Source organism: Lygodium microphyllum, chromosome 24 (genome assembly GCF_053477565.2).
Source record: "Lygodium microphyllum isolate KBCC chromosome 24, Lygodium_microphyllum_v1.1.10, whole genome shotgun sequence".
NCBI classification, from domain to species: domain Eukaryota; kingdom Viridiplantae; phylum Streptophyta; class Polypodiopsida; order Schizaeales; family Lygodiaceae; genus Lygodium; species Lygodium microphyllum.
In genome coordinates, this window is record NC_141158.1 from 38,237,482 (window position 1) to 38,309,570 (window position 72,089).

General features: G+C 38.7%; 1 protein-coding gene across 1 annotated transcript; it reads left to right on the forward strand.

Moving 5' to 3' along the window:
• Positions 1-14,809: 14,809 nt before the first annotated feature.
• On the forward strand, positions 14,810-20,644 carry LOC148014989 (uncharacterized). Its single transcript, XM_087665952.1, has 5 exons — positions 14,810-14,950; positions 15,113-18,637; positions 19,023-19,083; positions 19,341-19,564; positions 20,276-20,644. The coding sequence occupies exons 2-5, from the start codon at positions 15,216-15,218 to the stop codon at positions 20,361-20,363; spliced, it is 3,795 nt and encodes a 1,264-aa protein (XP_087522078.1). The 5' UTR covers positions 14,810-14,950; positions 15,113-15,215; the 3' UTR covers positions 20,364-20,644.
• The last annotated feature ends 51,445 nt before the right edge of the window (positions 20,645-72,089 follow it).

The following is a 72,089-nucleotide window of genomic DNA, read 5'->3' on the forward strand; positions in this document are numbered from 1 at the left end:
TCTGTGAGAAGGCAAGATGCAAGAGCTAGTTTGACAAACATGTCAAACAATGCAACGTCAAGTAGAGCGACCTAGTGTTGTTGTACTCTATAAAGGGCCATAAGTAGAAGATGAAATTCGGAGGATTGGGACCTTCCAAGATTCGCAACATCAGTAGAACTAAGAATTAGAGCTCAAGACACTAGAGGGAGAGGGCATAAGATTATTTAATGGCAGTCGCCTCGAGAAATACTACCCTCCAACGTATCCACTACACAAGACTCTAATGCTAGAACCACCAGTGAATATAAGAGTCACCACCATCACTGAGATAGAAGGATAAGGATGAGGAAGCAATAGCACCTATCTACTTGTGCATATCAATGAACTCACTTCCTAGAAGACACATGCCTTTGATGCACTCATTAACTAGGGAATTGACTTTAATATTCTTACACACGACTATTGGATCCTCATTATTCAATCCCAATTGTAGCCTACTAATGCTAAACTCAACTTGTTTGGGGGGGGGGGGGGGGGGGGGGGGCGCAGTCTTAATCGCTATTAGAAAAATGAAAAGTAGGAGTCTCTATCGAGACTAAAAGCCTACCAATGATCTTCTACATGTTGCCTAACACTCATGCTGTCAATAAGGAAATGCTTATAGGATACACATTCAAGAAACAAGCACACTACAATGTCAATTATGACTCAAGCATATTCACCTTGCCATTAGCAATGTTTGAATAGTGGCAGCTTTTAGCAAGGGCAACGCGACTCCATCTAAGCTCATAGTGCCATCGGTAGAGGAACCTAGTGCCAAGCTTAAGGAGGGGGCTCGTGACTTGTCCCACTATACCAAAGCAAACCAGCCACAACCCCTAGTAGACACACCCAAGTGCGCTGAGTAGCAGCTCAAACAACAATCACCACTATCGAGGAGCCAACCCCCATGAACTCATAATCCTAGAACCTCATGCCCTATCCCTAAGAGACAAAGTTGGAGCTATGAAAGTAGATAAATAGCCAAGCCGCAAAGGATCCCCAAAGCCGTATTGCGTACTCAAGGCTACTACAAAGGCAACAAATGGATTTGGTTCCCCAAGGCCACAAGGGGCATGAGTGTCCCTTAGGCACCACCTTTCGGCCCATCTCCACAACACAATAAGCTAGCTAGGAATGAGAAACCAATTGACCCAAAAGATACCGAACCCGTAGGACCACAACAGGTCTATCAATCAAAACCATAGCCCTCTACACCAAAATTGACTCAACCTAACACTTCTAGAGTCCCAACTATTCTACAAGCAAGAAGCAGCACACCAATTGAGCTGCAAGACCAACCCATCACACAACTCGCTGACAAACACCCTATTGACCAATCCATGAAGCAGGCATTAGTTGCTAAGTTATCCAATCTAGTCAAACCCCCAACCTCCTGCCATAGTCCTTAGACCCTCCTATGAGTGGAGATCTATCCTTACTTTGGCCTTAGACCTATCCACAAATATGGGGGATTACTTGGACACCGGCATCACACTTAGATGCCACCTTCACCATGTTTGCTAAAAGTTATGAATGGTTGGATTTAGGCCTCCTAGATGAGATATTAGCAACGAATGTATGCTCCTTGCCATGTACCTAGGAAGAATATAAATTCATGTTTGTCAAGATTCCCACGGTAGCTGAGGAATCAATCGCCAACGAGATTTCTCGAGAGAAAGATGTTAAATAGCGGTCGGATGATCACCTTATATAGCAAGAGCAAAGTCTTTGAAATAAAACAGGAGCTAGAAGAGCTCAAAAATCTAGTCAACTCTGACTCTTTCTTTCTGCGAAAATGGTATGCTCTCTGTCTCCAATGGGAACAAGCAAGCTGCCAAATTATGACCAACACTGAGCAGAGATGTGCAATCAAAACCTTTACGTACAACCCAACCTATGTGGTTCCTACCTCATTCAGGGCCTTGGCCCACCACCCCTATTTGGACCTAGTCTTGATCGAGAAAGAACTACACATCACTAGAAGGATGAACTCAGCTGACTTCCTAGTTGATGTCTTGACCTACATTAAACACATAGGCATTAGATAGTATAACATCGACCATCACACATACTTAGACTATAACCCATAGTTCTATGATTGGCTCATGAAGAAATAAAGCCCAGCTAGCTACCACTTTGTTAAAATATTGAGGATGCATGTTAGGGTGGATCACCAACTCAGTTAATTACTCATGAATATATGTGTGTATCACGTGGGTTCAAAATAAGGTATTTTTAAAATACCACTTTTATACATTTTTTACATACAGAAGGATATAATATAAAGGGATTATTTATAAATTGAATAGAAAAGGGTTATGTTTTATTTTTAAAAAAATCATAAATAAGGATATTTATAAATAAGCCTTGAACGCACGTGATGTAGAGGATATACATATAGAAACTTCCTCAAGATCACTGATAAGAAAGTAGACAATCATAATGAGACATAAGTAATGACAAAGAAGAACAATTGATATTACTCAAGCATAATGCAAGTACAACTGAATGAGAATGATGGATAGAATGAGCATGGGGATGAGTGCCTTTTATAGACTTATAGTAGGTGGTATTGGTAGGTGGAAAAAGGTGGAAAGGAACCATGGTATTCACCACCAGTGGTTTTAATAAACCATGCATACATTGTTGGGGGTAAAGGTGCCTCTGCCTAGCCGCCCGTGTATTACTAAACTGGCAGTCACCACCACTGCACACTACAGGTGGCGGGCGCCCGTCACCATCACTTTATTCTTTATTCTTTTAGTGACAGTTTGAATAAAGGAAGGCCCAGTCACACATTATGACTGTTGGAGTTCCCATTTCTAGTCTCTTTTTCTTGCTCTTGCTCTCCCGCCATAGCTCTCGAGTCCAACCTTCGATCCGTCGCTCCCTTTCAACTGGTATCAGAGCTTTGCTTTCCGACTCTTGAGCTTGGTTCGTGGCATTCTCAACATCCCATCGACTCCCTACTTGCATTGGGTCTCCTTCCCGGCAGCCATATTATCCAACTCCTTCGAGCTCTCGTCACTCCTTGGCTTCCCGAGCACCTTTCCGGCATTTTTGGGCACCTTCAAGGCATTACATCAGAGGTATTTGATCATTTTCTTCAGGGTTTGCTTCAGTTCTCAGGTCTCACAGGTTGTAAACAAGTTGTGGGCAGCCATAGCTCACACCTCTTGGAGCTTCCTTCACCTGGATCTTGCTTCCAGCCTATCAAGGCTTGCTGAGGCTTGGTGTAGGCCTTCTTTGGCCCTCATTTGTGCCCCCTTTGGGCCCCATTGTTGACATGTGGGACAGCAAATCCCCCAACCAGCTCACGTTTTTTTTTTTGCGCCTGTTTCAAAATCTATCCCAAAAATCACTCTTTTAGTCATATCTCGGGCATTCGGAACCCGATTCAGGCAAGGTAAGAGTCTAAGCTGGGGTTTTGGCACGCTCCTTACATGATCATGATGTCGGATTTGCCAAATTCTGATGATAGAATCTTCTGCAATAGATTTCAGGTCTGAGACAGCATGTATTTGTATGCCTATGCTTGTTTGGGCATGACTACATAATCGGTTTGATGCCTATTGCTATGATTTTGGCCTCATTTTGGGGCTGGAAATACACAGTTTATAACATAAATGCATGCCGAATACTCTTGGGCTGAAACTATCTTTTATGCTTTGACATATGCCTATTGGTTCCGGATGTATGTCTTGGGTTATGCTATGATGTATTGATCATCGAGGGACGACTTTGAGCTTGTCATTGAATCCGGATGCTTTTGGAAGCTTGATCTTATTTCAGCCCGCACTTATTGACATTGGTATATGCTTTGACAGTGATGCTTCTTGGGTTTATGCCTACGGCTTGATGCCCATGTCACGATTGATTACCCTATGCATACGTTGAGCTTGAGTGCCTAGACTCTGATTTAGATTGAGATATTCCATAAACAAGCATGATGCTCTACGTTGAATGATGTGTAATATATGAAATGAAGCGTTTCACTATTAGAATAAAAGAAAAAATCAACACTCATTTTCCACAAGTAGGTGGGATACTCTTCCTTGAATCATGTGTAATGAATAGAAAAAATATGTTCACTAGTAGAATAAATCTGTGTATATGCATGAGAAGGTAGCACATACCGTGTTTTGATTTCATCTTGGAAAAAACAAAAATAAGGACTATTCATTTTGGACTAATAATGATAGAACTATTCAAAACCTTTTGTTAAGATTTGTACTAAGTATCTTTCAGGGTTTACTTTGGGAAGTACGTTGTCAACATATTTGGTATTCTAGACAAGTTAGTAGTGAATAAAAATGAAGCTGATTTGGTTATAGATTTCTTATTAAGAATTGTACAAATAGCATGCACTGAAGGCATAAAGGATCCATATGCATGTATTGGGGGAAACACGTCTTTGGTAGGTTCTACATCTGAATATAGACCAAGTTAGCAATAGGTTTTTTTCTCTCTTGGAATCAATAGGAGCACATGGCATAATGATCTGGTCAACGGTAAACAACATTAAGCAATGCAAGTACTAATGAAATATATAGCAAAGAATCGGGGCACATATACTTCTAACCACATATTGATCAATGTTAAGAATGAGTTTGAATGCATTATTGCACTACTAATGCAACAAGACTATAAAGGTTGTTGTGCTTGACTAAAATATACATTGAAATACTTGGTGTACATAACTTATACTGATGAATATGGTAGAAAAATGAAATTTTGACATCTCTCAATGAATACTGATAGTGTATTGCACAAGAATAAGAAATGGATATGTACTATATCTTGAAGACTTTAAGGAAGGGTGTTGCACAATGGTGGGACACTAATAGACATGGTGAAAAAAAGTAGTCTAGATCTCTTATATCATTGCTACAAAAGTTTAGTAGTAGCACTAGTAGGCATAACAATGATGCTTGTTTTGGCATATACTTGCCATAAAGTAATGTAATCGATGATGTAAAGTAGTGATGACACATAAAAAATCACAAAAAAAAAGGCACAAAAGAATCCAAGCATACACCATATTTTCATTTTTTGTGAAGAGAATAATACTACCTTGTTGCAAAATCACCAAAAAGAGATCTTATATGAGGGGGGCACATACATCATAAATGGTATGCATAAAAGTGTAAGTGCTTGCATGTGTAAAGAGTTAGAAAGGATTAAAACATGAAGGCTAAATCCTCACGAATGTAAATGTATCAAAATTTGAGGAAATAATAAAAAAATGTTAAAGGGTTGTATGTTTTTTGGGGAAAAGGTGGGGCGAAGTGCATGATTGATTACAAACCTCTTCTCTCCCCTTTCTTCCAACTCACACACATTCTCTTTTGTATGGTGCAAAATTTTATCTTCCTCTCCTCTCTCCTTTGTGCAAAAGTTCTCCTCTCTTTTCCTTTTCCCTTTCCTCTTTTCTTTTGTACAACAAAAGCTATGAAGGATGATGAAGATTATGATTCTATTCATTGTCAAGAGAGAGATTTGTGATTCTTCCTTGTTTTGTGATTAATGGCTCAACCATGTGCATAGATTTTGCACACTTTGTCCCTAGTTTTGTGTTCATTTTTGTTTATGGGAGGGCTCCCTTCAAGTAGGGTAATGATAGTGATTACTAAACATACCCAACTATAGTGTAATGTTCTCTTTATTATGTACCCTAAAAGTACCTTTAGAAAGTGCTATTGAGAATTGGAGACACGGGGGAGTACATAATAACTTCATTATTGGAATATTGCTCCAATATTGCTAATGTATTGTTGTAGTAAGGTTATAGATTTGCTAGACATGGTGAGGAATGGTCATGAATATAATATTGCAGGTACTTGTCCTGGGAGGATCAAGTCAGAATACTAGAAAGGTACTTGATCACAGATTACTGGGCACAATCTTCAGAAAGGCATTATGTTGTCTACATCCTATGTCTCAGTAAATTGAATGACAAGAATAGTATAATGGGTTGACATATTTGTTTGTAAAACTGAGCTCGTCTATCTAAATTAGATGATCTATGATGGTAGGGAGTAATGCCAACTCCTTGACATGTTGCATATAGAAATATGTCATATTGGTAATGATAATAGCTAAGTAAGAAGCAGCTGCAAAGTAAGGCTAGTGTTCCAAGTGGGAAGATCCACACTATAACCTGGCATTCTAGGTATTTAAGATCATTTAATCTTATTAGTATAACTCTAGTCTAAGCTTACTACTCACACAATTTAGGGGTAGAAGAACAACAACCGGACCCTCAATCTTAAAGATGCTTAGCTAAACAAGATTGGCTTATTTTGTAGAGACATTGCCCAAGTAACATGACTATCTAGGATACCCACTATTGAAAATATAGCTATTAATAGGGACTTATGGGAACCAATTCTGAAAGGTATTATGCAAGTTTTTTTTTTGGTAATTTAGTTATAAAAGCGGAGAATGAATTCTAGATATAGTCATATTGCCTTCTGTATCTTCAAAACTAAATGACATATTTTTGTACAACTGTTGAAAAGAAGATATGGAAATGCATCTGTTACTACATAAACAAATATTCAAGATGTATTTGGTAAAACTGTATGGTATTATTTCAACACTATGCATGGCCATTGTGGAGATAATCTGAGATCAATAAGTACCTATGTGAACTAACTTTAGTTGTATTAATCAAGCAAAAAGTAGGCAAAACTGAATAAGTCCACTCTTATGTTAAAGAGCATATATTCGTGATTGGTTTTAGGTGTAAAAATGGAAACTAAAGTATGCATTTTCTATATCTACAAAAAATCTAGTATGGGTTCTTGATCTTTTTAAATAGGTATGGGCTTTTGGCAATGGAATATGATATGAATTTGTTGGGGTGATCCTAATGATGTAGCCAATAGAAGGCTAAGACATATATGTCTCCTAACAGCAACATGTAAATTTGACTACTTGATCATGATATCCATAGATGTTTATTAAAAGAAACTATTGAATACTGGGGCTATATTAAATATAGCTAACACTAGTATGAAGGACAAGCTTAGTACAAAGTATGCATAAAACTAGGATAAAATTAATGCATCATTCCTAGAATACTAGCATATAGGTATAAGGAACCTAAGCATGCATTATTTTTTCATCATTAATAAAACCTAGAATTAGATGTTGGGTGATGCTTTGCTCAATAGTAAATAGTAAGATTGTATGAACAAAGAAAACATATCCTAGATTATATGAACATGATAATAGAAAAATTGATTTGAAATTGATTTATCAGGCAACAAGGTGTCTTATGTTGCCCACTCAATCCTTGCCTATATTACTAATGATTGGGCTAGTAGGAATTGAAATTTACTTAAAATGGCATTTTGTTGATCTTAAACCCCTTTATATATTTTGCTACTAATGATTGATATATTGATCTATGTGTTTTAGTGCATGTATGAAATTGATTTTAGTCTAAGGCTAGTTAGGGTTCATAGTTAGTGTTATTGTGGACATCGATAACAAGTGGTTAGGTGTAATAACACATGTAGTCCCACAAATAAGGGTAGATTCTTGCCTAACATCTTTGTGTAGATGGATACAAGTATAGCCCCTGATGTTGCAATAACAGTGGTTGTGGATCGTAACTGTCTTGCACTTACATTACAGTAATGAATGATGATGATTATTGGAAGCTTACATGTAGGTAGAAGTTTGCTATCAATTGTTTCTTGTAGTTGTGGACTACTTTAAATACAAGACAATTTATTAAAGTTTTTTTCCATACTTGTTTCTTGAATATATATAGTTCAAGTTTTTGAAGGGAAATGTTACATATACACACGCACGCACACACGCACATGCTCGCAAGTATTCTTTAGAGGTTCACATGGTGGCTTGATTCTCATAAAGAGAAAATAGTTATCAATCATGAGATTTACTCTCATGCCCCATCCCTTTTACATAGCACCAAGCTCCATCTTTTGAATTGACCCACCCTTGGATGTCTTGTGTTATGGACCAACTAATTTTCACACCTCTTGACCAACTAGTCTACATGACTACACAATTTCAATGACCTTTTGACTATTTCATTCCATCATTTTGCAATTACCCCAAATGATCACATAAAGCTCTGTAGGTCACTCTGTAGCATTACACTTAAACACTTGACTCCATAGGTGCATGATCATGAGTAAACTAGGTAACATGACCCTCTCACTTGATTGCCAAGCCGATCAATTTTGCTACACCACATACATGAAAGATAATTTGACCATGCACCTTTAACCATGTGTCATGATCACTACCTCAAAAATGATTAGCAGGTGCACACAAATATTTATCTTTCATTATCTTTTTGAGAAAGGCTCAAAAGATTGAATCTATGCCTTACAAATCTCTTCTTCACCTTAGTCTATCCTCCATGAAGGTGCCTCATTCCATGATATTGATAATTGAATCAATTTTTGCTTTCATATTCATCCTGATGCAATTAGCTGGCATACTAGCTGCCATGTAGTTACACACCTTGCCAGTCCAAAGAAATGCCAAGAAGTAACAAAAATCACATCTATGACATCCATAAGGATAAACGATAAAAAATGAACTCCTTCCCACCTTTCATTCCTCTTTGATACCCCATGATCTCAAGGTGGCCTTCCTCTTTATAAAGGGCAAACTATTCCTTCCCAAGTCCACATTTCCCCTCTCTATTTTCTCCCCATACAACTTGACGACGATTATAAGTTCTCATCTTTGCAAGTTTGAGTTAACTTCACTTGGTCATCCTTCCTCATTGGATAAATCTATTTTAAATGTAGAAGATAAATGTTATCGTTTATAATTTTTGGATTCATGTGTCTTTCTCTTTAATTGCATACACTCATTAAATTAACTTTTGTCACTCATCAAATTTAATCAGTCATTTTACTCTTATCACTCATAAAATTCAATTATTTTATACTATAGACCAATGGAAAAATACATTTAGAGCTTGATACATATATTTATCTATTGCAAGTCCAATATCTTGATGAACTCTCTTTCCTCTCTATATATTAATACACCTTTCTTAATTTGGACTAAGTTTAGAATGTTATTGCCTAAGTAATAGATATCAACATTGCATACTTTGTGTAGACAAATAGTTTTTAAAAAATACAGATGCATTTGCTCTAAAAAATTAACACTTTGATCAGCTTGCTTAATAATTAACTAATGGTCCTCTTAATTTAGGAATTTTATACAAATACCACCAAGCTCCTTCCCTTTTTCTTTTAAAACTTGTAAATTCTCTTAGTAATTGTCCAATATTTTTTGCTTTTTTGGAAAAGCAACAATCAGATCAACTCACACTTAGAGATAAAAGGCAATTGTTGTATACCACAACAATTATGTCCTTCTAAGCTTCAAATCAAGTACTATCCACATGATGTGAAGGGGATACCAACCAAGGTGATCCCCTTACACTTGTAGCCCATTAATACCTTTTAGTTCTCCACTAACTTATGTCTATGATTGGTTCTGTAGGTAATTTTTTAAACCCCAATGCAAGTGAGTATACATTGGGGTTTTCAATACCTTGATTTGGAAAAAAATTCCAAGTTACTTAATAAATGTGGTATAATAAGGCAAAAGTCAATATGCTACAAAAAACCCTAATGTATACTCACTTTATTGAGATTGGTTCATAGAGCTCAATATGTATTTCATATAAAATATCATGTAATCAAGATTATTGGGAAAAAAACATTATCTTATTGCCACTATGTCTAAAAGTTAGCAATCTATTTTTTATGATAAGCTCATTGGTAACACACACGTACTAGTGGTCATGGTGTCATTGTATAGTTATGATCTTTATCTTTTATAACCATTAATGGTTTTAATTGTTGTCTTTTCAAAATATGTGGCATTTTGAGTTGATATCTCTTGGGTATGGGGATACTCTCCTTGCTCCTACTACTTTTGTACAAGGATTAGTTATATGTATTAATGATGTAGAATTTCACCACATGGTCATTAATCTTGACTATTTTACCTTGATCAATGATCAGATTCCAAAGCCCTTCTACTCTTGCAACTAGATATTACTAGATGTCTAAAAATCTACCAAACACATTTGGTGGACCCTAAAGCTAGTGTAACAAAACACTTACTAAAAGCCTACCCATGTGTATAGAAGAGGGTGAAAAAATTCACTTTGAATGGCTTGATTCCTCTAGAAAATATTGAAACATGTGTTCACTATTAACAAATCCCCCTTTTTCTCGAAGAATCCCAAGCCAAAGACATAATTGAAATCCTCTCACCCTCTCCAAGCCTAAAAAATGTGTGATACTCCTCTCTCATTCTTCCATCACATTTCGAAGAGGAAGCCAATGTCCTAGCCACTACTTGGCATACTCCATCATGGGTAAATAACAAGGAGGAAACTCTTTATGTTGACACCTTCATTCCACTGCAGCATTTGGAACTCTTTCTTCTAGACAAAAACAACAAGACTTGGAGTTTTGGGGCTTATACTATTGTAGCCCCGATCCCAATTGAAATGTGGCTTATTTTACTTAGTGAAAATGATCTATCTATAGGAGCTAAGGAATATTCAAGACTAGCATATGAGGGGACTTCTTCTTTAGGATGTTAGATACTACTCACTAGGGAGTTCCATAGCCTACACATGAAGTTTTGAGTTGCTTGACTATTCACAAAAAAAAACTCGAGGCGATGAAATCTTCTAGTGGGGATGATAGATAACACTAGTTGAGGTGATGTAAGTTGTCTCTTGCAAACTAGCATGGGCCCTACCTTTGGGGGTCTAGCAATTCATTATAGTGCTAAGCAAAATCAAACCCACTTAATTGTGGTTTTGTACTACATGCTATGATATAGTCTACTCTAGGTTAGTTGAATTGAATTCTTTATGCAAAAACATAGTTTCATGGAAGAGGTTACTTTATGTCTCATAGCCCCAAAAAACCTTATATTCGAAAGTTCCCTAAGAAGTTTCCCAAATGGGTAGCCTCTCTCTCTCTCTCTCTCTCTCTCTCTCTCTCTCTCTCTCTCTCTCTCTCTCTCTCTCTCTCTCTCTCTCTCTCTCTCTCTCTCTCTCTCTCTCTCTCTCTCTCTCTCTCTCTCTCTCTCTCTCTCTCTCTCTCTCTCTCTTGTTTGACCATATATTTTACTTACCCTTGGATTTTAAAGTTTAGATCAATGGACTTGCCTATGGATCCACACACTTTTCAAGCCTTACATGCATATGTAAATAGGAATTTAAAGACAAAATGTGGCTTTGAGAGATATTACAATTTGCACAGGAGTAAAGCTCACTCTCTTTTAAATGATATGAATATACAATTGTGACTTTGATAGATACTTGAGGGGCTGAACCCCTCTATATCATGTGCATTCAAGGCCTATTTGAAAATACTATTCCCTCTAAAATTTTCTTAATAAAACACACCTCTTTTCTATTCAATCTATGAATAACCAACCCTTTTATATAGCGCCTTGTTGTATATAAAAAGTGTGTGAAATATATATTTAAAAATTTCCTTCTTTTGAACCTACACAATATACTTATATTTTGATGAGTGAACCCCTTGAGGGGAGATATTACAAATTTCATATGAATGATTTTAGCTTTCATTTTTTTTAAAAATCCTATAGGATGTAATAAAATGTAAGTGAGTGTACTACTTATAGATTCTAGTCTTTAAGATAAATTCCAAAAAGGGTAAAACTAAATCGTAGCGTTTTTCCACACTTCATTGGACTTCTTAATCTATTTGCTCCAAGTCCACTTCTCTTTGATTGGCTAGCCTCTAGTAACTTATTTGGCATTTGATTTTGACTGCCTTTGGAAAACCTCTATTTGCTCGATTTACAACCTTTATCATTTTGGTGTTAACATGTGCACAACAAAAGAAGATGTCACTAGGGTACAATAACACATTGCAATGTATATACCTCTAGACTTTAGCCATTGGATCCTAATTCACAAGAAGCGAGCCTTCTTATCCCTCATGACCATTTGTATTATGTGGCTGAACATATACCTATATAGTATTGTGCATTCTGGATCCTTAAGTCTCACTCATAGTCCTCATGGAAGGCTAATTTCCAATGGGGACATGTCATCTCTCATAATCTACAACCCTGGCACCGATGCATCTCTTTGTAGGACACATGCCTCTACCTTTGCAAGTCTCCGAGTCCTAAAAGAGTCCTGCATCCAACCTAAAAGCTCTATTACAATTCCATGCCTCAACATATAGTTGGATCACATAGGCCACGCATTGTCATGCAATGTGCCTCTTTGTGATAATCCATTATATTTCCATTTTGGAGCAAAGTGCCTTGCCATTCTCATGTGTTCCCAACTCCTCCAACTCATGTGGGGCTTGATTATTCCTTCTAGCTTCCTCCTCTATCTCCTCATTCATAATGGGGGTTGTGTATGCTTTGTTCAAACCATCTCTATCCATTCATTCTTGGCCTCATTCAATTTTTCTTTGATAAACACTACATTCTCTTTGACTGTGGGCACATCTTCCATGAATTTTCTTTTTAGGTTGTTTTGCCATGTTCTATAGGTACGTGGGTTTCTTTTAACTTTGACGACACCCTTGAAGAGATATTTTTACAACTTCGATAATACCAATGTTCTATATGTATGTGGGTTTCTTTCAACTTTGATAACGCCAATGCTAGACCTTCTTTGTCATAGGTTCCTCATACTTCTAATTCTTGATTCCACCCTTGAAGAGATGTTTTTACAACTGCATAATATTCTCTTGGAGTCCCAAGCCCTCGAAGTGGAAGACTTGGGTGCACTTGATGTTTTAAGCACTTTTTATTTTTGACAATAGCCTAGATATCATCAAGTCCATTTAGGTTTACCACTCTTTAGCAATGGAGTACATTATTGTAGAAGTTGCTTCACTATCTATAGCATGAGAAGAAATCCCTCAAGTCATCCCAAAATATAAAATGCTTCCTTAAAAAGAAAAACCCAAGTTTACAACAATGCTTTGGAAAGATTGTTAGAAGAAGAGGAGAAGAAAAGGGGTCCAGTGATTCGCCAAAGTGCTACGTAACAGTACTAGCCTTGTTTGAGGGTTTTTAGATCCAACAACCATAGGCTTACATAGATGTTAGGGGTGCCCCAAACCCTTAACAATCAACTCAACATTTAGCTTGTTTTACAATGTTGACCTTGGTGACTAGCCAAGGAGCTATATCTTACATCCTTCCATAAGTGCCTAACGACTCAATGTCAAATTGTTGGGAACTAACTTGTGTGTTCAAAGTTTCACTTGACATGCATTTCCAAAGCTTAGGAATGACAAAATTAGCTATTACATAGGCCATATTTTACATCATTCCATAGGTGCCTAACTACTTAATGTCAAAATATTAGGAACTAACATGTGTGTTCAAAGTTTCATTTGGCATACCTCTCCAAAGCTTAGGAATGACAAATTTTACATTGTTGATGGGTGGCCACTTTCCTTCTAATTTGTCAACCAAAATTTTTACACAAGCAAGATCCAAAACTCAAGCAAACAATTACAAACTTCCTTTTGAAAATGCATGTTATTAGTAAAATTAAAAAGGGTGCCTTCTTATAGTTTCAACCTTTAAACATGCCAAATTTACAAACAATAACTAGTGGAAGAAGAGAGTATTAGTAAGGACTCTATGACAATGCTAACAACCATGGCGTCTAATATTTAATGTAAATTTTCCTTTCAAAAAATGCTTAATGTTGCTTTTGACTTCAATAAGCCTTTCTTTTCAAAATGGCACGCTTAACTTACGACATGATTTCTTTTCTCTTATAAAACAACTGCCATGAAAGAACTTCTTACAATCACATGGGCAATCAAGAAGTGGAAGCTTGTGTAATAGTTGAGGAAAGACTTACAAAAGTTGTAAATAGGTATAGCATCATGGTGATAACCTCTAAACATCCGTCAACCTTAATTAAACTCATGCACTTGTGAGAAGAGCTCGCTTCCGTGTACTTGATTCTCACCTCCACAATTTGTTGGAATAGGCGTTTAACATCCTCATCTTTCATCCTTTGGAGGGATAAAAACTTTTCTCTACAAGACTTTATAACTTGCTCTTAAAAGCTATTTGGTTAGAACAAGTTTGTCCAAAGTTTTGAAAGCATTCGTGCAATGTTTTCTTAAACCATGAGTTACTAACCTACTTATACTTTTCTCTTCATTCACCAGCTTTTGGATCACAATTGTGAATTTGTGTGTGTGTAAGGTGGTGACTGGTAATGGTGAAGCAAGCGATGCTTGGAATTTTGATGCCAAATTGCAGGTCTCAATGAAGGATCTGTGATGCTTTCGGCTCTTAGGGTGTCCAATATGTCAATTTTGACTTTTAGTGTTAGATTGGAATCTATTAAAAAGGTGAAAAATACACTAAAGTATGTTTCCACAGTTGAGAAAGCACCCTAATATGTGCAGATATAGCATTATATTCATAGCTAGGACTTCTGCCATTTGTTAGGCTTGAGCTTTGACGCCCTCTAGACTCTGTCCCCCAAAATGGGAGACTGGAATTCACATATCGTTTCAAATTTGAAAAACCCAAATTAAAAAAAGCTTATTATATAAAAATCCTTTAAAAAAGAAACCAATTCTGGTGGGGCGACCGGCTTGAAGCCGCGTGCTCGCATCTCGGTGAAGCCGCGCCTGCCCTTGCCCTTGCCCGTAGCTGAAGCTCCGGCTCTCTCATAAAAATACAGCACAAAACAGCAAATTCAGCTCGCCCCCGTCTCAATCGACACAACCCAATCTGCTTGTCCCGTCCCCTCCCCCCCTTCCATTGATTCCCATGGCAACACAATTCTGTAGCCATGATTAACTTCTGATCATGGTAAATTGCTTGAATGGAACTATCCACCTCTGCTATCAAAGAAATTCAGGTATATCAGAGCCATCGTCCCTGAATTTCACTTGAATGACAGGATTATGCATAAGTTCATTGGTATATGTCGTCTTAGAATCGATCATTAATGCTGTTGCCTTGAATTTCACTTGAATGACAGTATCATTAGTAACTGATGCCTTAGAATCTGTCTTTGCAGCCTTAGCAGCTCAAGCATACTGGGTCATACACTCATTGGTTGGCAAGTCTTGGGTAGTAAGAACAGAGGTCATCAGAAGAGAGGCACTGAAAGGACCTGGGATATGGGATTGGCTCAAGAAACAAGGAGATGGCATAGTGCAGCTGGGCAACGTATCCAGGAAGACGAGCTTACCTTTGTAAACAGTGGAAGTCATCTTGCAGGACCTTCTAATGAGGTCTTTAATCTAGAGAAGGGAGAATTCCCAGCATCTTGGAACGTCGATGAAAAGCCGCTCTACAGGAAAGCAAGACAAACCACAAGGAAATCAAATTTCACGCCAATTGTGCATGCCTATATGTCTGAGAAGCCACTGTATAATCCTCCTCCCCGTAGACGATCAGTTTCTCCTTTTTTTAACAGACGGCACGGAATTTCCAGTATGTCTGGCCCTGGAGAACATGAATCAGAAGAGTTTCTTGCAAGTCCTAAAGAGAAAGTTGCACCCATCACTGTACACAAGAATGTACCTCTGCTACAGCTTGAAGTGCTCGATGACTCGAGAAATGAGAGTTTGGATGGGAAAATTGGAAAGCCAGTCTCGGGTGTGCATCCTTTCCAACTTGATTTGCTTGATGACTCTAGAGATAAGCAGCATGATATTCAGTGCTCTGCAGAAAACACAATCCAAACCTACCCCCATGAAGCTGACAATGGTACCTGTAAGGAGGATCAATCTTCAACTGCCTCTCTAAAAGAGGCTTCATCTGTTGTAACTCCTGACGTACAGTCTCCACCTACATTGGCATCGTTAATGGCTAAAAACCTAAATAAAAACACCATCTATCATGAGAATGCAGTGAATAAGGTTATGTGCGATCAACAAGATCATCACTTAATTCCTTGCGTATCTCATACACTAGAAGATGAAACTCAAGTTCAGAAAATGAATCCAGATCTTGAACAGTCTTATTCATGCCTTGCTAACAGCAAGGGACTGAAAAGTTTGCATCCAGACTACCTGGAGGATTTAGAGGAAACGAGTACTGTTTTACATGCAAGGACAGGTGGACAAGCTGAATTTGGGACTGTCTCTGAGCATGGCATACTTGCTTTGGGAGGATGTCATGATCACTCCAGTGCTTCTTGCACTGATAACATAATGGATGATTCAGCAACACCTGGAAAGGAGACTGTAAATTTTGGCAAAGCTTGGTGTGACTTAGTGATACATGAAGATGAACAGTGCTTGAAATCCGACTTGCTGCTGGCTTCTCCTAGGCGCATAGGGGTATCATTTCAAGACTCTCCGGGGTTGGAGATTGATAAGCATACAGATGAGCACAATAACTCACATCCAGGGGATAGTGAATCAACGTCTCCTAGGTGCATAGGGGCATCTTTTCGAGAGTGGCAGGGAGTGCTAGCTGATAAGCATACCGATGAGCACAATAAGTCACATTCAGTGTATAGTGAACACTTAGCAGCGACTCCTGGATGCATAGGGGCATCATTTCAAGACTGGCAGGGGCTGCCAGTGGATGTGCATACCAATGAGGGTTATAACTCAGATTCAGTGGATAGTGGAAGATTCAGATTCCATCATGTGTCTAATCTTGGCCAGGATGATGCCCTAGCCCAACAAGACCCCAAAAAATTCACTTCATCATTGAGCACTAAAAGTGAGAACCCTGGCACAACTGTGACATGTGATAGAACGACTCCTACTAATACAAGTGTGCCATCATTATCAATAGAAACAAAGAGGTTGCAGCAAGTAGCTCATCCTCAAGAAGAAGATAAAGCGATTGTTGATCAAGTTAAGACTGCATGCTACATTTCCTCTGACATTTCAGCCATTATTCAGAATGTGAATCCAGTGTTAAAGGCCAGGTTGTTAAGCTTTCATAGTGAACAGCTGAAAACTGTGGAGCTACTTAAAAAATCACAACTGCTAGTACAGACCCCTTCTTCCCAAAAGCTGCAATCTGATTTAGAAGCACGAGCACCTGGGCGTGGCTATGAAATGCTCCAAGTTGCCAAAGCCAAGTTGACCAAATGCCATGTCAGTTTCAATAACAATTCAAGTTGCTCGAATTGTAATTCAGAAAACACCCCCAAATGCATGTTTATGCAATCCCTTAGTGGAGTTTTACCGACCCAAGGTAATTGCCAATGCAAATTGAATCATAAGAGGATACAAATGCAGGCACATGCTGATTGTCTCCATCAGCAACTGAATTATTCACTGGATGGATCAGTTACGCATTGCTCTTGTGCATTCCCAGTAGTGCAATGTGTCAAGGATTCAAGGTGCGATGCAATGTGTGTTTCTCATGGACAGATTACTTGTGCAACTGAGCTAAAAACTATGTGCTCTTCCTTGCCAGATTCACTCATTCCTGCTGCCAATACAGGACTCCACACACAGGATGGGTCCCAGCATATAGGATGCAAGCTCTACCCGCCATGGCCAGGGGGTAATGCAACCCCCTATGTATTGTGTCAGCATTGTGATCATCTCCTTCAGATTCCTAACCTTGTTCCATCACAACGAGCAAAGATTCAAAGGCTCCGTTGCAGTCTTTGCTTGAAGGTGTCCAGATTTTCACAACGTGTAGCAAACATTGATATTCCGAAGCTCACAAGTATGAGTTCTGTTCTGCCATATGATGAAAGTGTTTTCAAAGATAAAAGTGTTATTTTGGAGTCAACCCGGCACCAAACTAATGATAGTGCATCCAAATTTGGATCGCAAGCACTCACATCTCAACATAAACCGCAGGAGAACTTGACAAGCGCAAGTAACTTTGCTGAAGACTTGCATCACAGATTATCAAATGCTATCTATCAGTGCAACTCAAAGACTGGGAATTGTGAAACCAAAAGCAAGCCTCATGGATCCATGCAGGATGACATTGTGAATAAGGATTTCAGCATTGCAAACATGAATCAGGGCATTACAAGGCTGGATAGAGTACCCTCACAAACAGCTAGAGAAACGAGGGATGGTCTCAGTGTAGGCTTGCCAAAGGACACAGGGAGGTTCATCTTAAGGGACAGCAAACCTGATGATGTTTCTTCAAACCTTGTAAAGGATGGCTGCAAAATGGAAAACCCTCCTATGTTTGCAAACTCAACCACTAGGCTGCATGGGCTTGGGCCAGTTCCCGGCTCTTCACTTCTCGAACACTTTGCATACGACTCTGAAGCATTTGGCATACAAGTACAGAAGGCATTGTGGTTGTATACATTAGCTTCCCCACTTTATGAAAACCTGGCTCTGGATGCAATCCCTGAGGATTTAGAGAAGAGTTTATATCTAGGGCAACACCCGGACAAGCAAGAAGAAATTCCGCTTCCAGTGAACAGAGGGCCCAAGTTCATTGCAAAACTCTTAAAGAAGAGTCTCAGTGAGCTAGGCAGGCTGAACAGAAGGAAAGCAAGCACCCGTGGGCAAGTCATTGTCAATGGCTATCAGATACCAGATGCAGTGGTTAGTCAAGCTGAAGAAAGAGCAGGGACTATTCATCCAGGATCTTACTGGTAAGCACAACCTTTGAAAATCGGTGAACATCTTTAATTTGGCAATCAGGAACTATTCACATCTCTGTCCAACATTCCCTTCTGAAGGTGGATGATATGTCAAAACAACATGCCTTGGCTCTGATGATGAAGTCTGTGTGATAAAACTCTCTAGCACCTTGATATTGTAGGATTGTCATGAGCCACCATGTAATGGCACCCTGTTTAGTGTTCTTGATGTAGTATCAAAGGTCGGTAGGAACCTTGAACTAGTATCTAAAGGAGTTGACAGCATCTTTATATGACATGTCAACAGTCATAGTAGGTTGGTCTCTGAAATAGAATGCCTGAAAGCTGTCCTAAGTTTTCAGATTCATTAGTTATTATGGTTTTGTTTTGTGCGCAGGTATGATGCAGAATGTGGTTTCTGGGGAGTGATGGGAGGTCCTTGCCTCGGGATTATTCTAGTAAGTCTCTCTTAAAGTAGAGAACTGTGCAATTTATAACATGCCAAGGTCCACATTGCACAATCCTATAAAGTACAAGGTTTCTAGTCCTGCCGGCCTGAAATTTTGTGCAGCAATCTTGGTTTAAATTGAACCTTTCTCTGTTAGCTAGTGCCAATGATCTCTTAATGCTTAAAGAAAGGAACAACGTTTTTGTCCCAGGCATTTATCCAGCCGGAGCATAATGATTACAAGCTTGTGTGAATTGATGTATGCAGCCATTTATCAGGGAGCTGGATCTACCCATGCCCAGGCAGTGCACAGGAGGAAAGACAGGGGTTCTGGTGAATGGAAGGGAGCTGCATCCAGTTGATCTGGATGTGCTGGCTCAAAGGGGCTTGCCTACGACACCCGGAAAGGAGTACCTAATCAACATTATGGGGCATGTGGTGGATGTTGCCTCCGGACAGCACCTCATGAATTTAGGGAAGCTTGCGCCCACGTATGTGATACTCTGTGTGTGTGTGTGTGTGTGCCTGTGCTGATTTTTTCCCCCTCTTTCCACGGTGAATCTAAGTAAATGTCCACGCCCAGTGCTCCAACTATAATATCCATAGAACCACTCCTTACAACTGTAGGATGACCTCTCTGTTTTGCGAACTGTGTCTGCATATTATCCCCTTGTTTCCTAAAGACTTAAAAGTTCACAGGAAGGTGCAATACAGAACAAGTGCAAGGCACCAATCCAGCCATGTCTAATTGTGAACTCAGTATACTCTAATCACATCTCAGCTATGTCCCTCGGAGAACTCAGTATGCCTCTAATCACAACTCTGCTATGTCACTTGGAACTCAACATGGTAGCACGCACTTCTGCCATCGGCATGCAATGCCTCTTGCATGCTTGATGGGGTCTCTAATGTCAAGTCTCGAAAATCCATGACTTCATGCACGGACAGATGTAGAAATATGGTTTCACACCTGACAGAGTACAGCAATGGCAACAAGTTCTAGGGCATGGAGGGTTCACCTTGAACGACTTATAGGGTAACAGAAACAGTCACAAACCTAAGGGGGGATTCGCCTGTAGCAGCACACTTGTTGGCAATGTGTGTTAGGAACCCTGTTTTCTCTTCTTCGAAATCTTGAATGAAAGTATTTGAAGACTGTCTCTAAGTGGGATCACTCTGACACGCTCATGTCGGATTGGCAGGGTGCAGAAGAAGGGGCGCGGCTATGGCATGTTTCAGCCGTGGGAGGCAATGCTTCAGGATGTGGATAGCGGCAATGCTAACAACTAGGGAAGACAAACAAGCAAGAACAGGCAGGATTTACCGCAAACATGAAGCGAGACCCATAAACAAAGGAAGAAGATCTGTAGAGGGTAAGGGCGCCAGTAATATATTATACAGGTGCCGAACAGCAAACACTTGGGTCAGTGATGTTACCACCCCCAACAAAGAAAAAGAACAACTGAGCAGCCCTCAACACCCTTACATCCCAAATTGTATTTTTAAATTATATAATTTTCTTTTGACACTGCCCTCAACACCCTTACATCCCAAAATTGAATTTTTAAATTATATAAAAAATTAAAATAAAAAAGTAATGTTAGACTCGTTCAATTCCTCTTGATATCCCCTATATGTTCATATATTCAAATCTTTAAAATACTATAAAATATAAAATCTCTCAAAAATACATCCTTTTTCTTAAGTGTTCTATAGTTGGTCCCCTTACCTTATAAGGTACAAATTAAACTTACAAGGAGTGCCCATAGAAAATCTAAGGTTGGGTTCACACAGCCTTTTGCCTCCTCTGTGTGAACTATGAAGCCAAAGGCAAAGTGTGATGTGAGAAAATAAGAAAGCTTTTTCCTCAGTGCCATGCCTCTTCTAGGGGAGGGGGGGAGATTTGGGTGGTAGAAAGAGTGTGGGTCCAGAGGAAAGAAGAGGAAGGTCTTAGCCACTTGGAGCATGCCATATCAAAAGCACACCCCTTTGATATATGTTTGCCATCCCTTGTCTAAGCCCGGTCTAAGTGAAGGCAAACAAAATTGGCTCACAACACGTCGCCCAAGTGGTTTGAGCTCAAAGGATGCATGGGTTCAAACCCTAGGTTGTAGCCTTGGCACCACAATTAGTTAGACTCCCAAAAAACTTGTTTATTTTCCAATGCGATATGTTCACATTTGTTGTTTGGGCTTCATCCCAACCTTGTCAGCCAAATGTTAATAAGTATTAGGATACATGAAATTATGATATCTATGATGAAACCCCCACCTTCTAATGATAGGGTAGGACAAATTGTCAGCACCCAAACATGGCATCTCCCCATTATGCATCTTGATGTTAAAGATCACTCTTCACAAGAGGTGTTCTAAGTATGATGCCTTGAACTTCATTTAGCATTTAAAGACACTATGAGGATACACTAGTTGATAGGTAAACACCTTAAAGTTCATTTCACTTTAAGGAGATATTCTAGGACACATCAACCTTAAGAGGCCTTGCTTGTTCACAAAAAATTTAAAGCTTGGATTATCCTAGTGAAATACTTTCAATTCATGAATTGGGTTTTTTAGACAAAAAATTTAAAGCTTGGACACATCATGTTACGAGGGAGAAGCATTACAAAACATAGGCACTAGTAAGGCCTTGTGACAAAACAAACTGCAACCAATGGAGGAACCTTAGTGAGCCCATGTCGTATCAAAAATTTAAGTTGTCTCCACAAGGGTCTATCTTCATTGCAAGAAATACAAGTGGTTGAAAGTATGGATTCAATTTATCTCGAGTACATTAGGCTTGACAAGTGAAGAAAAATAATTTAACCTTGTTTGGAAATCTCGAGTCAAATAGGTATGTTTACAAAGTGGTTAAGAAATTGTAAGCAAGCTCTAAGGCTCAAATTTCACTTCCAAGCCTTATCTTTTAAAGATGTTGCAATTATCTTACTTAATAAAGGTTCATCCTATTTATAGATGATATGGGAAGCCAAAAGCATGTTTATTGTCAAACTTATGCTTCACATTGTCTACTTCATTCAACAAATAAGCACACTTGTTCTCTCTTGATTAAAATCTGTGTGTGTGTGTGTGTGTGTGTGTGTGTGTGTGTGTGTGTGTGTGTGTGTGTGTGTGTGTGTGTGTGTGTGTGTGTGTGTGTGTGTGTGTGTGTGTGTGTGTGTGTGTGTGTGTGTGTGTGTGTGTGTGTGTGTGTGTGTGTGTGTGTGTGTGTGTGTGTGTGTGTGTGTGTGTGTGTGTGTGTGTGTGTGTGTGTGTGTGTGTGTGTGTGTGTGTGTGTGTGTGTGTGTGTGTGTGTGTGTGTGTGTGTGTGTGTGTGTGTGTTATCAAGCTTTTTGTACTCACATACACAAATTTGTATATAAATACATGTGTATGTATCCATTTTTCTTTGCAAGCTTATAACATGAACCTTATTTCTTAACTTGGTTGCTAATACTGGGGGTCTTATGAAAAAAAATTGTAAACTTTCTCTTGTATATAAAAGAAGACTAGGCGCTTTGTGTCTACATTCTCTCGGTACTTCGCACTGGTGTTTGAACACATGTTTCATGTGGTAAGATGGTTCATGGGAGGTTGATATAAGGAACATAATCCAAACTTCAAAAGCTTTGGCAACTTAAACTAATACAATGTTGAATTCATAGAAATGCAATATATGGGGATGTGACACTCCACTGATACCTAGGAAGAGGAAGACCAACATTGATAGGATCAAGCCTAAAATATATCACCATAGAACCCTTAAAGACTATTTCTCAAAGTTTCTCAAAGACAAACACATTTAATGGTGATTCTTATTTACATTAAGCCTATCATGTCATGCATATCATCCTTACACATTGAGCCTACAACATTACATAAATGTGACAACCCGTAAGGTATATTGAGAATTTCTTCTTTTTCTTCTTCTCCTCGTCCTCCCGAGAGAGAGAGAGAGAGAGAGAGAGAGAGAGAGAGAGAGAGAGAGCCTCCACCTTACTTATCGAGGAGAAAGGGAAAAAAGTAGAGAAAAAGAGAAGGTTTTGGATGATGAGAAGGCTACCATGTGGCACTCCCAAAATCTTCTAATAATACACACACATAGTTTCTCATTTTTCCCTCTTCTTGTATTTTCTATGCTCTGTGTATGTGCATGCATATGTTTATGGGTACATGTGTATATGTTTCCTCTTCTATTTGTGTGGTCTCATATATGTACGTTTGCTCTCTCACTCTCATCATTTCTATTTTTTCTCCTTTCTTTTCCTTCCTCCTGTCTCTCATCTTTCTTCATCTCACATATGTGCATGTTATGTATACATGTGTATATGCATTGCATGTTGTACATGCATATATCTCTGTGTGGATATGTGTGTCTACATATGTGGGTGTGTGTATGTTTGTAAGTGTGTATCTTATAACTATGTATCCATTCTCTCCTCTGCTCTTTCTCTCTCTCTCTATATTTTTTCTCTCTCATATATATGTTTAGATATGTGCCAGTGTGTATGTGTTTTATACATGTGTATCCATTTGTGTGGCCTAGAACAGTTGAGTTGCACCAAGGTGAGTAGGGGTCTCCTGGTGCAATATATCATGAAGCCTACCCTTAGTAGATTTTTTGTTGCTCCAAGGCAAGTGAGGGTAGGTGATGTTGCAAAGTCCATGTCAGTAGAAGGTGAAAGTGACCAACCAAGCCTTGTCGAGAGGCCCCAAATTTACAAATTTCACCCAGTAACAATAAGGCATAATGGTCTCTTTTTGCCTCCAAAATGGGCACTAAAAAAGAATTGTCCTAGCCCAGATCTACATCCACTATCTCTATGATTGACTTCTCTAATGCCCAAAACCTACATGCACATCTATGTGTGTGTGTATGTGTGCGTGTGTGCATCAACCTTCCTCTGAATATTGGACAAGCAAAATCAAGAACAACATATTGAAATTCGAACAATCTCCATGGCAAGTTTATTCTGTTGCTTTCCACAATGGAACGTTCTACTGCTTTTAATTATGAACATCAAAATTTTGTATTTCCTTGTGGTGCCTTGGTAGATGGATTTCTTGAACTGGTATTGCAGCATCTTCTATTGCATTGTAGAAAAATAGATTGTATTCAATCAACAAATAGATACATACATCTAGAGGCCCTTTGGGCAAGCTTCTCATCAGCATCACTTCAAACATAAAGCACAACTGAAAATCCCCACATAAAATCACCCACATCATTTAAAAAACAATAGACCTACATTGGAAAATACAATAAACCTATGAACCCTTGAGGTTTAGTTCCAGTCCCAAGTCCATTTTGTTACCTTTTGCATGGCAAATATCACTTGCAATGTATATAACCTATGGACATATTGTTTGTCTTTGTTGAATAACATCGTTAAATGCTTTTCAATTAAATGGGAATGTGATGCCATTTTGAACAAGGCTACAAACCTTTGACTTTCATGAAATACATAAGAAGCATGTTATGGATGCCAATCATGGCAAGACTTAGCAATTTTTGGATCTTGCTTGCAATCTTATCAATACATTGCATTTTATTTATGAGATATGCATAATTGATGAAATCTAAACTCATGTAAACGGCTACTATAGTAATGCATGATTTTTAGAATATTTTTTAAAAATTGTCTTTGCTACTATATTAATTTGTTGCTAGTCATTACAGACTATGGATAGTTGTCATGTGTTGCACATGCCTCTTCATCCAAGAATTTTAGCACGGTAGCACACATACAAGAAAGCAACAAATCCTTCTTAAGATATGTCCTTCCCATGATACAATCCACTATCATCGATATTGTCTCATCATGAGAAAGCCTTTAGGCCTTTTTCTCACGTCCTTCCCTATTGCGATGGATAGATAAGGAAGACATTCTAGAGCAGTTCATTCAATCAATGTTGACATTGTTTTGGGGTGCAACTTCTTCCATTCAATGGCAACCAAGATTTGAAAGAAACTTTGGAGGTCACGTTCCATGTTGGTACATAAAATTAAGGTCATATATCCATTAGTGGAACTACTTTGTCTTTTACGCTCGTCGGGAGGACAGTGAGCATTGGAGAGAGTTATTTAGGCTTCCATATTCCCTTTTCGCATCCCTTTGTGACCTCCTACATGTGGATTTGTAGCAAGAGGCATTGTTGCACCTCTTGGCACCATGCTTGGTCATATTTTTAGTGTCGAGAAGAAAGTAGCCATTATTGTGATGTTGTTGGTCTCATAGAACACCCATGTGCATGTGGCCAATACTTTCGGATGTGGTTGCTCCACAGTGATATTTTTGTCAAATTGCAAGCTTGTACTGAGTGCAAGGACATGGGACACAACGATTGAGATATGCCTCACAATCTCCAACAACCCAACCCTTATCGTTGTCCATTTCTTCTATGTAGCAGGCAATACATTTCTCTCTCTCAATTCATTGCTCCCTCTCTCCCTCCCTCCCTCTCTATCTCTACCCCTCCCTCTCTACCTCCTTCTCTCTATCTCCCTCCTACTATCCTTCTCATGGAATTCTCGCATGAGTTCTATGCCATAATGCAATACAGTCCCCAATTCATTTGTAGGCCCTCCACAAAAAATGATCTCGCAGATGTGAAAGATGGCTATAAAGATTTTCATGGCTTGCCAAATTGCTATGGAGCAATTGATTATACACACACAAACACAATTCTGCCCCCACATGAGAATGATACTCCTTGGTTTAATCAATACTCAAACTACAATATGATCATACGCGGCATATGTGATGTGTGCATGAAGTTCTTGATTGTGAATGTCTGATGGCTAGGTTCTGCAAATGACAAATGTGTCCTTCAAAACTCTAGCTTCTATTGCCTTTCGCAAGGGTGCACACGCCTCACATGCGAGCTAGTCAACTGCTTGGGACTCTTCATTGTTGAATACATAGTGGGTGATGGAGACTTCTTACTTCTTCCATGGTCGATGACTCCCTTCCCTTGAGCAATGTTGGGTGATCTGCACATTGCTCATTACAACTTCCTTCAATCCTCCACATGCATCATTGCTGTGTGAGCCTTAAGACAATAATTGGAAGATATTGGAGGGTAGGTCATCATCTCCCAATATCGATTCACTTTCACCCTTGATCACTGCTTGTGTTATTATACACAATCTTCTAATAGATGTTTTAGATGAGCCACTACCACTTGATGACATACCTATTGATATCAATGATCCTCTTATACACAATCCCTTTGTAGATGTCGAACTAGATCTCTCATTGTATGCTTTGATTTGTGCATGGATCTGAGATGACATCATGGAGTACATATAAATGTGAGGTCTTTGACTCGCAAATTCTTGGCCAGTGTCATGGACACAACAAATGGAACATAATTGTTGTGAATGATTCTATTTATAGATATGATCAATTCCATGGTTTGAGAAGTTTTCGTGTAGGCCATCCCACAAGATCAGTAACCACGTTTGTCAATCAACAATCCATAGAGTCATCAGAGGTAGGTATCTAACAAGACCCCAATCAACTCAAGGGTGGAGAGAAAGGCTCACAAGCTCATGCACACATACAACATTGGTTTAAATGAGGCAACAAAGGACTTGACATGGGCAATGGAGCGTGTAGAGACTTCAAAGAAGTTGTGGCTAATTTTGTCCTCTTTCATTCTCTAACCTATTGTCATGGCCCAATAACTATCCTTTCTAAAAGGAAAGCGATGTTCCTAGTTTGATATCTCTATGTAGCATAAGGAAAGGTGTGTGAATTTCTTATACACTTACTTTGAGTCAATTACCAAGCCATTTTCAACACAAATACGTGAAACTTCCATCCATTGTACCTCAGTTTTATTTATCCTTTGGCATAGATCCCCAAACATAGGTTTTTCATCATAGTGCTTCTTGTAATGCAGCAAAGTGATTGTACTATAGATATCCCAATGATAGCATCCAAAAGTAGTCTTTCTCCATTGTTTGTTTTTATCCTTGTTTCCCTTCTTCCAATTCCTTCATTTAGTGCAACATCATGCAAAGGGTTCTATCTGAGTTGTTGCTTCTTCTTCTATGCAATCAAAAGGCCCCGATGATTGCTATGTGGTGCCATCATTGGCATAAGATAGAGGTTGATTGCCCTCAAATGGAGGCACTGGTGTAGGGATTGTTGGAGATTACATGTGAGGGTGACGACGAAATACCTTTGCTAGAGGCACATGTGTTGGGATTCGTGAGGTTACATGCAAGATTGCATGCGATCAACCTTGGACAGAGGCAGGCATGTCAGGATTGTTGGTGGTTGGATATATGGGTACTTATGTTGTGGTCCCATCCCAAAAATGGGATTGCATTAGTCTAGAAAGGTAGGCAAAGGTATGCATAGATGATGCCAGATGCTAAACTTGGCTATCAAAAACAACTCCATCATCTTGAGAGTCAGTGTTGAGATCCTCATTGATGCAAGGAGGAGGTGTGACTTGGGATATACTAGAAGAATTGGCCGTGAAGGGAGGAGGGCTGAACACACAAATGAAATTTGATGAAACATAGCTGTAATGCCATGGAGAATCATGCCAAAATTGATATTTGGTTCATGATCTAATGGGGTTTCAAAACATTTTTCAAGAAAGAAACATTGTAGAACATGTTCATAAAACATGCCAAATGTATTCTTGCAGGAATATGGGCACATTACATCAAGATACATGCATGAAGGGAAAGCAAAAAGGATAGTCAATACACATGAGGGTGATGTTTCTACCACAAGCATTACAAGACCCAATGCTTATGTAAACAAACTACATGGAATATGTTCACACATCAAAATTTTGATACATGACTTTAGAAACATTTAGTATTTTTTCATAAGCATTTAAATTGCAATAGCCTGTAGTGCTTACCAAAATGTAGGTCCTTGCTTTGTATTCTCAATCAATGCATCCCCTCAAAGGTATCTATGCATCCCCACTAAAAAATTTAAGTAAATGACATCTTCTAAGTGTAAACATATTTAACACTCTATAACATGGGTTAGAACCTCCCATTTACACATGCCCAAGGCTATGAACTCGTCATCAAAATAGGCATATCATTATTTCCAAATGAGCATATGCATTAGACTGAAGCCATATTACCATTACACATTGAAGTAAAGGCTCATAACATGCCTATTGGACATTGTAGTCTTATGATTTTCATATTGATTTTATTATGTGTTCCAATTTACAATATGCATACCAAAAGTAATACAAAACAAATTTTCCATGAGTACTACTTTTTAACCTTGGTTGCTATGTTGTACTAGTTTCACTGAATGCCTATCCTTCCATGTCAAAATAGTCATAAAAATTGGCTTGCCTCTTCATTTCAAACCATTTTAATGACATTTTTGAACAATGCATTATACTAAAAACATCCAAACCTATTTCCATCATATACAACATCTCCATAGAAGTGCTTACACATATAATTACATTTGAAGCATAAAATTCTTGTTTCTGAACCAATTGCAAGTAGAACAACATCAAAGTAAATACATAGATGTAAAAAATATTCAAATTTAAAAATGAATCGACATACCCTAGGACTAATGAGGCATGCTAAGTGCCAATCAAAGATGATTCATGCCTTGCACTTTGTCATTCTAGACATGTAATCCAACATAGAACTTCACTCATCAATGGATGTAGTAAACAAAGAGAATGCACTACACATAGAGATAAATGGTGCACAGATCGGATGCTGTATGCACGCGTAGTGAGCGTTGGAAGGTCCCCAAGAACAAAAGAACTCTACTTTTGCACAAAGAACAAGGAAGAAAGCTTGCACGACATGAAGCAAGAGACTAATTGGGTACAATCTCCCGCCATGCCTTGTGTGAGCGCTCCACAAAGCATGTATTTGATATATTATTCATCTCCAAGCTCAAAAAATAGCCCAATTTACAATTAGCACACTTTAGCTTTTGTGTTTGCTTTTGTCCCAATAAAGAATTAAAGCTATTGGGTACCCAAGGAGTTGGGCAGTACCCAAATACAATATCCAATACAAATATTTAAATCGTGCATCCATGCACATACAAAAATAATAAACAAATGTAAAGCCTTCAATAAATAAGAGCGTCAAAATAAATATTGGTGCCACGCCTAAGATGCACACCCATAAAAAATGATAATAATTTGAATACAGGCTATCGTCCAGTGCTTCCCAATGCCACCGCTGCCTGTCTACACATCAACTGAAGCATTCACAATTATTAGAAAATAATAAAATTAAATCGACAAAAGTGAATACCTAGCAGTCTTCAGCTACAAAATAAATAAATTGGTTACAACTCAATCCTAACCTTAATTTATTACGAGTGCGCACTCTAAACTCACAAATGTCTATTAATTTAAATATGTATTTTGCGAAATCACCCGCTATGGAATCACCTACTTGCACATTAAATTAACAAGACGCTTGAAAAGGACAGGCGTTCCCATCGACTTTTCGCACAAGGAATCCACCTTGTGTATGAGCCCCGACAATAAATAAAATTTTACGGAATCCACCGCAAAACCTCACGGAATCCACCGTGGAATATGCCTCCTAGCATCATACCCCCGGGGTGGGATAGCAATTGTCCTCAATTGCTATTAGTTCAATGTGGGGCCAGCAGTGAGGGGTAAGCACTTAGGTCTCGAGCGTGCATCCATTGGGATAGCAATTGTCCTCAATTGCTATTAGCTCAATGTGGGGCCAGTAGTGAGGGGTAAGCACTTAGGTCTCGAGCATGCATCCATTGGGTCTCTTCAACAGGATGATTTTTAAGCTTAACCAAATATCTAGAATATCTACGGCCAGTTCTAGTGGTCATAAAGTCAGTATCTAGTATAGTTTCAGGCTCAAGGATTTCAATTTCTTCTTCTAGCAAAGGAGGGTTTTCATAGACAGGGTGTACAGGTAATTGTCCTCTAAAAGGTTGTAATAAACTGATATGAAAAGTGTTGTGGATTTTCCAGTGTTGTGGTAAATGCATTGTCATTGATTTTGTGAATGATCTTGAAAGGTCCATAAAATCTAGGGGCTAATTTTACAACAGGGTGTTTGTCAACACTTTGTAATCTTCGCTTTTCGATTTGTAACCAAACATAATCATCAACTTTGAAACTCATAGCTTTTCTTTTCTTGTTGGCTTGTTTTGTGTATGATTGCTGGCCTTTGGCAATCATATCTTTAACTTCATAAAAAATAGTAGCATGCATGTTAGCAATATCATTAGTAGCTTGAACCTTGTTTGACAATGATGTAACAGGTGTAGGTAATCTATATCTATAAATAATTTCAAATGGTGCTTTCTGTGTAGCTGTATGTGGTGTGTTATTGTATGCAAACTGAAGTAAATGTAAATGTCTATCCCATGTTTGTGGTTTTGAAATTGTGTATGTACGCAAAAGATCTAAAATGGTGCTGTTATTAGCTTCTGTTTGTCGATTTGTTTCAGGATGAAATGGAGATGAAAATCAATCTTTGTTCCTAAGTTAGCAAACAAAGTAATCCAAAAATTATTTCAGAATCTAGAATCATGGTCAGAAATAATAACTTTTGGCAAACCATGATTAGTGAAAACAGTTTTCAAGAATAATTGAGCAGCTTGAGATGTAGTTAATGTTTTCTTGCATGGAATGAAATATGCTTGTTTGCTAAACCTATCAACAATAGTCCAAATCATGTCATGATTAGCTTTAGTGTTAGGCAAACCAGTGATAAAATCCATTGAAATCTGTTCCCATGGTCATTCTGGAATTGGTAAAGGCATTAATAAACCATATTGTTTACCATGGTGTCTTTTAACTCTTTGACAAATTAAGCATTCAGATACAAAGTTAGATACATCAAATTCCATGTGTGGCCAATAAAAATCTTCAATCAGTGTACGCAAAGTAGAAATAATTCCTGTATGGCCTTGGTATGGGGAACAATGAATTTCATGCAAAACAAATGATCGAGATGGAACAGTTACACATAATCTTTTTTCATAAAACATAAATCCATAAGTGTAAGACAATGAATCAATGGGAATCCAGTTATTTACAACTAGTTTATTCCAATCAGCTTGAAAGGTAGGATCTTGGTCATAAGTGTCTTTCATAGGGAGAAGAGAGTCAAAAGATATCACAGAAATATTATGAATAGTCGGTCTTCTACTTAAAGCATCGGCAACAACATTCTCTTTTTCGGGTTGATATTGTATGAGTGGATGAAAACTTTGAATAAAAGTAGCCCATTTAATGCGTCGGTCACATATTTGTGGTTGACTAAGGAGATGTCTAATGCTTTGTTGGTCAGTTTTGTTCATGAATTCAAATCCCATTAAATAGTGTTTCCATTGACGTAAAGCTTGTACTATAGCTAGCAATTTGTTATTATAGGTAGAATACTTAAGTTCAGAGGGTTTAAGTTTGCAACTAGAGTAGGCTATGGGATGAGAATCTTGCATAAGGACTGCTTCTATTCCAGATCCACTAGCATCAGTAACTACTAAAAAAAATGGTCTATTGAAGTCAGGTAATTGCAATACAGGAGCGTGAGTTAAATTATGTTTCAATAAATCAAAGGACTTTTGTTGATTGTCAGACGAATGATACACAATGCCTTTCTTTAATAGTTTTGCCAAGGGTAATGTAAGCAATGAAAAAATTCTTATAAATTTTTTGTAAAAGCTAGCAAGACCTAAGAAAGAATGTAATTCATGCACATTTTTGGGTATCACCCAATTCAAAATTGCTTCTATCTTTTTAGGGTCAACTTTAAAAGCTTCAGATGAAACAATATGTCCTAGATATTCAATTTGTGCTTGGAAAAATTCACTCTTTTCTAGATTGGCAAATAATTGGTTCTCTTTTAATAATTTAAAAACCAAAGATAAATGTTTGTAATGCTCGGTCTCATTCTTACTGAAAACCAATTTGTCATCAAAGAAAACAATGGCACAATGCCGATGCTTCAAAAATATGCGATTCATCATACGACTGAATGTGGCTGGTGCATTAGTTAAACCAAAAGGCATAACTAGGAATTCATAGTGTCCAAATTGTGTTCTAAATGCAGTTTTGAATATATAAGATGTGTCCAATCTTACTTGATGGTATCTAGATTTAAGATCTATCTTGTTGAATATTGCATATCCTTGTAGCTTGTCCATAAGATCATCTACCCTAGGAATCGGATATCTATTCTTAACCGTGATTTTATTTAGGGCACGATAATCAATGCACATGCGATAGGTATTGCTTTTCTTCTTCACTAATAAGACAGGTGCACCAAATGGAGAACTACTAGGTCTAATGAGTCCTGGGGTTAACAATTCTTCAATTTGGGCTTGAATTTCTTTCTGTTCAATTTGGTTATGTCTATATGGTGCTTTACATGGTGGTTGTGATCCAGGAATTAGGTCTATCTTGTGATCTTCAGGACGTATAGGTGGTAATCCAGGTGGTAAGCCAATAGCAAAACGATCTTGAAATTGTGAAAGAAATTTTACGTGCCTAGGATGCATCTGATTTTCTTTAGCTTCAATTTCATTCACCCATATTAAATAGGATTTGCTACTTTTCCATAATGCACGTTTAGCTTAAGTATGACTAAGCAATGGAAAATTATCGAAAGTGTGCATACGATGCAATGTGATTTGTTTTCCATTAGAATGAATTTTCATTGAATACGTGGAATAATCTATATTAGGATTGTACTGATGATGCCAAGGCATTCCTAAGATAATGTCACTAGACTACAAAGGCACAACTAAGAAATTTCTACGTTTAATATAATCACCAATTTTAATTTCTAAGTCATGCACCTTTTGTGTTCCATTGTATCTAGTGCCTAAGAATGCAGCCTTGATGTGATAATGTGTATAAACAGTATGTAAATTCAATTCTTTGACCATTTTTGCAGAAATAAAGTCATGTAAAACAGTCTTTTCTTTACCATGCACAAGACATTTCATCGTTAATAAAGAATGGGGATTTGGCATACCTGGTAAAGTATATGAAGTAGTACCAATGTCGTCATCGTCTTTCGTGAAATCCGGCATTTCTTCATGTTCTTCATCTTCTGTCGCTCCCAAATAATTGATATGAACAGTTGGCTTTTTGGATTGACAATTGGCCGCTAGATGTCCAGTTGATGACATTTGTAACAGACTATGGGTTTGGCTTTGGATACATTATTGGTAATAGTAGGAAGTTTAGGAATGTTGGGATTTGGCTAGAGAGATGGCTTAGGGTTTGGATTTGTGTTTGATGGTAAAGCAAGTGGTCGTGTCCAAGATTTACGGAATGAAGATGGAAGGAAACGACTTTGATTGAATTTTCAAAAATTTGAATTGAATTGTTTTGAACCAAAGTTACCATTAGTTTGAAATTGTTGTGGTCGCTTCTCTCGTCCTCGAATTTTGTCTTCAGTGTCATGGGCCAAGGAAAATGCATCTTTGAGAGTCATTGGCTTGAACATGTTGACCTCCACATAAAAATGTCCAAGTAAGCCAGACATAAACTTGCGTTTATGGGTTGCCTCAGGTACATCTTCAAGCATTCGTAGTTGCAATAAAGCATTCCGAAAACGCTCGGTATATTGTGAAATAGGCTCATGATCCGTTTGTTGCAGAAGATCCTATTGTTTGATTACCTTTTTGTGGAATTGGGGTGGAAAGAAATTCTGCAAAATTTTCTTTTGGAAAGTCTCCCAAGTAGTAGGACAATCAATGCTCTTGCGGATAACAGTCCACCATAGGGATGCTCGGTCAACTAGATGATTAGTGACACACTTAATTTTGTCTTTCTTAGCATCCTATTCTTCATGGAAATAATCATCAAATTGACTGATAAAAGCAAGTACAGTCTTTCCTCGCGTGACCCATTGAAAGTACGAAATTTGAAATTTCTTTTACTTATCTTTATTTATTTCCGAATAGATTGCGCTTCAAGTGTTGCATCGATCGTATGTTGTATAAGATCTTCAGATTGCGGTCCATCTTGGTCGGCAGTAGATCGTTGCAAATTGGCCAATTGAGCTTGCAAGGTTTGACGTGCTCTTTGTTCCTCTTGAAGCTGCATCATAATCAAATCCAGTTTTTGCTCCATCATTGGTTCGAGTGGTAGGTCACCTTCAACCATAAAATCTTCCATGGTTTGATCAGACATCCTACAAAATTCCAAAAGACCTCACACACTCGAAATCTTGTTAGCGGGATGAGCATAGCTCAAGGTCGGGTTTACAAGGCTTATTTTTATTATTTTTTAATGGCTTTTTGTACTGTTTCTCCTTTGCAGATGCGGAATTTGATATCACAGACGTCTTCCAAGAAGAAAATCTTGCATGTAGACTGTGTATTGTAAATTGTTTGCTGGAATCTGGCTCTGTCAGAATGCAGGCACGAACAGAGGCTTACAGGGAGTTATCGAACTAGTTCGGGTGTACTTCCGTATGAATGCAGGCTATCGAAGAGATTAAGGATTGGATTTTAAGCCTTAGTAAGACTTAAAAGAGACCTAATTTTTAATTAAAAAGATTAACTAATCGTTTTGATAACGACTAGGATGACGGCAACTTTTCGTGGACGGCGTCATCATCGAGTACATCCTCACGTAGCAAGTCGTCAAATTTCGAATAGCTTAAGCAAAGCTTAAGCTTTGTTAAGATTAAAGCTATTACTAATGAAGATTTTGCTTACTGTATCTCTGAGGAAAAAAACGTCTATTGAAGAAGCTTCTCGCATGGTCCTCCGCCTGCAGAAGCCCGTCCTTCGTGATTTGAGTGCGTAGCAGGGGGTTCTTGACTTCCAGGAGCATGCTGGTATTGCCGGATTGCCATGAGATTGACTATAGAGCTTGATCGTTCCAGGAGCTCCGCCTTTACGCGAGATGGTAAGCGATTGGAAGCTCTCAATCTCAGCTTCGCTCTGATACCACTGGTGCACAGATCAGATGTTGTATGCGTGCGTAGTGAGTGTCAGAAGGTCCCCAAGAACAAAAGAACTCTACTTTTGCACAAAGAACAAGGAAGAAAGCTTGCACGACATGAAGCAAGAGACTAATTGGGTACAATCTCCCCCCATGCGTTGTGTGAGCGCTCCACAAAGCACGTATTTGATATATTATTCATCTCCAAGCTCAAAAAATAGCCCAATTTACAATTAGCACGCTTTAGCTTTTGTGTTTGCTTTTGTCCCACTAAAGAATTAAAGCCATTGGGCGCCCAAGGAGTTGGGCGGTACCCAAATACAATATCCAATACAAATATTTAAATCGTGCGTCCATGTGCATATAAAAATAATAAACAAATGTAAAGCCTTCAATAAATAAGAGTGTCAAAATAAATATTGGTGCCACGCCTAAGATGTGCGCCCATAAAAAATGATAATAATTGAATACACGCTATCGTCCAGTGCTTCCCAACGCCACCACTGCTTGCTCTACACATCAACTGAAGCATTCATAATTGTTAGAAAATAATAAAATTAAACCGACAAAAGTGAATACCTAGCAGTCTTCAGCTACAAAATAAATAAATTGGTTAGAATTCAATCCTAACCTTAATTTATTACGAGTGCGCACTCTAAACTCACAAACGTCTATTAATTTAAATATGTATTTTGCGGAATCACCCGCTATGGAATCACCCACTTGTACATTAAATTAACAAGACGCCCGAAAAGGACAGGCATCCCCATCGACTTTTCGCACAAGGAATCCACCTTGTGTATGAGCCTTGGCAATAAATAAAATTTTACGAAATCCACCGCAAAACCTCACGGAATCCACCGTGGAATATGCCTCCTGGCATCAATAATATGGCAAGAAAAATGGAAATTTTGTATATTTACTTAATCATTATAAGTGGCATGCTTTTTATGTAGCACTGCTAGGGGGATTTATATCAAGCCATTGACCATTAGGGTTCAAAGGAGACAAACAAGATAGATGGAAGAAACAAAAGAACCAAAAACACAATATGTATTACTTTTTGATAAAATCTAATACATTGTAACCACTATTCTTGGATTATAAACCTTGTATCTAAGATGATGGCTTAAACAAAACTCTATCAAGGTGATTAATTGACAAGTCTATGCAATTCCAAACTCTTTGCTATAGCAATACAATGAAAGACTATGCTTCATACTCTTACTAGAATAACCCAGAATGCTCCATGGATAGTTGGATATACAACCTATTTTCTATGATAAAAACCTGTGAAGAATACTCTATTGCAATAGTAAAAACTCAGTCCTAAACACTTATATCAAGAGGTACCATAAGCTTAAGATTGGTCTTACCTATTTTGAGCAAGCTTTTTGGGCAAGAAGGCATCCATAGTAAGGTAAGAAATAGTGTATCTTGAGTTCTTTGGAGTTTAACCTTGTTAAGCTCGGTGCAAAGAAAGAAAAATAAAATAAAAAACACGCAAGACAAAGTAGAAACGATATCCCAACATAAAAACATGAGAAAAATGCCCAAAAACACAAGAAGAAAATTTAAAAATTTAAGGATGATGCAAAAGGACAAATACACATCTTAATATAAAAGCGCACCCTAAATCCTTGTAAAAGAGCGCTAGGCTCCCTCCTGTGCTATTTGTACATGTAGGCAGACATGGGTGAAGGAACAATGTAAATAGGAAGGGAATAGGGAAAGAGAACCTAGGCTAAAATGGTCAGCCATGTAAAATAGGGATGGTGCCCAAAGAGGAGTAGGGCATGTATAAAAAGGCAAAAAATGAATGAAGAAGCTCATTCTTGTGTGTGGCCAAAACTAGCTCTTTTCTTCTTCTTCTTCTTCTTGCTTGTGCTTGTGCTTGTGCTTGAGAGAGGGAGTGTGAGAGAGTGAGTGTGTGAGGGTAAGGGACCATGATGGAGAAGCTCTACACCTTCTCATGTCTTCTTCTTATCTTCTCTTGTCTCATGTGTAGTAATGGAGTTTGGAGCTTGGAGCTTGGAGCTTAGAGCTTGAGGATTGAGCTTGCACCTTGGATTGTGGAGCTACTAGAGAGCTCATAGGAGGAGGCAACTCAATTGGGCATGAATGTAAGGTCACTACATTCGTAGGTGTGAGAGTGCACACAGCTATGTGAGAGGTAGCCATTAGACTTGGCTTGAAACGCTTGAAACTATAAGTAGTCCATGGATCTTGAAACAATCAATCAAGGAAAGACAATTGCAATGATGCAGTGTGTGCAAAATAATACTTGAATGCATAACGTGAATGAAATGTGTTCAAGTGTCTTTAATGTGGAAAACAAAGTCCACGTGTAGCAAACATTCTTTCCATTTTTTTCCATGAGTTTTATGTACATGCAGTGGTGTTGTTCCACAAACCCAAAGGTATTGAATCTTCCTAACTCATGCTACCTTTGAGCATACAAATAGCACAAGAATGTCTTACTTATGATATGAATTAGAAATCGACCGTTTTTAGCAAGATTTATCATATTTTTAAACACATTGGTTCATTTAGATTACGATGAACAACAACTTGATTTTATGCTTAGCTATGCCTTTAGCTATAAAATGCCCCATGCCTTGCACCTTAAATGCTCCACACCATAACCAATTTTAAGCTTGTAATCTTCAATTCCAATTAAAAAACGCCTTGTACTTCCTCCTAAAAGCCTATAAAATCCCAAAAGTTGTGCCTCTAAATCTTTCTCTCATTGGAAACTATGGGATAAGGTGACATCCCATCAAATCGACGAGAAAAACCTGCCAATACAACACAAAATATAAAAGCATACTTGATAGGACAAGAGACAACTATAGAACAAGAAAAAGATTGAACATTTATCTCCACATGAAGTTGAGAGAGAGTATGTATGTGTGAGTGTGTGTGTGTGTGTAAGAGAGGGAGAAAGAGGGAAGTTGCTATTTGAGAGAGAGAGAGAGAGAGAGAGAGAGAGCGAGAGAGAGAGAGAGAGAGAGAGAGAGAGAGAGAGAGAGAGAGAGAGAGAGAGAGAGAGAGAGAGAGAGAGAGAGAGTGAGTGAGTGAGTGAGAGAGAGAAAGAGATGGGGAGGAGGGAAAATAGAGAGAGAATAATTGGTGGAAGACGGGGGATAGAGAGAGACAAATGTCATATTAGTCTCACCCTATGTTTTCAAATGAGGACCACATCCAATCCTTTTGAAACTCATCAAATTTATCTCTCCCGCTTGGCAAAACATTAGGTGGGGTCATATCCAACCACCATGGCAATTATCAATTGCATACTTAGAAATCCCATCTGTCATCTCGATACATAGTGGATTCCTTGTTTATAATGTTAATCCATGGCTTGGAAGCCACTAGCAATTCCATTATCAACCTAAGATACCTCAAGTGAAGGAGACACATGTTATTGAAACATAAAAGTAAAGGTATATGCTCATAGAAATGTATCCACCAATCAAGCAAGCATAGATAATGGTAGCAAGAGCTCAGCCTTACATTTTCATACCTATAGAGAGATTGACAAGAGCACATTTGGCTACTAAGACTGTGCAAAATGATCATCCTTCTTTTTGGTCTTATCCTTTGAGCCAACTTTTTGATCGTTTCAAATATGTGTTTTTTCCCTCATACCAAGTCTATGAGAAATAATCATGCAGAGAGGGCTAGATAGGCAAGACTAGAGGATTCCTTATGGTTGTTGCCAATTTAACCTCATCATCCAAAGTCCACAATGCATTTTTCTCAATCATATCCAATAATACCTCTTTGAACAACCACCTATACTTAAACAAACTTTAAATGTAAAATTCTAAGTATAGATGCACAAAACCTTCAATTGAAATTGCTAAATCAAATTACCATGCAAGATCTTACCTTCTAAATTCAAAATTTGTACTTGGCATCCCATAAGGACTTTGTGCCATTCTCACGCTCTCAAGCATCCTCAACCATGTGATCTTTTTATCAATGAAAATAGATGAGATTTTTATCAAGTTTAATTTCTCAATACACACCATTGTGTCTGAGGGCCATCAGACCTCAAGGAGAATAAAGTCTCCCTCTAGTCCCTCCCTAGTGAAGGATTGATTATGTTGAGAACCTATGGATGCGTGAAGTTCCAATAAGTAATCAAACACATGGATCTTAGAATGTAGCTACTACACACATAAGTACAACCCTCCACATAAGAAAAAAGCTTACCGTTTGCATATGATCATTCTATTTACACTTCAAATCAACCAAAACCTCATGTTCCTTAATCAACCTCTTGTCCTCACTAAGATTCTTTGTTGCCTTTTATTTTTATACACAATTCTTTTTAAAACTCAACCTATGAACCCAAATATTGAGAATATTCAAACGTCAAAATTTTAAAAGTTAATATTCAAAATATGAATACCTTATAAACTAATTGTACCATGTCCTCTCTTACCAGTAGATATGATAATGGGGAGCTTTTTGATTCGAGTTTCTTCTTTGCCTCCAAGCGCCTGGCAACTTGTGATGGTTGCTCCTATAAATACATATTTATATCATAATCACACATATTGGCAGCATTGACCAATGTGCTTTTGAGATTTGTAATTATCACTGCATGCTCATTCAAGCTTTGAGATGAAAATATTAGAGTCAATATGTGAGTGACATAATCCAAAAGATATCCAAACAATTCAATGCTCACTCATTCATGTGCAAAAGGCTAGAAAGTAATGCAACTACACTACGCTTGGTGGGATCAATGATAATGCTTACAACCCTCAAATGCCATGACCTCACATCTTGAAACTTTTCTAAGATAAGCTCCATCTAAGACATTGTGTGATGGTTACCTTCCCAAACATAAAACATCTTATTTGGAAGAAATGAAATATTTCTTTTTCCTCTCAATTCATGCTCAAACTTCATATCAATGTCTTGCCAATGGACATCCCACTTAGCAAGGATTTCAATAATCACTAGCATCCCTTGACTAGCTAGAGAGACAACTAGGACAATGAAAGTGCCCTTCTCAAGATAGTAGGTCTCTCCCTCTCAAGATAGTGCAATCTTCAAAGGAGACATATCACTTCTTAAACCATGCACACTTGGGTACGAGAACATGCAGCACAAGGGGATGGGTAAACATTTTGAGACATCTAGAATATTGCACTTAGATAACATATCCCCACCTTTCATAATCTCCAGTGCACTAGTCAACTCTCCACTTCTTTCCTTGTTGGCTCCACTTAAGCATGTAGAACTTGTTTTAGAATAATGTTATTGTCTTCTAATCAAGATCTTATATGCAAAATAAAAATTCAAAAAATCAAACATCTCCATCCTTAAATCCCAACATGTATCCCTCTCATGTAAGTGCAAGATCCGGTTAGTTTTTATGTGGCTATTCATGAAATCATCATTGTCATCATCAAGAGACAGAAGACTAGATCCACTTTGCTCCTAAGCCTAAACTCTTGGCTATAAGAAATAAAAAAATCAATGAAATGAAAAATTCATGCCATTCTTGCTTTTGATCATACACTTGCCATCACTTTTCTACTTGCAATTGTCTCCCCACCTATCTCTTCCACTTAGGGGCCATTGAGCTCAACTTGCATGAAAAGAATCATCAATCAATCCTTGGATGATGAATACAATCAATGTGCATGAGTATTATATCTATATAGATAATTAATGTTGGCAAAAAATGCATTCAAAAGTGGCTACTTTGAGTGATTAGTCTACACAATGATTTTATAAACAATGTACAATATCCATGCATCTCTCCTTCATGTTGTGTATTGCCTCTTACATAAAAAAGAGGTGCAAAGATCCAAATGCTCCCCCACTCACAACCACTTTTCCATATGCCATCAAGTCGAGAAATGCATGCAAATTTCCAAGTATTGGTGCTTGGAGCACCCACAATGAAGACCATGATAACTTGTTAAAAGGTTGAGCTCATAGGGTCACCAACCAAATTGGACAATACTACCCCATCTCCGACAAGAGTGGCATCAAACAAGCATTGCCTTCAACTATTGATTCTTCTATTTCTTAAGAGGATTATAACTCTTGTTAGTGTAAACAAACATGTATTGTTGTCAATGGGATCTAAGCACCATTAAAGCTCACATGAGAGAGAGCTTGTAGCTTGTAGAGTAGGTCAAAGATAGCTCAATGACAATAAATCATAGATCCTAGTAGCAAGCGCTAGTGTTTTCCTTCCTAACCACTTGAAATGCCTTCAATAGAACATTGGTGTTACAAGCAAGTGTTGGCGCTTTCCTTATTATCCACGTGAAACCCTTTTAGCATATGCAAGCTTGGAGCCCACTGGCAATGATTTGATCTTGGGATGACATCATTGATGAGTCTACAAAACACGAGACCAATCAAGCAAGCACTAGCCAATTGTAATCACTTTAAATCACTACTCAATTGCCAATTGTACTAGCTTTAGATCACTTACTTCAAATCTACTTAGAGCACTCCAATTGGCAAAAGCAAGGCTAGGAAAGCAAGCACTCGCACTTTTGATCATATATTTCATATTGGTCATGTTACTTATCTTCCATCGTATGTTTCCAAGACACTTATTTACCAAAACAAAGGAAGACTAGGTGAGCAAGCATTGGCACTTACATTGATAGTGTTTGCTTTAGTTTGGAAAAAAGGGGACCACATGTATCAAGCTTTTTGGCACTTTTTCTTATGGTATTCACTTCAATCTAGAAAATAGGGGACTATGGATGCAAGCCCTAGCACTTTCGCTCCCGACAATCTAGAGCATTGGCTCACTTCCAAATCACTAGATCATTTAAGTGCTTTGAGAAACATCTCACTTCCAAATCACCACCATTCCACAGTAAGAAGTACTGGTGCTTGCCACTTTTGAGATGCTTATTCACTTGAACTTTAAAAATGCATTTAAACATTTCTACGACAAATGTAGCAAGTTAAAATCCTATCTCTTTGCCTCAAACTGAAGTGCAAACCTAAATTGAATGAGCTAGATCCTTGTATGTGTTGTTACTCCTTCTAGATAGCTACTTCAAATTTCAAAACCTATCTTCATGTTTCTCTCTTTAACCAATGCCATTTGCGATCTTGATGAAAAGTACAAAATTGTGTAAATAAGTGTTGCAAGGGACTTGGTCATGGAAATGATTGAGGAAGGTGACAATGATGGTGAAATTGAGTTTAGTGTTGAGATTCTATTAGAGAGAGTCACATCTTGTCCACATGTCAAAGGTGAGCATTTTCTATAAGGATTGTCATTCATTGTTATGAAATTGAATGTTATTTTAACCTTTTATATTTTCATAAGATTCAAAGGACCATGGATATCTCTAGGCAAAATATCATAAGGGTTATAATCAAGCCTTAAAGCACTATCAGAGTTAAAGAATAGAACAAATAAGCAGTACCCTTACTTTCATAGCATCTTATTTCCAAATTAGTTGACCTATGTACAGAAGCCACATGTTTTAAAAATATCTACTACTAGTCCCAGAAGTGGAGTAGACCTAGTTAATTAAATGAGACCTAGAGGCCTATTGGAGCACCAACTTGTACATTTTTGATCAAGTTCACCACACTCATGAATACATCACCACAAGTGTACTTGGGGAATCCACTCACAAGTATGTAAGCGTATCATGTGGATTCAAAAGAAGGGATTTTTAAAATATTATTTTTAAACATTTTTAACATACAAAAGGGCACCATATGAAGGGGTTATCTAAAAATTGGGAAAAAATGGGCGTATTGTATTTTTTTAAATTCATTGATAAGGGTATTTTTAAATAGGCCTCAAATGCACATGATATAGAGGACTTATATATAGTGAACCCCTCAAGCATATGTATCACCCCTACATTAAAGAGTTGCTTACTATTTCTATTAGTGAGTTTAAGGCGAAAAACATCAATGCTCAAGTACTATTTTTTGTGTTCTAGACTTTGCTATGTCGCTTCTTCAAAGTGCTCATTGTAAAGCTTATTTGCTAAGAAGACATGAGGGCTCTAGACTAGGCCTTACAAATGTACACAATGAATCTATGGTAGGGGATGAGGGAGTGATAGTAAGAAATCACCTGGTGGATCTAACATCAATTGTGTTGAGGAGGAGCAACAAACAATAACTAACCTATATAGAGTGGTATTGAGCAGCAAATCATAATGTGAAAGAGGAGAAATGTGCATGCAAGCATTATGTTGACATTGACATAGGCCAGATTATAAGAATGTCACTATTCATCATCTAGGAACAAGTGTAGGGCCAAGACTTTTTAGAGGCATTCCTAAAGAGACTAATGTGAATGTGAAAGAGTGGCTGATTTGTCAAACAATAGCAAACGTTTAATTCCCATATTGGGGAGTGTTGGAGGGCAAAGAAAAGCTATATGGAGCCTTTGCTCATGATGGAAGAGGTGAGAGAGCTAAGGGTGTGTCTACATCGGGTGGAGAGAGAAATTAAGCAAGGTAAATAATGATTGCATTGACCATGCTTGTATATTACAAGGGAAAATTGTGCACAAGTTGACAATCATCTACAATAACTTCCATATTTTTTGGATTGTAACAGTTGAATCAAAGAAGACAAGGATTGCCTTTACCATGAAGCTACATGAGTTCTCAAGGTGCTCATGCATTTGCTCTACGAAAATCAAAGAAGAAGCCCTATATTCCTTGTGTTTATCTATATTTTGTGTCATTAGGGTAGCCTTGGATTGAAGCCCTTAATACATAAATATATGTATCAAGTAGCTTTGACAAAGTTGGAGATCACTTGGGCACTATTGAGGGATCTCAATATTCCCTATGTGGGTAGTTGTTAGGTAATGGTTTATATTTGAAATGAAACTTGGGTTTGGTGGCTATCATATGATGCATTCCACATTTTGCTCTAGTTGTCCTTGTCGATGGATTTTGAAGGGAAAGCTTGCATAATACTATTTTATGCCCTCATTTTTTTGGCCCAAAATTTTATTGGTTATCGTAAGTTGTATGTTTGGTTTTAGAAGGTAAAGAATTCACTCCTCTTAATGAACGTGTAGCATGGAAATAATTAATATTACTACAAGTTTGAATCGTACATGCAATTTTAATATGAGTTCAGGCTTAATAGTCTATGATAGTCTCTTCCTGACTTTGATAAGAATAGTGACCTTCTATTTGCCATAAGGGGAGTTTTGAGGTCTGAAAAATGCCCTGTAAGAGATCCTAAAGAGAACAAATATTTGGGGATTAAAAAGGTCATATTGTGGGGTTTTTTAATTCTATTCTTTGGTAAATGAGCATATCTAAAATCATAAAATGTCATTATCATAGCATTCCCATGGCCTACATTAAAATTTAGAAATCTAGCCTCCATAAAGATGATAGAGATTGGCCCAACAATGATCTAACCTTTCATCATAAAAGTGACAATGAGTACTCAATTTGAATTTTTTTCGACTTTTATTGGTCTCCCTTTATTCTCATTTCCTTTTTCCTTTCTCCTTCTTCTTACTAGTTTCTTCCTCGTTTTTTCATCTTTTTTGAATTTACATAGCTTTCTAATATTGATCTTTAACTACATAATTAGCTATAGATCAATCATCTAATAATCTTTACATTTTTTGTAAAAAAACTCTTTATTATCTTCGTTTTTAGTTAGAATATGAGCAATAATGGATCATAAAGGAAACAAAACTCATATTGTTTCAGAGTTCATAAAGCATGTGTCGAGATTTGAAGAAAAAAAACTTAATCTTTACTTGGATGGAATGTTATATCATGAAGCTTCCATAAACAATAGCATATCTCTTTTCTATAATAGCTCTTTGTTGTTGAGGAGTTGTATTAGTAATGCTTATAAATTTTTTTAAGAATATACTCGATCTTATTGTGAGATTGAAAAATCAATTATTACAAATCATAGAGACGAGTTGTTGCATGGTGAAAGGAAGTTAATCTCATATGCTTTTTGTGTTTATTTGCATTAACATATTAAGAAAATAGGTGTATGATAAAAAAATTACAAATCAAATCATAACATTTCATAAATTATACATTAAGATTCCTTATTTGAAGAGCTTTCAAATTATATAACAATTTCATATGTTGGATAATATTTAGATCTGGCTAATTCACATACCAAATTTGTGCTAGTTAGCATGTCTGTGGGCATATTATTTGATAAATGTTAACCTATTTTCAATAAGGTTTCACCTAATAATAAGAGTTTCCTTGGAGGCATTGGTTACTTGAATAAGTGTAATGCACATATTTGTCAATTATAAGACTCTCTATATGCCTAGTATGATCTTCCCTATAAACTTGAAGCTTGTCAAAAAGATCCTCTAGAAGCTCTTGAAGGTTGAAATGAACATTCAATATTACATTAATATACTAGGAGCTTAGATAAATTTTCTACTTTATCGATAAAAGATCCATTCATTTGATTTCCAAGATGTTTTGAGATTGAACTCCTCCTTAATGAGGTTCCACTTGGTAATAAGAGTTATCTTAGGAGCATCAATTGCTTGAATTAGTGTAATGTATATAACTATCAATTGTAAGGCTCTATACATATATAATGTAATCTTCCATAACACTTGAAGCTTGTTAGTAAGATCCTCCACAAGCTCGTGAAAGTTGAAAGGAACATTCAACAATGCCTTGTTATCCTTAAACTTTGATCAATTTATTTCTTTATGAAGAAAGTCAAAAAGCATATAATAACTTATATCCTCAATCGATGCATTCCTTCAAAGGATAGCCTCTTTTTAATCAATTTTTATCATACATACTTACATATGCTTTGTCTATATTCAAAACAAAAATCCATATAAAAAGTAAGACTATTGTAAAAAATGTAAATTTCTTAGAGAGAGACTACAAAGTCATGAACTAAAATCACATTACATAAGATAAGGGAGAAAAAGTTAGATTATTGTAAGGAACACGAATTTCTTGGAGACAAACTACAAAGTCATGAGCTGAAATCGCATTTCATAAAACAGGGGAGAAAAACTAGATTTCAAGTATTAAATGGATCAAATCTTATTATTAGACATGCACAATATAAATCTACACTATTAGTTGGGCCAATTATACTTTGTATTTTATGAAATAATCAAGTTTTTATTTGAATCTAAAGATTTCAAAAATATTTGCATGAGAAGTTTCAAATACACTTACAAAACACATATTTTTTGTGATTCAATATGTAAAATTTATCCTAATCTATCTAGAAAATATGTAAACTTTAGTTCATAATATCTCAAATGAACAAATAGGTAGGATACCTTGCTTGTAGGTCTAAGGTCTTTAAGTGCCTGCATACAATTATGTTGTCTAAGTGCCTGAAGAAATGAATTGAGAATAAAAAGAAAGAGTTTATAATGGAACTCCAAAGTAGGAAAAAAAGAGCCATTTTGGCCTTAAAGTGTGTGCATATTTTTTCAAAAAAATCATTTTTTAAAACCTAGGGCTATTGACCACATTTTGAGAAGTCTTATAAAAAAGAGCTCCCTATTTCAAATAAGATATTTACAAGGACATAGTTCATTGCATTCCAAACCAGTTTTTCATTATGAGGGACCTCATTCTACAAATGTATTATCGTGCAGCCTTGGACATGCTTGAGACATTTAAGTTAGTGACTTGTCAATGGAATCGCTTTGCAAACTCCCTATCTAATTATGCCTTTGTTGAAGATGTATTTCTCAACTATGGTCATGAGGGTCTTCTACAATTGTCTGATGATATCATCCTAGGGCTACTTTGGACTACTTACTAACATGTCCTACTTTAGCTGCCCCCGCTGATGGTTAGTATAGATAGTGATTCAAGTTGCAATAGATCACCTTTGATACTTTCATAGGCACATCAAATTATCAATGCCATATTCATCAAATTCCCCTTGCTATTTATATATAGGGGATTGGACAATAACTTGACGCATCTAATGTAGGGTCTGAGTAGCCCATGCCTTGGTCTAGGTTTTATGCTTTAGGTGAGTCCCTGTGGGGATCAAAGGTTTAGATAAGCATTGTTTTGCTAGGCTTGTTGCTTGCTTGTCATATTTCATTAGTCAACAAGGGCTTCTTAGTTCCTTTCTCAATGCAGGTGCTTTGAACATGTGGATTATTAGTTGGCGTTGTTTAATATGCTTGTTCATTCACAATCAAGGAAGGTCTTTTGTGCGACAACATGGATCCTTCTTCAATACCCAATGTCTCTATCACCTTGTGTCTTGTTGGTTATTGCTTTATGTTTTGAGAGAAAGAGATAGGGATAACTTATGTATCCTTTTCTATGGATCTAAGGCTAGGCTTGGGCTAGTAATTAAGTGTCCTTTTTGCATGGAATACCTCGGTTGCTAGTTGCTTACTTGAAGGTGCTCACAATATGACCTTGGGTGTCATTCTCATCCTTTTATGGTCAATAGGGCTTCTTTCTTCTATAAGGTAGCCAACTCAAATAGGAGTGTTCAATTTGATTTTCTGAAAAACCTTCATCATGTGTGATAGATAGTCTTGAAGGGTCTTATTGTAAATCACAATGTCATCAAGTCCCATCATGGAAAAAAATAACGGCTTGGCTAGGACATCATCCAAGTCACCTCATGAGTATTTGATAACAAGGATAGTTATTGAGTATCATTTCCTTGGGAGAATCCTCATTTCTTAGTCCTAGTAAGAGGAGAATCAGTAAATTCTTTAACTCTAAACAACTGATACAAAGATGGCTCTGTCCACCCGTGCGCTTCCACTGTGTGAAGCTTAGATGGCGATCTAGACAGAAGATAGGTGAAGAGCTTAAGGCTAGCTAAAACAACAACTCTGACTGGGTGAAAGATGAATGATTGATGGCTATGAAGGGGTTTAGCTTTTATAGCCCACGAAGGCCATTAGGTCGGCTTGACCGACCTACCATATAAGCCTCCACTAGTCGGCCAGGGAATATTCCAAGGAATATTTTCTTTACCATCGGGACGGGGGCGCTACCCCCGGACCCTCGCCAGGGGGGCCGCTGGCCCCCCTGGGACCCCCCCAGCCAGGGGCCGCTTCCACAGCCCCCGAACCCCAAAATAGGGGCCCCTTTTAACTCCCTTACCCTGCAACTCAATGCAATGCGCCTCAAGTTGCTACCAGCTTAACCACTCCGTCTAACCCAAAGATTAGACCCACAACAATCACCTTTTTGCCATCCAATCACATAGACCTCATCTGATATACAAGTTAGGACTCAACCAATGTCCGGTCTCACATTTGGCTTCTCCTCATAATGGGGGCCTTATAACTTTGAGCACCATGGATCATTGGTGGCACCTAATGAGGGTGGGGCATTGATCATATCTAACACACACTCCCTCTCTCAAGCACAAGCTCAAGCAAGCAAGAACAAGAAGAAGAAGAAGAGGAGGAGAGCCACTTTTGGCCACACACAAGAATGAGCTTCTCATTCACTTTTCAACTTTATATACAAAACCCTAATCCCTTTTAGGCGGTGATGGGACCTAAAATGGGCCGGCACTGGCTATAGCACTAGCCCGATCTCATGCATACGACAGACAATCCCACCACACAGTCTCGTAGGCCAGGAGCGTCTAAAACTCACTTTGCACTAAATACTTATGACGATTTTGCGTTTGTATCCAATATGTAGTCCAACGTTCACCTTCCCTTCTCCTCAGAGGGAAATCCCATAACATATAGGCATAATGCCTCGTAATACACGCATAGGAAAGCACCTCTCTGCTGATTATCATAGCTCCACTGCAACTCTCCTACACCTCGGGGATTAGCCCCAAGATGCGTCACTAACACATATACCATTTGTACAAACTCCACTCTTTCATAATTCAGCGTTCCAGGAGATTTTGATTTGCCTCACAAAACTTTCCCCCACGGAAGCACCCATCTAACCTACGACTTAGGTTTCCTATCCTCTCAGCGTTGGTCAAAGTTTATCAATCAATTGCAATGCATTCCAAAAGATACCACGTGGCATGCTTGATGCAAGGTGTATGACAACTGTGCATAACCATTTTATGATTTAAAAAACAGCCATGTGAGGTGCGAAAAACAACCCTTTCATGAATTTTAACTAAGTGTTACGTGTTGTGCTACTTTAGGGACTAGCACCGGAACTTCCATGCTACTAGTCGCCTATATTTAATTATGGAACGATCCCTAAATGCTATGCACAAAGAGGGAAATCAAAATTTGTATCTTTTCAACAATTAGATCGTTGCACAAACTTCCCCCCCTCACCGTTTAGGTGTTGCTGCGGTGCATAGGTGTAAATGGTTATTTTGTATCATTTTTGTATGTAAAAAACCAAAAAACGCGTACTATAACGCAAAGGACGAGGTCAAATTAAGGCTTGACCTCATGCTTTAACCTCGCCAAACTGAGGCTTGACCTCATGCTTTAACCTCATCCCAATTTTTTCTATTTTTCACTATTTTTTATTCATGAAAAATAGGTATTTTTTGATTTATTTATGTTGGCTTATTATTTTGGCTGAAACTTAATATTTTCTCTGAGTTTATCCCATTTCCACTCCTTTTTCCCAACTCAAAATTGAAAAAAACCACTAATTTTCTTTAAAAATGACATTTCACGGGTTTTAAAGAATTAATAACGGCTCTAAATCATTACGGGTTCTGTATTTCTGTAGTTACAGCCCTCAAACATGATGCAAACAAGGTTCAAACAAAAATTTATCGCATATGAACAACATTTAGACCATGAAACAACAAAAATAAGCAAATTTCTTCATAAAATTGGAGCATACCGCGTGTCTTGCGTGTTGCGCGTTTTTTAATAATTATTCTGGGCAGCCCACAGACCAATCAGCAACCATTCTTTAGTACTGAACCTCTTTCCTCAGCCTCCTCTTCATCTTGAAGCAATCTGATCACATCCGGACAAGCATTCTTCAGCCCCTCTTCTTCTTGATTTCTTGCACATGAATTGCCTATATGCAGGAGAGAGAGGGAAGAGAGAGAAAGACTGGTTTTTGATCTCCACAACCAGGCAGCCAATGGAGAAGTGGAGACCGGAGATTGGAAGTGTAGATAGAGTGCAGATCATGTATCCGATCAGTTGGGGGGGTTGTCTTCTGGCCCAATCTTCCATCTCTCCCTCATTTCATGGCATGACACCTTCTCTCAGCCTGCGCGAAAAAACCACAAACCCCCCTCCCCACATTTTTGATTTTGGGCTCTCCTAAAGTCCATTTTCACACTTGCCATTTTGGCCTTTGGCCTTCCGGGCACTCCCTTTTCCACTTCCAGTGTTCGATTCTCGGTCTGAAAAATCCTAAGGATCCATCTTGAAGTCTTTCACTGCTAGGCATCTCCCAGGATCGCGTCTGTCGTGCAAAAAATTACAAAAATTCTCCGACCGCCATCCAGTGGCTCTTTTAAGCATTTATGGGCATTGCCACTTAAAATCATACTGATTTGCCACCGTCGCCTTCGACAAAGTCTATTTTTCCCCTGATATTCGTAATTTTTGGTTATTTTTAAGCACTTCTCGGCATCAAAAATTATTTGACAGGCAGTCATCCCCTTATCCCCTTTTTTACATAGTCGGCCGTGGCCTAGGCCCTTTTTCCCATTGTCCTCCTATCTTCCTAGCTTCCTTTCCACTACCTATCTACATTTACAAATTGCACGGGTGAGATCCTGGCACTCTTAAAATAAATCATGGTGCACCTTGCGCTTTTTTACAATAGTATAGACTTGTGCTTTTTCTCATGTGCCTTTTTTCTTGATTTAGGACTTTTCTGCACTTCTTGTGTTTCCAAATTCTTCTTGGCGCACCTTCGTCTTCTGTTTCACTTTTGCCTTGGCCTTGTCTTCTCCTTAAGATTTTCCAGCTTTTCCACCTTGTTCGTTTGAGGGTTAACATTATCCCCCTCCTAGATGAGTGCCAGTCCCATGGCACTCACACTCACCATCGTAGATAGTAAGCTTTAGTATGCACTGAAGACGTGGGTGGCAAAGGACATCTGTGGTTGCCTTGGAGGATTTCTGGTGGTGGACAGATGAAGGTCATTGGGGCCACGTTGTTGGCATGGGTGGCTGGTGGTAGGGTGGTTGGAGTTGGGGGTAGATCTGTTAGTTGCTGGGAATTGTGTTGGGGGCTGGTACAGGTGGTGGTTTGTGGGAATTCTGCACATGCCAATTATTTGGTGGGCTTGCATGATAGGAATGGTCAAGAGGTCAAAATTGAGTGATGATGAAGAGCTGACGATGCATTTGATGGAGTCTTCAGTATCTGCAATTGAAAACCTCTCATATGTGGTCTCTCCCTGGGGGTAGTGCTAGTATTCTTATCGTACACAAGACGTAGTTTGATTAGTTTGGGAGACAGATCAAACTCTAAGCAAGCTGAGAGTATTGTCCGGCACTTGAGGACTCAAATTGTGTACATATTTTGGTGCAGATATTATGTGAGTGCTCATGCATACTTAGATAGTACGTAGTTAGAAGACCGCAGGTCTGGTTCCTCGTAACAATGTGTAGATGAAGCAAAGTTGTCCCCGTTGAGGAGAAGTACACATGAAGGTGTATGAGATATCCTTTGCATTGTGACAGCACGATGTAGCATAATTGAACACATTGACACCGAACTTTCGATAGGCCGGTAGCTACTGGGCTTGGTCGATGAGTACATTGTACTTTTCATGGCCATTCGTGTGGTGCTTACCAGGATCGATTGCAATAGTATTAAGGTGGAGTGCAGAAAGGAATCATGCAAATGGGTCAGGGTGACAGGTCTATCCATATGTGAGACAAGATCCCTAGGTATGTCCTGCCCTTGATGTGCCCTGAATAATTGTGGGGGATGTGTAGAGGCCTAGGGAACTAGGGACGGAGCCAGCCGACCAAGGTCACTGGGCATACCTAATTTGAGGACCCCTAAGTGTTGTGATGTGATCGTGGGTGCTTCTTTTCTCTCTTTTTTCTCTTTTTTTTCTTTCTTTCTTCCTTTCTTTCTTTTCCTTTTTTTGTTTTTTCTTTTTCTTTTTCTTTTTCTTTTTCTTTTTCATATTTCCTTTTCTTTCCCTTTTTTTTTAAGGAATAACATGAGTACAACCATTGCAATACTTTGAGGCTATCAGCCTTTCAATTGGATTGCGAAATATCGAGATTCAAAGGCTGCGAAAGTAGATATTATAGCTATGATTGTGTCCTAGCCTTGTTGCTAGAGGAACAGTTGTTGAGATGGAGAGATACCCTGGAGATTTTGGAAAACCTCTTTGAAACGTGCAATGTTGGTACAATTGAGGTAACAGCTGTCGTGAGTGCCAGGTATCGAGTTTGACCCAGAAGGAGAGAGTGGCCCACTGATCATGCTTTGGGCCATGCAATGTGGGCGATCAGCAAGGGTGATTTTCACTTTTAGTGGTGTGGCTTCATCATGGCTCTTTGTGAGATTGGTGGTCTTATGGTGACTTGGGCATTGAACACTTTTGTACAAAGACTTGTGTCATCCTGCATCCACTTGATACTTCATGAGAGTATATGCAAGTCACATGTATCAATTATAATGAATAGTGCTGACTGCGATGCATGTCATCGGCGCTTGTTAAAGACATGACATGTATTAGTAGTAGGTAAGGGAGGTTTGTACAGTCAGGGAGCCTGCCCCTTTAACCACTTAAGGACAAAAAGTTATGGTAAGATGGCCTTTGTTAAGCAACTTATACAACATAGGGGCTATTCTATTTGTATGAGGCGGGGTGAGTTCGGGTGGTCGAGTGACTTGGGCTGTGCCGATGAGGGGCTCCCATCAGGCTGGGCAGGGAAGATATCGGCCGGGACCCGAATGGTGTAGTCCCTAGCCGCAAATGTTTCAAGAATGCTTTTAAATAATTCGTCAAATTCCCTCTTGTTTCTAGTTTCCTTCTTCTCTTTCGAGCACCCGGTGCCCAAGTGTCTGGTGAGGGCCTACATGGCCAGGGTTGCCACCCCCCGGGCATTCCCTTGAGCCTTTGTTTTCCTAGCTTGGAAAGTTTTTGGCCTGCGTCCAGGGCGATGTCGCTTAGGGCCTCTTTTTGGTGCGTACGTCTTATAAGGGTAGGCACATATCGCTCTAGTGGAGGTGCTTATACCTTATGCTCCCTTCTGTGGAGGAGAGCTTCCTTGCAAGCCAGCTGCATTGTGTGCTCCATGACGACTATTGTGGGGAAATCTGCAAAATGTGAACCAAGGCTAGGCTTTGAGGCAAGATAGAATTATTTGCATGAAAGGGATTAAATGATAGATTATCAAGTGCATATGAGGAGGAGAGGTGAGGTGAGGTGAGGCATGCAGTGTTTGTTGTAGAGGGACAGCCCCCATGATGATATTTGTCATGCTTCGACTACGGGGCATATTCCAGCCATAAGCATATCTTGTCTTATGTTAAGTTGCGTGGACTGGTTGTGATGGAGTGGATCAGGCTCATCCTCGGAAGGATAGACCAAAAAGGGGAAAGGTGTATAGAAGGGGATGGCGCCACGTCTACGCCGTTGGAGATGTTGGTCCAGGATTTCTATGGCGGTAATGAGGGTTGCATGCCCTCCACCTGGAGGCGGGAATGGTCACACAACTTCTAGACATGTGGTGAGAGGAGGACCTAAAGAGCTCAGCCTGTCAAACCCAACTCTTCTCCCTGCGCTTGACCATCATTGCTTGTGTGCGTTGATATCATCTATACAGGGTCACAAAACTCATTATTTATTTATGTACATATTTACGAATCCATGTCACTTCGTGAGGATAAAAACCAATTGTAGAACTCAAGATTGTACTGGAGTGTGGCATACGCATCCTGTACTCGTGGTAGCTTACTCAATAACAATAGATATTTTGCAACATCGAGTAGCATGGTACCTTGTCCAAGTCTACTGACAACATGTAACTCCTCCTCAGTGAGAACCTTATCAGTCATCAGAGAGTTCTCTTGGCTAGTTCCAGCTAAGTCAATACACCGAATGGCAGTTAGCACTCGAAAGAAAGTTGGCGTCGCCTAGGTTGGGTCTCTTTGAGACCACCATTTGGCCAATCGCTCCTCTGAGACTATCATAATTTGGGCAGAACACACGGATATTTCTGAGGTTTCACCGATGTTAGGGGAGATGGAAATGGGTTCCTTAGTGGGTGGACTCGATGCTTTATTCCCAAGTTCTTCCGTGCTCGTAGTCTCAATATTCTTGGCGTCCACAACCACTTGTAACTGCCATTGTGTTTGTTGTGTTCTCCTCTTGTTCGTGGGCCATGAAGGTGCCTTTCTCAAAGACTCAGGAGCCTAAAGTAGGTCAGTCCTCGTTGATGTACTTGGTTGGGCCTTAGCACTCTCTTTCTTTGGTGTGCTCTCATGGGACTTAGCTGCAACGTGCTGAACAACCTTGCTAGGTTGATTGGTTAGATACGCCATCTCCTTGGCCACACCTTCGAGAGGTTTCTCCTCAAGCCTAGGCTTTAGGTGCTTCGGTAGTGCTGGAGATATCAAGGATGTTGGTTGCGACACCTCATCCACCGGTGAATGACTAAGGACATGTTCCGCAAGGGGCATCGTCACGGCCAAAGATTGTGACTATTGTGATTCCTGATTGGAAGTACTAGCAGCTAGTTCAATGGACTGGCTACTATTAGTAGATTGCAGTGTTAGGCCCTCAGGCAGATCAGAAGTGGTTGTGTCTTTTGTTGCCCTTTGAGTATTCACTTGTGCAAATCGAGCCTCTGTTGATCTAGTCACAATAGATTGCATAGGCATATCCTTGGGCCGAGAGCTATGGGTGGTGTCATGTCCCACCTCTTGGACATTTGGAAGCTTAGATGGAGATAGAGATTGGGATTGAGCAGCTGCACTTGACAACTGCTATTGTGCTTCCTATGTCCATTTAGGGAAAGAGGGTGTAGGAGACTTGAGACTCCTAAATGGCTTTGACACTAGCTGGAAGATTTTCTCGTGGCTGTTAGATGATTTTGCCCTTTGCTTTGTTGAGCATTTAACCTTGCCATGAGCAATGTTGTGCCTATGATGCATGTTATCCTCTTGGGAAATTAAAGGCTCCTTAGGCACTAGTAGCTTTTCCTTACCCTCGACGATTACATCTAACATCCGCTTTTCAAGCACGCTAGGCTAAGGATCTACCCTTCGAATAGTCCCGTTTGGTTTCTTGATTTCGATCGTGAGGGGCTCGGTCACTCCAATGTTTTTGACTCAAGCCTTGGTTTTTCATTTAGATTTCCTTCTATGCTTCTTTGCTCTTGATACAATCTGGCCTTCAACTGATAGAGGAGGTTTAGCAAAGGGGTTTTGGTATCCAAATCCATCGGTTACCCGCGTAATATCCTTGAGCATGTAGCAATGCTTTGGATATCCATCTCAGCATTGTGCTGGCTCTCCACCGATGCCTTTATCTATAAGGCTTGGACTTCCTTTGGGGTCTTCTATGATATTTATAAGTCCAAAGTCCGAGCCGTCCTTGGCATTGTCTCCTAACCTTCTTGTTTTAAGCATAGCCTTGCTCACTGATTCTCTCTGTTCAACATGCACTTGTATCAACTCTTTCAACAAGTCCTTGCTCTCATTAGTAGGCTTGCATGTTATGTCAGCACCTTCCTTGCCTTTTCCTAGAGGTTCAATGAGGTCACCCTTGCTAAAGGTTGTGACTATCTTCACACCTGGTAGTGTCAAGTGTATCCTCTGTGCTACATAGTCGGCCTCACACTTCGTCGCCCTTTTGAAAATTCATCCGAGGAGGATTTCCTTTCCACAATTAGCACTATTTGGAGGAACATGGAATAGGATAGGCAAGCTTTCTGTTTCAATAATTATAAGGATTTTGCACTTTCCTATAAGTGCTTGTGAGTGTCCCCCATAAGGACTAAGAGTTGCATTAGTCGATGTGAGCTCTGATTGGCCTAGTAGGATCCATGCTTCATAGGTCAAGATATTGAAATCTACCCCTTCATCATGAGAGCATCGACAATGCACTCTCTTTTTGTGGTGAGTTTGGCCCTAAGATAAGTAGGCGGTACTATGTCTTCATCTTCTGGGTCTTGGCTTATAAATTTGACCCTAAGATAAGTAGGCGGTACTATGTCTTCATCTTCTGGGTCTTGCATTGGTCGATGTGAGCCCTGGTTGGCCTAGTAGGGTCCATGCTTCATAGGTCAAGATATTAAAATCTGCCCCTTCATTATGAGAGCATCGACAATGCGCTCTCTTTTTGTGGTGAGTTTGACCCTAAGATAAGTAGGCGGTACTATGTCTTCATCTTCTGGGTCTTGGCTTATAAATTTAAGCCTTCTGACAAATGCCCTTGAGTCCCCAACTGCACGACCAGATGTGGATTCTCCACTGATGTCTTGGATTGTATGTGCAGTGCTATTCAAGGTGCATCTCTCATTAGGACTGTCATATCTAGTCATCCTCGCAGTTGTAGCGTGATGTTGTTGCTTTCCGCTTTGACTAGATGCAATCAGAATGCAACACATACGTTTTTTTATGGTGTGACCTTTTTGCCCTTGTTGGCTAGATTGGCCCATTGAGGTTCTAGGGTCTCTGTTTCTTTGTTCAGATATGGGCTTTTGGTTGCTCCTTTGCAAGTGAGAATCCATACTTGTTTAGAGCCCTTACCACACTAGGATCTAATTTGAAGGATCTATTGTCACACATGCTTTCTCTCTAGCCTACTTGGGGGAGGTGTGGAGGGGGGCAAAGCCCCCTCTACGAGGGTCCGGGGAGGCATTCCCCCCCGACCTGCAGGGCTGTTACGGTAAATACCATGCACGATTTGAAGGACCATTCGTAGCCAAGTTTTGAACTACTTGGTCTAGATTTCAGTCTAATGATAGGTCTATGATGTGCTTTTGGGTCTATACGATCCCTGTGTCGGTTTCGGGGTCTATGGGTCAAATATCTGAAAAAGTCCAAATTCGGCCCAATAGGTCCGAATTGCAGGGGCCGAGTGACCAATTCGAACGGGCCGAGTGGTAGGCGTCCAAGACGGTTGGTGCTGGGCCAAGTCAGCCCGCGAGCAGGGCCGAATATCAAGTTGGTCCAAATGCTTGATTCGGACAGGTCGAGTGAAGGGTGTCCGAATACGATGGGCCGAATAGTTAATTCGGCTGAGGGTCCATTAATAACTTGTACGAGTGGGGTTGGTCGAGAGCTTAGTGTCCGAGTGGGCCAAGGGCCGAGTCGGCAGGGCCAAGGGCCAAATTCTTCACATGTCTAAGTAAGATGGGCCAAATGGTTGATTCGGCCCCGGGCCAAGGGCCGAATACAGGACGGGGCCAAGGGCCAATTCTGGGACTCAGCCCAGAATCGCCGTCACTCGGACACGTCGAACGCAATGCATTTTTCATCGGACTCCACAAAATTCATCGCACCAAGTGGTCGAGGCCTTCCTGTCGGTCGAGCACCTCCAGATCCAAGCTACTGATGCAGGGGAAGGTATGGAATTACTTGTGGTGGGCAAATAACTCCTCGATGGCAAGATCAAAGCAGGTCCATGTAATGAAGCTTTCTCTCCCTCTCTCTAGCTCTCGTGAAACCCTGCAATGCAAAATGTGGTCTTCCTTGCCACTCCTGGCCTCTTATCACCCTGCCCAGGCCTGTACTCACCTTAGTCTTGCTCCCCTCACCAATGTTTAACCAAAAATTTCATTTTTTGCCCTTCTTATCCCTGTTTCAACCTATTATATAGCAACAAAAAACCCTACTATGTGCTCCAAAGTTTTACTCCTACCCTATCTAAATGCAAGAAAAAATCATAAGGGAGTTACCTACACTACTCCAACATGCTTTTCCAAGTCCAAAAACCAAAAACCTACTTGCTAAGGAGATCGAATAACTCTTCAAACTCCCTCGCGTCCTACCTATCTATCTCAAGCACTGGTTCGGAAAAAACCCTACTTCAATGCTTGATTCAAAGTGTGCAAGCGCTCAAGGCTTGAATCCGTTGGTCTCGGCAAAACGGAACCAAAATGTGGAAGCTCTCACTCAACTGCCAAGACCCATGGACAGCTTATTATTTCAAGCATTCCAAGCCAAGCACTAATGGCTACCTCTCACATAGCCAACGTGCTATCTATCTACGGGTGTAGTGAGCTTACCTCCATACCCTCCTTTCCCAAGCACTCCAGTAGCTCCACGATCCAAGTGCAAGCTTTAAGCAAGCTCCATCCTCAAGCTCCGCACTCCCAGCTCCATTGCCTCAAGCAAGAGAAGAGAAGAGAAGAAGAGAGGAGAAGATGGAGAGCTTCTCCTCCCCGGTCCCTCATCCTCACACACTCACTCCCTCATACTCTCACACTCCCTCTTTCAAGCATAAGCTCAAGCAAGCAAAAATAAGAATAAGAAGAAGAAGAAGAGGAGAGCCACTTTTGGCCACATACAAGAATGAGCTTCTCATTCACTTTTCAACTTTATATACAAAACCCTAAATCCCTTTTGGGCGGTCATCCCCTTATCTCCTTTTTTACATGGCCGGTCGTAGCCTAGGCCATTTTTCCCATTGTCCTCCTGTCTTCCTATCTTCCTTTTCACTGCCTGTCTACATTTACAAATTGCACAGGTGAGAGCCCAGCACTCTTAAAATAAATCATGGTGTGTCTTGCACTTTTTACCAACAGTATAGACTCGGGCTTTTTCTCATGCGCATTTTTCCTTGATTTAGGACTTTTCTGCACTTCTTATGTTTCCATATTCTTCTTGGCGTGCCTTCATCTTTTGTTTCACTTTTGCCTTGGCCTTGTCTTCTGCTTTAAATTTTCTAGATTTTTCACCTTGTTCGTTTGAGGGTTAACAGCAATGATCCATGCATTGATGCCCATGGATGTCGAGACATTTGATCCCCTAAGAGAGGAAGCATCCATACCATTATATGATGAGTGCTGAGTATCTCGCCTAAAGACACTGCTTGCACTCCTAAGTGTGCAAGCAAAATACGGGTGGAGCGATGCAAGTGTGACCATAGTGTATCATATTACCACTTGGAAACACCATGCTTGAGTCTTGTGCTATTGCGTGACATGTTTTATGAAAGCTTGGCATGGACTACAACAGCATCCATGCATGTGTCAACAATTGCGTGTTGTTTTGGGGAGAGTATAGGACTGTGGAGACATGTCCAAAATGTGGTGCTTACAGGTATCGACAAGACTTGCAAGATGGCCATTAGATCCATGGTTTGTGGAGTTAAATGTTTTTTCTTTTCTTTGTTCTTTTGTTGTTTCTTTTCTTGTCCAATATGCATTCACGTTTTATGTTTTGTTTGTAGGTTTGATTTGTGGATTTGACAAGTTGGGTTGCCTTATCCTGTGGTTTCCAAATGAGAGATGGATTTGAAGGTGCACTTTGTGGGATTTTAGAGCATTTTTTTTGGATCCATAAGGGATTTTCAATGGAAATTGAAGATTTCAAGCTTCAAAGTGGCCATTTGTGCAAAGTGTTTGAGGCATAGGATGTGGATCATTTTGAAGCTAGAGATGAAGTGAAGTGCAAAATCAAGTCTACAATAAGGAAGAAGTGACTAGCCATCATTTGGACATTAGTTTTGCACGTTTGAGGTGGAATTTCATGCCAAAAGACCTTAATTTTTTAGGAACATGGAATGGCCAGCTAAGGAAGCAAAAAAAGGTCCCAAAATCAAGTGGGCATGCCCAATTTGAAGGAGGACTTAGTTTAAACTTCAAAGGGGTGCAATCTTTTAATGTACCTAGTGGTTTTGAAGAGAGGAAACATGAGAAAAGAGGTGCACATAAGAAAAAAACGAAATCATGATGGTTGATTTCTTGTTCTCTCGTGAATCTTTATCATCTTGCACTTTTGATCATAAATTCAAAGCCTACTCTTTGTCCTCTATGTGATTATACCACTCTCGCACTTCTTATTTGTTTTCCAGTCTTTCTCTCTCCTCCCTTCCTACACACATATAAAGCATGTTTCTATGAGGGAAACAAAATGAGAGAGAGAGAGAGAGAGAGAGAGAGAGAGAGAGGTGAGAGTGGTATGAAAAAGAATATTCATGGTATATTGCTAGAGCCTGTGGAGGATTTTCCAAGCATGTTAATAGATTTGAAGAGTCACTGACCTTGGATTCCACATTACACCTCATATGTGTTACGACTTATAAGCAATCTAAGCAAAAGTGATCTAATTTTTATAGTAAATAAATATTTATTTAAAATACATTAGTAGCGGATAAAGGAAGGTTTAGACTTAATTTTCAATACTTCACATTTGTTGTTCAATGTTTTTTAAATGTATTATGAAATACATAGACAAACACACATTTAAAAAGTAAAAAATAGTAAAATATTATCAATAATTAATAGTATGCTAAGAATAATCTTAAAAACTAGAGAATATAAAAATATCACATATTCATTCTCAAAATATAGAAAAACAAGGGTTTTTATATCCAAATATGGCGCCTTGGTAGCATGGGGTTATAATTCGTTGTATTCTAAGTGTGCCAAATGGTTAAAATTCTAGTAAATGTTGTTGAAATGGATCAAATTATGATGCATATCATATATAGGTTAATCTTGTGTTATTTATTTACTCAAGGGTAGCATGAGTTGGGATACTTAGTGCTCTTAAGTTTGTGTAGCAACCCCACACATCGTTAGACCATATTCATGAAAAAATATGGAAAGATTGTTTGTTGCACTTTTGCTTTATCTTGTGCATTAATAATGCTTGGGCACCTTCCATTCACCTAGGCATGTAAGCATTATTATGCATACACCAATGTATAGCACTTGTTTTATATTGATTGAGTGCATGAGAAGATTCAAGCTAATTAGTCGCGAGGGTTCAAGGGGATCTAAGTGAGCGTGAGTTGAGAAAGTGCATTGATCTGTGTAAAGAGACGAGGACTAGTGTGTCAAATACCTAATTGGGTAGTACACTTGTGATTAGAGGCCACAATAATTAGTTGAGGAGGAGCTTGTGCTACATTTACATGGTGTACTAGACACCTGATGTTAGGCACTCTTGCTTGTAGTTCGGGGTAGCCAGTTAGTTGATTGGACTATGACACAATATGTTAATGTTTAGAGAGAGTTCTTCTAGCTATACCTAGTCGCTCATGGCTATAGGGCCATGGGGTTGGTTGTGTGAGGTTCAATAATGAGCTTAAAGTATGTGAGGGTCACTATTGGGCCCATTTTAGGTCCTAACAATTTTAGATCCAAATTTTTCTTTTATTTAACAAATTTTTTAGTATACTACACTACTATCTTTGATAAATATTCTTATTTGAATAAACTTTATATTATCAAAGAAAACTATGTGTTACTATACCTTTTAGAACTATTGTTATGATTGAAATGTGTCAACCTATCAAACATAGAGATATCCAATCTATGATAGCTGCACACAAAGAGTACTTTTATTAGCCTATCATGAAGCATGACATTGCAAAATTTGTGTTTGAATGTATTGTGTGTCAATGAGTTAAATGCCACCATAGGAAAATGTATGGTTTGCTTATTCCTTTATCAGTTCCTAATGGCCCATAGGAGCAAATTTTTATGAACTTTATCATTGGTCTTCCTACTACATCTTCACACCATGATATGATTGGACCATTGCTAATAGATTTAGTAAATAAGCCTATATCATTCCTTGTAAAAATACTTTGGCCGCTCTGTAAGCTACTAAGTTGTTCATTAATACCACATTTCCTCATTACAAGTTTCTTAAGGTTATCCTATCTAATCGTGATGATTGATTTTGCAATCGTTTCTAGGTAGCTCTCTTTAAAAATCTAGGTTCTAAAATGGACTTTACTTCAGCTTTCCAATCCAAGAGTAATGGTCAAACCAAAGTGACCAACAATTCAATTCTTGACCTTCTTAGATCCTACACTATTGATCAACCTAGTAGTTGGGACCAACATTATTCCCTTCTTCAATTTTCTTATAATAATACTCCACATTTCACAACTGGTAAAGCTCTTTTTGAAGTAGTTTATGGAAAGAGATTATCTATTCTTATGACAATCATTGTTAGTGATGTTCAAGTTGTTGAATCTTTGGTTACTAACCATAGAAAAATTTCAGAGGAAGCCATTGAAAAGATTAAGCAATCCCCATTGAGGTACATAGCATAAGCTAATAAAAGGCACGATGCTATTAAATTTCAAGAGAGTGATTTAGTCTAGTTGAGAATTAAAAAGAGAAGGCTTCAATCCATTGAAATGTATCCAAAAATGTAGTACCATTTTGTATAATAATCTTATCGAAAGCATTTAATGCATTAAATTTATGCACTTCACCACCTGAAAAATGTTATCGAAAGCATTATATTTTGTATGCACTTATTAGCATAATGACTTTGCATATGCACAAGCATAATAGATTTATTTTGATATATTTATTAGAGAAGTCAAAATATTATTTTTGTAAAGCTATTAGAATATAGCATGTTTTCAATTATTTACATTAAAGCAAGTCATGCAAGATTATGAAAAGTAAGAACACAAAAATGATGTTTTCAATGTTACTTGAGCACAAAATCTTAATTCTATATTATAAATACATGTATGGGGGAGGTGTTCACCCATGCATGAGAGGGAGATTATACCCATTCTTATGTTGTGCAAGTTTTGGAATTCTCTTCTTTTGTGCAATTTGCTTTTCTTTTAATTATTGTCTATTGTATGTTGTGTTGAGATATTGGCAATCACACCTGGCTTAGCCTCTTTATATGGAACAGTGTGGGCTTAGGAATGCAAAATCCCATATGCACAGTGGTGGAAAGTGCAGCCTAGTCTATTCCTATAAAGCATTGTACTTGCTCTCATTATGAATGCAATGTCATAGTTCTTTTGTACTTCCAACAAAGTATATGTGTCATTGTCAACACACAAGATTGTGTTTATGAGTCCAAGTCTCAATCTTAGAACCTAATTCACTTGTGTGACAGTCAATCTTTGAATGTCTATGTCCTCATGAGCTCACTCTTCCTCTTTCAACCTCCATAGCCATGTTCTAAATCTGACATTGTAACATGGTATCAGAGAACAGCTAAGCATGGGCTAGCTCTCCTTTCACTCCTCTTAGCTCCTCTTCATCTCAGTCCAACTCAATTTGAGTGTATGACTCCCATTCTTCACTTGAATCTCACAGTCACTATTTGGCAGCCATAGGCAAATAGGACCTACATCACATGGAGCCTTCATATCTCTCTTGACACACTATATTTCTCATTGCTTCCTTCTGGGGGGTTGTTCCTTTGCTCAAGGCGTTGGTTCCTGGCACTCAGAGTGCAAGATTGGCCATTGTATGCTTCAACATTGGTGAAATTCATCGTGTTATTTAGAACTACGCCCATGATGTTCATATAGCTTGATCTCTCTCCACATAGCGCGATTCATCCTGCAAGTTTAGGGCTATTGAAGGTCCATATATGAGCTACCTCTCACATAAATCTTGCGTAATATGATCCATTGTAGCAGCTACAATCATCAAAAAACCAGACCTATAGAAAATCGTAGCAACATACACCATAGCCATCTTACTTCAAGCTCAAAACCACTTCATTTTCTCACTCCTCTAGACTTAACAAAGCTTTTGCCACTCTGATCTAACTGAGAATTGAAGTTTCCAGCAAGCATTTCCCATCAAATCAACAAGAAGGGTAGAAATCCAAGCATCAAACTCTCAACATCAAGTGCTTAAAAGCATAGTATCTATTGATACTTATCAAGTGTTATTTGACACTACATTCCTTGTGTCTCTTGACACAATTAAATCTTTTGTTGCTCAAATTTGAGAGTTTTTTGTGCTAATGTGCTACTCCATCATGGGCAAAGACTCTCTAAGTGTTCGATTCAAAGGGGTCGAGTTTCATAGTTGGCAAACCCACATCAAGCTCATCCTAATGAAGAAGGATCTTTGGGCCATTACCAATGGCAAAGAGAAGAAGACTCGAGATGGAGACCTTGCAATTACAATGATGACAAAGCACAGGCCATCATTAAGTTGGAATTGGATGATAGCTACATCCACCATGTGGATGCCCGTGAAACCTCTAATGATACATGGAAGAGATTAGGTACTTTGTTTGGTGCACAATCAAAGTCATCTAAGTATGGATTAATAATTGAATTTTTCAGGCTATATATGAAATCAAACACATCTCTTGCAACTCATTTAAATTACATGGAAAGTTTCTTAACTCATCTTACAGGAATTGATCTTAAGATGGATGAAGATATTTGTATTGGTGTGTTGTTAAAAAGCTTGCCTCCTAACTATAATAATGTGTCAACTACTTTAATCAACATGCCTAGTCCTAAACTAGTTGACATTAAGGCCTCCCTACTAGAAGAATAAAAGAAGATAAATTCAAAAAAGAACCAAGAACCTCTAAAGATGAACAAATGTTATATGTTGGTAACAGGTACAAGGGCAAGAAAGATCAGCTAGTATGTGACTTCTGCAAAAAGATAGGACACACAGAGAAATTTTGTCATGTCAGGAAGAGGTCTCAAAAGGCCTATCTAGCTACTGTTAAAGAAGAAGAAGACCATGGAGTAAAGGAAGAAGAAGAAGAAGAAGAAGAAGAAGAAGAAGAAGAAGAAGAAGAAGAAGAAGAAGAAGAAGAAGAAGAAGAAGAAAAAGAAGAAGACCACCAGGAGAAGGATAAGCCTCATCAGTCCTTCTACTCCTATTCTAATAGACTTTTTTAGCCTTGTATTAGCCCTAATGCTTCTGACATAAGCTTGTAAACTCCTCATGTAACCTTGTACTATAGCCTCTGTACACTTTGTGAGGCCCATGTTACAACCTTTGGATGTCCACCATGTCTTTGGTACCCACACTTAGCCTTTTCTACGACAGCCTCTGGTGTTTACCATGTTTGTGGTGTGCCCACACTTTGCATGTGGTTGCTCACTAAAGTCTCTACACACTTAATACTTCTCTAGTTGTGATTGAGGAGAGGTGTTTAGATATTGGCAATCACACCTAGCTTAGCCTCTTTGTATGAAGCAGTGAGGGCTCAGGATGCAAAGTCCCATATGCACAATGGTGGAAAGTGCAACCTAGTCTATTCCTATAAATCATTGTACTTGCTCTCTTTTTGAATGCAATGACATAGTACTTTTGTACTTCCAACAAAGTTTCTATGTCATTTTCAACACACAAGATTGCGTTTATGAGTCCAAGTCTCAATCTTGGAACCTAATTTACTTGTGTGACAATCAATCTGAATGTATATGTCCTCATGAGCTCACTCTTCCTCTTTCAACCTCCATAGCCATGCTCTAGATCTGACATTGTAACATGGTGAAGGCAAGCAATATTAGCTCAATCCTGAATCTCCCACAATTTATGCATAGCCTTGGTGGAGGCTTGAGGCATTCCATTGGTGGGTAGCTACCTTCATAATGTATGCACTACACATTAGGCCTTGTGTGCCATTTTAAGCCTTATGGAGCTTGGTAAGCTTCTATCTTGAGATTTGTTATTTCTTGAGAGATATCCCTTTCTCTTATTCCTTAGAGACAATTTGTTCAATTCATATGGTCTTACTATCATTGTGAACATCAATGATGCCTATTGGTTGAATTGCTTTGTTATTCCTCTCTTTCAACAAATCGTCAATCCATATGGCTTCTTTATATACATTTGCCAATACATCACACCTCAAGCTTGAGTTACTTGCTAATGCCTTATATAGTTCCTTATTCTTTATCCCATTGATGAAGACTATTATGATAGCTCTTTGAGTGGGTCTTTTAGTAGCAAGGATTCTTTTGTAAAGCCTGCCCATATGTGTGATATAGTCTCAAAACTCCTCTTTGCCCATTTGACTCACACTGATGCACCTGATAATGAAGTTATTATATATCCCAACTTCTAAGAATCTCTCGATGAACATGTTCTTGAGTATGTTAAAGTTATTCTTCTTTGCATTGTCAAGACTTGTGAACCCATCTTATGTTTCTTACCGAAATGTAGCTCAAAGGTTGTGCTCCCTTATCCACATCTTGAAGGTTATTTATCTCGTAGACCTGCTCAGAGTATTTGATGAAGTAGTATGGGTCATCACCCATATTTGCCAACTCTTTTTGTGATGATTGGTATCTTTGATTGACTATTAAAGTCAAGGGTTACTTCCAATCAATTGAGGCAGCTAAGGCAACATTACTCTTCTCTATTGTAGTTGTGTCTAACCATCATTTGATCAAAATTTTGGAGGGAGAGAGATTGACATTTGATGATCTAGCATTCTCAACACTTTTTCATTTTTGAATCCTTGAGAACTTGTTCCAATTCTATCTCCTCCTTGTGTTTATCAGTGTCACAATCATATAGACGTTGCTAGTCATTTCAAGAGGTCCCTACTCAATCTCCTTTCAACTTCTATGTCTACTAACATATCCCCCACTTCCCTCCCTACATGTTCTACCCTTGTGTATTGGTTGTATTGTGTGAATAATTATTGGATGTCCAACAAAAAGTCATTTGGATTTTCAAAATCTAGAGCTTTGGCATTTAAACTTCAGCATAACATCATTCCAATCTGTTCTTGGGTAATTAAGGCTTTAATGATATTGATGAACTTAGGTAAGGAAATGGAAGTAGCAATGTGACCACTTAGGAAACACAATTTTTACCTCAAGTGTGGATAGAATGCAATGGTTTCATAGCACTCTAAGTGTTGGTGTATGGTTGCCTTGTTGCCCTCATAGAATTGAATAGGCATGATAAGTCTTTACTATCTTATGTATGTTGTTTGTATTTGGTCTTCTCTTTTCAACACTACTATTTAGCATGTGTGTTTGGTGGTTTCTTCTTCTTTTACCCCACCTTCTCTTTATTAAACATTTTCAACTTTTGTAGTTTGATTAACTTAACATGGATCCTCTAAGGTCCTCCAAGTTTCAATGCCTATTTGTCTTAGCTCTTTCCCATTTTTCTTTCCCTTCATTTTATCTCTTCTTATGCTCTCTCTTGGTTTGTTGTGTGGCTATTCCCCTATGTGTGAATGTGTCATAGCAGTCAATACCGTTGAACCTGGTGGCAAGATAAAATACTCTTATTGAGCAAGGATCACAACTATCTAGGTCATGAAAGATGGTGCAAGGACTATACAATGCTAAATGCTTCAAGCCTCAAGTACTTGTGGCAGTAGCTAATTGTAGCACTCCCAGTAGAATATGCAAGACCCTAAGAGGCTTATCCATATAGGACATGGTGAGTACCTAGGTGGCCTCGAGTTGATGGCTATCTCAAAGGTGGAGGAAGGTTGAGGTTATAGGCCTCAAGTTGGTGTGGAGCAACCTGGAGCACTATTAATAATAGCAATCATTAAACACAAAAGCAAAGCTAAAAAGAAAATGTCCACAAAAAGCAAGCTTTGAGTTAGGAAAAAAACAAGGCCGTGAGCAAGAGGGTTGACAAGTTGGCTCCAAGTGACCAAGAGGTGGTGGGATCGGTGGCCACCCAAGGCTATATGCCTTGAGTTGTTGGTTGGCTCTTAGCCCTGAGGGTGGTTGTGCTTACCAAGCTTGCCCCAAGTGGGTTAGATGTGGGGTGGTATGGGGGGAACATGAGGATGACATAAGGGCCAAAAAATGCAAAGGCTATAGGCCTCGAGTAGAAGTCATGCTAGCCTCAATGTGGCTTGTGAGATGGAGAGCCTTGAGTGGGCAATGTTTGAGGCAACCCTGAGTTCCTTGATTATGGATCTCTTGGACTCAAGGGTGGTGACAAGTTTGGACAAATCTAGCCTTGAGTGGCCATGTGATTCTATGATTTGAATGGGCTACAAAGAAGTGCCTAAAGTGAAGGGTGGAGGTGAGCAAGAAAGGGTAGAGAGATTTTGGAAAAGTGCCCTTGAGGGAAAGCTTGGGTGGCTCGATGCGATGCAAGGTAGGTGCCCCAAGTATCAAGTGTGGCAGGCCAAAAAGGACTTGAGCAAGATAAAGGTGGCCCTGAGCCAACCTAAGTGGTCTCAAGCATAGAGATGTCCTCAAGTAAGGTGGGATGGCCTCAAGCCAAGGTGATTGTACCCAAGCTAGGAGTGCATTGAGCAATGAGGGTGTGCTTCCTCACCTTGAGTTGGGGATAATGAAGAAGATGCAGTTGATAATGGTAAAAATGAAGAAGATGTCAAGATGATGAGACAACAAATATGAAGATGATAATGGTGGTGAAGAGATGACCTATGAAACAATGATAGTGAGGGCTTGTGGATAAGCAAATCAAGGACACTATGGATAATGGAGAGCCAATATGCAAGAGAGGATGATCAAGAAGATGGAAACCCCCTCCCCAACTATGACCAAAAAGGGAATCCTTCTCTTACTAATGGAGGCTACTCTCTTAGCCCATCTTGAGTGCTCATGATGGAGAGTTGAGAATCGGTTACAAGATAGTGACATGTGTCTCCTTTCACTCTAAGGGATTCTCATAGTCTCTAAGAGTACAAAGTGCAAAAACTTGATATTAAACACAATATCTAATCAAGACATATGCTAAGAGAGTGAGCTCTTGAGATGTCCACTAAATGCAAGGGGCAAGTACAAGCATACATGCTCAATTAAGGATATTCGTAGTCATTAGGTCCAAAGCCCATATGGCACAACTCAAGTAATCCATGAAAGGTCTCTCAAGATGATTGGGATGTCAACTAGAAGATCAAATAGCTACTAAATCAACAAGGTATGCTAACCTCTATGCATAGGTCTATCAGCTAACTCCCTAAGGGTGAGACACTCTCTCCTTCCATGACCAAGGTATCTTCAGCCAAAAAAATTAGTAATTCTCAATAAAAACAGCAAATATCTCATCCATAGGCATCTCAACACTCTCAATCATCAAAAGATAGAGCCAATGACCTAGACTAGGTTTAATGGGTTGTTGCCAAACTAGTAGACATGTCCATTCAAGCTCTTAAGAAAGAGAAGGTCATAAATAATCTCAAACCTATAAATTCAGTCCTAAAAGCTAAAATATATCATTTTGGATGGTGTGTGGTAGTAAGGAACTCAAATATAGCCAACTATATGTAGTTAGTCCCTAATGACCTCACCAATGTCTTGTAGGACCTCCAAAAGTATATCCAACTATGTTAGAACCAAAATTGAACATATCGTGCCAACAAGCCTACAAAAATACAAAGAAAAACTAAATTAGCATATACATGTTACTCTCTAACAAGATGGATCCATAAATCCCCAAAGTATATCCCCAATGCAATCATGGCAGGAACTAGTCAAGCTATACTGAGAGGCCACTATTGCAAGCTAAAATTAAAAACCAATGATGAATAGCCTTAAGAAGTTAAAGTAGGTTCAAAGCTTGCATTTTCTTATAGAATACCCCAAATTTCATAATTTTCTTACCACTCTCAACTGCAAGGCAATCAAACTAGCTAGTCAACTATCCATTAACTAGCTACTTTGAGTCAACATCTATTTAATCATTAATCTTGCTTCCAATCACTCCAAGATTAGATTTTGCAAAGCAAGTACAAAAGTAAATCATGACATTTTAACTTATTTTTAAATGCAATACAATTCAATCAACGTTCATACACTACAACTCTAACTAGGCAAGACCCAACTAGCTAGTTTATGCTAATAATAATTACTCTTGGAAGCATGATTCCATGAGCATTTACTTTAGGAAATCAACACAAAATGGCATGAAAACTAAGATTTTTATGCAATTTAAAGTCTGATTCAACCTTGATTGCACCATATTTAATGCATTGCAACTATGGAGGGTTTTTATATCTTAGATTAGGCAATTGATTAGCTAATTTTAGTCGCTTGCTTTTCCTTCACATCCCATGAATCCATCAAGTGAAAATAAGAAAAAATTCAGTCAAAAATTAGAGAACATGGAGTAATTACTAATTTCTCACTGCATATATATAAGGATTTCCAATCCACTTATTGAGTCGATTTTCATGCATGCAATTGAAAAGGATTACTAGGCAAGTCGTCGAGCTATTTTTAAGTATTTTTTTCTTTTTCGATGGACTGAAAGAAAAAAATACAAATCTAATGGCCAAACAAGGTTAACATAGTAACCTATGTTTACTCATGACAACTCCATGGATTGGTGGCCTTCCAATTCACCCATCTCACAAAGGTTTCTGTCAGTGCACACATACTAACAAAAAACCCCACCTCACTAGTGTATGGCATATTCCTCTTGCTGCAGACAACAAGGATGATTGATAAATAAAGAATCAATCTTGGTCCTGAAAAAACAAAAGCAAAATGTAGCTTTTGACTGCAATTGTGTTAGACCTAGATGCATGTATATGTATTATCTCATCCCGTAAGTTTCCTAGCCTAGCCTCTCCAACCAATCTCATCTAATCAAGAAAACTAACCCTCAATCTCAACTAAGCATTGAGATAGACAAAGAGAAATAGACAAAGTAAAAGATTCTCACCAAGGTGTAGTTTGGGTGATGCAATGAGTTCCCAATCTTCGCCAATCTCATGTAGTAAATCTTCAAGATTTGTGCCTTTTGATTCCATGAGCATGCACGAGAGGTAGCCATCCACTCCACAAGTTACTCCAAACATGGCAAGTACACACACACACACACACACACACACACACTCTCTCTCTCTCTCTCTCTCTCTCTCTCTCTCTCTCTCTCTCTCTCTCTCTCTCTCTCTCTCTCTCTCTCTCTCTCTCTCTCTCTCTCTCTCTCTCTCTCTCTCTCTCTCTCTCTCTCTCTCTCTCTCTCTCTCTCTCTCTCTCTCTCTCTCTCTCTCTCTCTCTCTCTCTCTCTCTCTCTCTCTCACATCAAGTTGCCACACAATGAAAGGATCATGGGTAAGGTAAAAAGCACCCATGCGTGAGAAAAGGAATACCCACATACTTCCAAATGCTCCAGGAGAGAATAGGTAATTTGCTCTACAAGCTATAGTATACGCAAGTTCCATAGTAAATAGTGAACATAAAGCAAGGAAGAGAAAGAGATAAGGTCTTTCAAATTGCACACATGCTTTAACTTATATTTCTTCCACTTTAAATATGATGTGGACTCACTTATTAATGGATAAGGCCAATTACTTCATGGGCACCCATGGCCAATAACCTTGTTTTATGCACTCATAGGGTTGATTCACTTGTCTGACATGTTTTATTCAATTCCTCACCAACTCATTTACTCCTAGTGCTTTATGTACACATAAATGTTTAAATGCAAGTTGCATGCGGGCCTAATGCTTAAATAAGATTTTATATTGGATAGTCAAGGGGTTTCTAACATTGATTTTAAATCCCTGCATAATCCTCGATATGTTCATGTTTTTTGACTAATTTGATGTGCTTTTTTCACTTTAAGCTTTGGGCTGAATATGTCTTGAGCTTGTGGTCCTTGTTGCACCCTTGCTTTTTTTGCATTGTACACACACCACTTTTTCGCTTTCTAGCTCTTGAGAAATGCTAAAATTGAATAGGATTAACATTGAAGCCTGGTGGACCACATCACATCTCCGTTGGCCTATCTTATAAGAAAATAAATAAAGACGAACTGAGTTGTTGATCATGTTTTAGTTCTTTCTCATGTTTGATATTGAAAGTAGAGGACCCTAAAAAACAAAGTTGTCAACCAAACAAGGCTTGAATTTTGTGACATGTTGCAAAACTATATACTAAGCATTAGGCAATTAAGAGAAATCTCATTTTTAAGGAATGTAAGATCTCTCAATTTTAAGGAAGCTATCAAATATTTAAAGATTTTGAGATTATACTCTTTTTCCTAGATGATTCTTGTTCGTTTTCAAAGAGCTACTCAAAAATGTAAATCTAATGCTCTTATGCTAGATCTAATCCTATTGGTGCCCTAAAGACATTGAGATTCTAGATGAATGTTAAAATAGAAGGATTCCAACTTTAAAATAATTTATCAACATATATAACTACATCCATGGTCGATATCTATAGGAGTATTAAGATCCTATTCAAGGGGCACTAAGTCTCCTTTACTACAAGAAATAAACAATTTGGAGAGTAAATGGACACATTTTATGAACTAAGAAAAAGACTTACTATCATGTCTATAGGCGTGCTTATTTATGTGC

Excerpts from the sequence above, each read along its gene's own strand:
- LOC148014989 (XM_087665952.1), top strand. The coding sequence starts at position 15,216 with ATGGGATTGGCTCAAGAAACAAGGAGATGGCATAGTGCAGCTGGGCAA. Across the intron at positions 18,638-19,022 it reads ATTCATCCAGGATCTTACTG|GTATGATGCAGAATGTGGTT; the intron begins GTAAGCACAACC and ends TTTTGTGCGCAG. Across the intron at positions 19,565-20,275 it reads TTAGGGAAGCTTGCGCCCAC|GGTGCAGAAGAAGGGGCGCG; the intron begins GTATGTGATACT and ends TCGGATTGGCAG.